The sequence below is a fragment of the Pelecanus crispus genome, chromosome 4 (genome assembly GCF_030463565.1).
Source record: "Pelecanus crispus isolate bPelCri1 chromosome 4, bPelCri1.pri, whole genome shotgun sequence".
Taxonomy (NCBI): domain Eukaryota; kingdom Metazoa; phylum Chordata; class Aves; order Pelecaniformes; family Pelecanidae; genus Pelecanus; species Pelecanus crispus.
The window spans coordinates 30,106,501-30,173,767 of record NC_134646.1 but is presented as its reverse complement, the minus strand read 5'-3'; the positions used below and the strand labels follow the sequence as shown (position 1 = coordinate 30,173,767).

Genomic DNA, 67,267 nt, shown 5'->3' with positions numbered 1-67,267 from the left:
CCTTGGACAATGTTATGCAGCTGTAAATGCCACTGCAACCTATAGCCAAACTGATCATGGGTATTGCCACTAGTTATCCATTTTTAGGTGCATTTTAATAAACTGCCATGATGGCTGAGAAGTCAAATGCACAACATCCTCTGACTCTGATGGTCTGTAGTTTCTTTGTTGAAAGATTAATCCATCTTTGTGTGATGCCTGATCAGTACTTGTAAGGAAGTGCTAAGAGGACGTTTGACTAGTGACACCAGAGTATTTTGAGGGCTGATCTCTTTTTGATGAGGGACCATCTACAGTCTCCCAAAACCATCCAACATTGCCAGATGGCAGAGCGGTCTGATCGCACTGTGTGAGAGACTGACATAGAGCAAGCTGGGCTAAATTTTGTGCTAAATGGAGGCTACCTCAAAGAAGAGTCCCCTCAGTGTCTCCTCTGTTTTGCCTCAGGATCAGACCAGAAGGCAGGGATTAGGAGCCAGGATCTTAGGTTAAATATGGGAAAACTATTGAGGAACCACAGGACCTGGTGGGGAAAAAAGGATGCTTACAAATGTCTGCTGTGAGGAGAAATATGTCTGGTTTATGCAATACAAGTTCACAGGAATTAGATAGAACTATACCCAAGGTTTTCCCCGATTATTCAAGTTGTTCAGACAAGGAGAAGCTATTTAGCTGTGCATGAAAAAGGGGGGATTGAGGGTTTCACTTGTTCATTGGCTTGCGACGTTCACCTGGAGACCAGACTGCTGTCGTGCTCTTTGTATGAACCTCCTTGGGCTCCAGATGACCTGAAAGCAGTGAAAGAGGAAGCATTTCACTGAAGGAGAAGTCTGGAAGAAGGCATTGTGTGAGGGAGATGTTTGCTAAGACAGTACTAGACGAAATGTTGGGAGGTTTTGAGAGCATGGCAGATGGTTACACTGGTTTTTTTCCTTAGTATACACTAGGACAGTAACTGCTTTGTAATGTGGAGGTAGCTACATGTAGTATAAGGGGGTGGGTGTGGGTGTGTGGTTATGGATACTAGAAATGGTCCAGCCTTGGCAGTGTGGGCAAGTTTACCCATGCTAATTTGGTAGTTTGGTAATTTCAAGGTAAATTGTAGCCCCCACAGAGCTCTATGTTGACATGTTTGCTCTATTTTTTGTACCTAAGTTCATCTGCTGCTAGCTCTAAAGTGTGTTTACACCCTGTTAGTTTTAGGGGGATTACTTGCCTAACAAGCTATAAAAAGTACCTTTGGACCCAGTGACAAACTATTTGGCTTGCTTTCTCTTTCCTCTGACAGTAGTGGTCCTGCTGTCCCATATGTATTAGCTGGTTTGGTGACAGCAATGACATTGGTTAGTAGCCCTGAGGGTGCCGGGGTGCAGGGCATAGGGAGAGAAGTGAAGATCACTTCCTTTCCACCTTGTTGAAGTCACCAAGCCCCAGGAGACCAGCTCCAGGTGGCTAGCTTCACCTGGCCCATCACTTCTTGGTGATATGCTTGCCTAAATGTTTTTAAGGTTCCAAACTTGAACAAAATGAATCAACACTGTGAACGTATTAGAACACACTTCTGAATACAAAGCTTCCTTTTTCTAGTATTAGGCCCTACTGAGTAGAGCTTCAGGCAAAGGAAAAGCAGTACCTTTGATCTTAGAGGTGTTGCTGGCTGCCTTAATTTTTTCAGTTAACATCCAAGAGGTAGGTTTCAGTATTGCAGACAGGAAAGAGCTGCTGGCTGGGCTGCTCTGTGAAGTCCTTTGACGCTGGAACCTTTCCCTGTCCTCGGCTTGTCAGACCTCATCTGTCAGAACCTCTGCCAATCTGGAGATGCTCTGCAGGAAGTTTTCCCTTGCATTCAGGAAGGAGCTTGCCTGAAGTCTTGGTGTGTACAGTATCTACAGACTTGATCTGTTGTTACTTATTTGCATATGAATTTGTGGGCAATGTTATAGAAGAGCTGCTGAGTATTTCAAGTGTTAACACATTTGTAGTGTTCAGTTGGTGAGTGCCTATTAAATGATTATTTTTTTCAATAATCTAAAGCATGTAAATCCAAGCAGGCCGGGCAACATAAATTTTCAAAGTGGGTGTGCTTTGGAAATACAATTCGTGTGACTGATGCCTGGTGTCTCTTTTTGTTTGCATCACAAATATTGCAGTGAAAAACTTCCTGCTGGGAAACTTGGAAATAATGATTCTAGAGGCTATGTTACAGAGTACTCATAACAGGCAAGTTTGGTATTTGTAAATGTAACCATTTGCTTTGGGAAATCTGATTCCAGTTGTAATCCAATATGCATGTTTCCTTCTTATAGATAGAAGCGAGGCAATCCAATTAGCTAATAACAGTATACCATGTGACATATGAACCCATCTGAAACAATTTGAATACCCACAGCAACTGCTCATGGACTGATAAAGAATTACCTTTGCACTCAACAAATCATTTTGAATTATGAACATAGAACCACTTGAATCTGCTACTGAACAGGAAGACTTAAATTGAACTGAATGCATTATTTAATATAAGGAACTCACACAACATTTGTAAATGGTGGTGTATCCTAAGTAGTATCTCCTGCATCTTTTGTAGCAATATGTGGAGGTATTCATTAACAAACAGCACACAGTGTTGGAACTCTAAATTTAAAGCTCATCTTGAACTAGAGGAAGGAGTACAGCAGATTTAAATTCCTACCTGAGCAGGCAAAACTGCAAAAATTTTGAAAAATGCAACAGGAACAAGTGTTTCTATAAACTCTATAGTTCCTGGAGACAACAGCCTGAAAGATTTTGAAATTTGTATCAGTGAAATAGGAGGTTCTTGTTTATTGGTGTGAAAGAAATTCACTGGTATTAAAGGAGAAACATCCATGTCCAAAACACCTGAAAGTTTTTATCTGGATAAAAAAAAAGAAAAAGCAGCTTCTAACACTTGTGTCTTGCTCTCCTTTTGTATACTAGTTCCTTTTGTACGTTATTCTTGAAAATGTCCGTTAGTATTGGTCAATGACCTTCCTCAATGGACACATTTAGTTACCAGACATAAATATGCTGCAAATAGCTCATGCTGTGCTGTTCTGCCAATGCCTCCTAATGAGACTTAAGTGGTCTGGAAGGGAGGCTGTCAAGGGATTCCTGCCAAATAGCTACAGGCTGCAATCTCCTGAATGGATCTTGTATGAGTACCCTGAGCATAATCGGAGTTCATTTTTCCTCTCAACATCATGCTTTTATACGGAAGACTTGAGACAAAGGTATTATAAATCTCTATTCATGAAATGAGTTTTGAAGATCTGTGTTTAAATGTAGTCATGTTTAGCTTTTCGTCACTCTGGCTTTTCTTTTTCCTTTTTTCTTTTTTTTCTTTTTTTTTGACAAGTTTAGCCAATGTCAAGGGAATGACAGAGAAAACTGATGCTGAACATACTGTCTCTGGAGATGTGAAAGTTAAACCTGTCCTATACCAAGGGAACCTCACGGCAAAGCAGCAATTCAGGGAGCAATGAAGTCTTTTCATCGGATAAGCATTTTAGAGGCAGGCTGCAGTAGGAGCCTGGGCTGAAGTAGTAGGAGCTCTTATACATGAGAAGGACTGATCTCTCAGATCTTCAAGATCAGAAGATCTTTCCTGATGCTGTTGAATTGTAGCTGATTTAGAGTATTATTATGCCCCTCTCAGTAGGAAGCTAGCTCTATATCTGTCTGTTTTCCTTGACTCACCTCTCAGCAAAAGTAAAGAAAGTGGGTTGAAGGTTGCAGCACAGATGTGAGACTGCTACAGTGCTGCACCAGCAATCACACAGAAGCATGTGCACTGCATGCAGGCTACTACTTTGAGCAATCCTCTTGGCACAAGTTGAGGATGGCCTGATTTCCTCTACCTTCAGTGAGGGGTGTCAGGAGGCCTATAATGAATTTTATAGTGACCAGGACACTTACTGAAAATGTTTGTTCAGAAATAGTCATTCAAATGCAATCTGCTGTCAGTCACAGCTTTTGCTGTGCTACTTGTTTAACTGTGTAACCCCTCATGTTTTTTGGGGCCAAGACAGAGAGATAGATTTGCACCATGTATCATTGTAATGTTTTGTTAAAGCAGTGCTGTGATTAAGAGCACAGATTTCTTCTTTCGTTGTACAGCAATATCCTGTAACTTCAGAGAAGAACTACCAGAATGGAGAGGGTGTTTTTGACACCCTGCCCCACCAAAATACAGTGAGATTATCAATGGATTACTTGTCCCAAATGTCATATCCCAAAACACTTAGTAAAGTGAAATTGTTTCACTAATTAAAGACACAAGCGTGAGGAAGCCACCATTGCTTCCTCAATGTTTGTCAACCAAGGATCATGAAAGTTATATGACATTTTGTACATTTGTGATGCTGTATTTTTATATACAGCTTTTTAAGATTTATACTCTACATTTAAAAACTCTAAATTAATCTCACTACAGCCATATAGTTCAAACTTACATTCGTGTATTGATGTTTGTTAACACTGATTTTGTAAAAGCCATAGTTAGAAAAGACAGTTTAACAACTATACATTTTCTGTATGTATGTTCCTCAAAAGTTGTACATGAGCAGACAGAGGACTTTACAGCATGTGTTTGTAATATATCACCATCAGGTTAATGTGCTTATGTTCATTTTTTGTGTGTGTGTGCAGCTATCCTGAATCTTCTCAGCAGAGTTGTTAAACACCTGTGAAGATTTTAAATTCTTAAAACAGAGTATTTCAGGGGGAAAAAAAATAGAAAAATATTTTTATAGGCATTGCATGACATTTGCTGGATTACTATACACTTTTTTTTAAAAGAAGGAAAAGTGAGAGTACAACTATGGCATGATGGAAAATAGAGCTGTTTTTTTCAGAAATGCAGACTGTTGGAAAGCATGAACTGGCATTTAAAAGGAAAGCTGTTAATGAACAGAGCTCTTTGCTTCAGTGGATTTAAGATCAGGCCTTGGACAGGAAGAGTGTGAGTCTGGAATTCTGATACCTTTTTATCAGAGTACAATACTCTATGACGAGGTTCTTCAGTTATTCCACATGTGGAAGGTTTAGTGTTAAATACCAGATTTACTTATTTGAGGATATTTGACTTTACACAGGACTGATTTAGCAGAGTGATACAGCAATACACTGAAATCACAACACAAATACAAATTACACTTAGCAGAATATAGCAATTGACTATACAGATGAATCACAATACAAACATGATTCTCATTACTAGTCTTTTATGCTATGCTCACCGTCACAATGCTGGGTGTCCCCAGTTGCTCAGAAGGAATGAGAACTAAAGCCAGCTCAAGCCTTTCTGTCTTCAAACTTCTCTTTGTTAATTGCTCAGCTTTGGTACTGTGTTGGGTTGAGCCATGTATACACTCCCCTGTGCTTGTCTGGCTAACTCAGGAAGACATTCACACTCTTTTGCTGAAGTTTTTGATTAACTGTTTGAGAACAAACATTCACACAACCAGTTGATCCACACAACTGATATAGCCATTTATCTAAAACAGAGGCTGCCTTCTGGTCCCTTTTATATTAAGTTCAGCTCTCTTTGCAACAGTGATGGTAAGTGGATTTTGACTGAATTGGGTGGGAAAGTGTCTGTGTAATAATGTAATAAACATTTCCAGATGCAAAGGAGTATTTTTACATGCATCTAGCTATGGAAAATTTGGGAAAATAGCCCAAATATTTTTTTTCCTGGTGAAGGTGTTTCAGAGTGAAACATGTTACTGTATCTTCTGCAGAGAAGAGTTCATTGCCACAGTGGTATTTTTCTTACATGTGAATCTTGAGTTTGAAATCTTTTGACCTTTCTAAAGTCAATCACAAAGCTCCTGTTAGGGTCCCTGGAGGAAGATCTTACCCTTAGCACTAAGATACAGAGCTATAGGACATTCATCTAAGCAATACATCCTCATGGAAGTACACGTTCCATTGGAGTCTAATGTTCACTAATATAGAAACTTTGGTAGAATTTAACTTAGTCTCTTAGAGATTTTCTCCTTTTAAAAAAACACATTTTTTCATATATATTTGAAAAATTGTACTGTTGCGGACAGAGCTGAACTTCATTCATGTGAACTTAATTTTGTCTGCTTGTCTGGGAATGGGTATAAATTGTAAAACAATTGAATAGACTTGGGGCTTATTAGGGCTTCATTATAAAGAATTTTTTTTATCATATCTTCTGTAATTTTATTATTGTAGAATTAATACAGTGATAATAGAAAACATCATACATTTCAGCTTTAATAAGTAAAGGAGCCTGTTACATTGCAGTAAGTGAAACATATATGCCACAGATCAAATATAGCTGAAACAATGTTTTTCATGCTGTTGGCCTATTTTAGATAATCCCTAGAAACATTGCTGTGTATAAGGTGCGACTGTGCTTTCAGACAGATGTATGCATATGTCTTCAAATTCCTCTTTCTCTCCAAAGCCGAAAAGTGATGGCTGAAAGTCTCACGATATTTATAGCTAGGGTTCATCAGTGGAATTATGTTTGCTTTCCTGTGGTATGAATATCTAGTCCCAAATTAGGAGAGCATTGTCCAGTGCTGCCCTTCTAGCAACCATCACCATGAAATGGTTAGGAATAATCATTTACTGATGTATGCAGTGAACTGATGAGACTTGAGGCTGTGGAGACAGTCTTGGAATTCCTCCGTGAACAGCCACTGAAACTCATGTCCCTCGGAGCTGCTCTTTTCTTATGACTGGCGTGGGTGTTGTCTCCATCATTAGTGTCGAACACCACTGTCATGCTGGACTCCATTCTGGACACAGTGTATAGGCTGCTTTGCCGGGTGGGATGAAACCTGGCTGCCTTGAGCTCTAGCTCATCATAGCTGGACACCTCAATGAAGGGGCACCAGCGGAAAGCTCGCTTGAAGCCAGCTCGGAACCTGGGAGGAAGGATGCTTGGTGAAAGCCTGTGCTTGCAAGAGCCAGCCACAGGCCTTCATCTGAAAACATATACTGTGCTGACAGGACACTGACTCTGCTAATTACCTTGCCCATAATCCTGTTTGTGGTGAAGTTAGTGGGAGTTTGCTTGACTAAAGTCTGAGTAGGGTAAAAAAGACAGTGGTAACAGCTCATTTCCGTTTCTGATTTTCTATATACTTTCCCTGCATTTTAACATTGGTATTTTCCTGATACTCAATTTCCCTTCCTTTGCCTGTGCTTAAATAAACAAACACCAGCTTTCGTAGCACAATCTTTGCAGAAATTGTTCTGATTTGACCTATGATGAAATCTGCATCTATATTTTCATCTTCTCTCAGCAAGAAACTTTGTAGCATTCTTTTCTCTAAAATAATCATCTCAGCTTCCAGATTCCAATATCCCTTCTGTTTCCCTCTCTAACAGAGATGCTTAAATGGGAATGATGTCATGACTAATAATTGTTTATATAAAATATTTGGAAAATAATTTGTAATAATTAAAGAAGATCCTAGAAAGTTAAACACAATGTTAACAATGTATAAACAGGAATTTTGAGGCTTTAGAGCTTTAGTGCTTGCAATATTCATACAGGGTTACTTTTATTTCAATTCAGAGGCAGAGATTTATTACAGAGATTATTACTTTTTGTGTGTGTGCATTTCCAGAATAGAAGTTAAATGTATTAGAAAAACAATTCACTGCATATTTACGTGTAACCTGAAAAAGAAGACCTTTTCACCTAGACCTAGAACTTATTAGCCTTTCTCGCTTGTCTTGCTTCTCTTGTTTTTGTTTCAACAATCAGCTGCATTGTTTATTGTGTATGTAAGCTTTTTGGAACAATGGTTCAGCTGCCACAGTGATGACTACAGATAAAAATTTAGATTAAGTTTTCAGTGAAAGTCAACTGATCTCACAGAAATAACTTACTTTCCTCCTCAATTTTTTAAGTTTGACACAGAGCTGTCACATGATGACAAATAAGCAGGTAGCTTGCTATTCAGCATTCCTCCATTTAGATGCAGTCCACATTATGAAAAATACAGAAAGAACTTCTGATGGAAATGGATTTAGTGAATGAAGCTGTAAAACCTTAACATCTTTGGACTGCATTATTTTTTGCCTCACCTTCTATCCTCTTTCTCATTCAGGGCATGGTTTTTCTTCATCTTGAAATAATGCTCTCTTTATCTAGATACATAAGTAATATCCTAATTAGCTGGGAAGATGAGACTGGAGATAGGTGGTGTAGCTCTGACTGATACCAGATCCAGCAGAGATAACAATACTGGATGAATTGATCTGACTCCCAGCTATATCTTCCTACTGCATGAAGAGGAAGCAGATGCTCAGGCTTCTTGATTTCAATATGGAGCTTAATTATAAGCAAACTTGCACCAATATTTCATTCTTGCATTAAATTCTGAACAAGGTGACCTTTAGTGTGTCTCAAAATCATGAAATTTTTGTTGATTTGTATACTTTAATCCAGATGTTTAATTTTGCAGTGTATAAATCTCAACATAAGCCATGTCAGACATACTAATTTTTTATGAAAAAAAGTCTTTTGTAATTCTGCCATAAGAAATTTTTGAAGAAAATGGCAATGTTTTAGGGGGATTAGGGTGGTAATTGAGAAAATATGCGGTTTGTCCTTGCCTTTGATTTTGCAGACACCGGACACCCAGTGAAATCTAGTTTCTGTTGAAATTAATGGGAAATTTGCCATTTGAGTTAGGATTTTGTTCTGGCATACTAAAACTTTACCTCTTCCTTGAACAGTTGTAAATGATCAAAAGGGGCAGAAGGCTGTATGAAATTGGGCATTACCTTGACATTTTAAAAGACTATGAATGTTAAGCATCATAAGCTATCCTCATCAAGGAGGCAGACCCCAGTGTTTTTACATTAATAAAACCAGCAGGATTTGGTCACTTCATTTCTGATTAGACTCCTTTTGACAGGTATTGCATGATCTTTACTGGGGTTTTATAAATATTTAACAAAGTTGGTATAAAGCTTGTCAGCAATTGAACTTAACACTGGCTGCTCTTTCAAAGGAGATTTAAAATAATATTTAAGATTACTTATTCATACTGACTGAGTTTGTGAACTAATTCGTTGTCCTTGGTGGTCTTTATCCAGCAATACTAGAAGAAATACTGAAAAATAGGATGGCCAGGATGATGTTTGTTTAGCTCCTGGTCCTACAAGCTGAAATGAAAAATGTGAGTTCATTCTGCAATCCAGTAGTCTCAAACTGCCAAAATATCTATAAAATCTCACCAAACTCAACAAGTGCGGTGCCTTTGAGATTCAGAGCATAATGTGTTGCTATCACACAGTACTGTAATTTAATATTGAATAATGAGAATATAAATATTTGCTTTATTAGCCTGTTACAGACCTTAGAGCTCAGTAGAAATCTAATGGTGAGGTATAAAATACACAGTAAATCACATTTTATATTATATCCTTCCAGCATTGTAAAATAAATTTGTGGCTACAATTAGTTAGTGAATGTACAGATTGCACTGTATATCACTGATGACTGTCATTGCTTCTTTATTTTAATGTTTTGCAAGCCAAAAAAAAATATTAAACTGCTATAGATGTTAAATTTTGCATTTGGAAATGGGAAAGATTGGTTTCTGAATACTGAATTTCACTCTGAAATTTTAAGTAGACCAAAGTATTTACTGGAAGTGTGCATTTGGGTTTTTTTTAGGATTCATTTGAAGTACAATCCTAAAGGAAGGGGTTTTTTTTGTTTGTTTTCTTTCCCATTAACTGAAAACTATTCAAGTGAAAATTCTTTCTCTTTTATCCCATTTAAACCATTTATATTCTCATTGAATTTATGCATAGCAACTGTTTCATAACCAGCTCTTACCTCTTATTAAGACAGCAGTAGATAATAGGATTGTACATTGTAGAGCTCATGGCAAGCCAAAAGCTGGCCAAATAGATTTGCTGAATATATTTCCACCGATTTAATTGTTGATAGATCCCAGTAACTATGAAGTAAATGTGGTAGGGCAGCCAGCAGATGGCAAATGTCAGCACAACCACAATCATCATTTTTACCACCTGAAAGAAGGAAGTAATAATGCTATTTTATAATATACATTAGCCTTTTTTGTTTGGACTAGCATTTCAACATCCTTTAATAGCTTTCTTGTATTTGATTACTAAAGTTAGTCAAAGAAAAAATGAATATGCCTTTATATAATTTTCCTTTTAACCTGACTTTCCTACATTTCTGTTTGTTTTCTTTTTTTCTTTTTGTTTTTTCCTCTTGGCTGGAGATCCTAAGGAAGATAACATGAAAATCTTCTCTAACTATTCCAAGAAATTTATTTGCTTACTTATATTTGGCTATCTAAAATATTACTTTTTTCTGTACACCTAATCATGGAATAAGGTTACAGGGTGTTTTATTTGGACACCTCATTTTGGCCTTTATTGACCGGGGTCTCTTTTTCTGTTGTGGTCTGCAAGTATATTCCTTTTCCCCAATTATTACATGTGATTTGAGTAAACACTAGGTTGTAGGAAATGAGCAACTGCAGTATCCTGTTTAATTTCAGAGGCTAACTATTTCCTTGGCTGGTGATCATTATTTGTTGTTTTCTGCAGGCATCGTAACATCTGTTAGCTTCCATAGTTTCCATTAAGCACAAATGAAGAGGAGCTCTGTTTTGTGCTTGAAACGCAAGAAGAAAAGTTGTGAGTCATGTAAAATTTTCACTCCTGTCTTTCCCTCTTCAGCTATGTTAAATACTAGCCCAGCTACCATTTTCAACAATTCAATGTGTCACATGTTTACGCAACAGATTTTCTTTTTGTAGGTAAAATGAAACCAGACATGATAGATCTGTGCTGGGAGGTCTCTTGTTCATTTGTACTGTGAATACTAAGGAATAATAGGGATTGGTTTCAACAGTTCCTTTCATTTCTCTGTACAAGATGCTGTTTCCTACTGTTTGTAGTTTTGCAATTTGCCATACCTACATGTTTTAGGTTGATATTTTTATAAAATTTCAGTTAATGTAATTAAATAATTTTACATATAAATGTCACAGCACTCTCCTTAAACTCATATTACATCTTCCTGTGGAAAACATGAAGCAATTTTTCATTTAGTATCTGGCACCAGTTTACAAGCTTTCCTGCTGTCTGGGACTGTACTGTACTAACATTTTGCTTATGAGAATGCTTATTATAATGGATACATATACCGATCATCACTTAAAGATACAAGAGGGGCACCTGTCTGCACATACAACAAAATTAATATTTGGTTATTCTAAAGCATTTTTCATCAGTTAACTGTAAATCATTGCAGAAGGAAGATCAGTATCAAAAGGGAAGGCAACACACCAAAACATATCACTTTCACCTTTGATGAGTGTACGTTAGTATGTCTCTACCTAGGCACGTGTAGATGTATATGGTACTGTATATCAGATGTTTTATGGGGGAGGGAAGAGGTTGTGACTGTATGCGAATAGACATTTCTGGAATAAATTACATATCTGAAATGATGCCATAAAAATATATTGTCAAATCACAGTCTATCATTAAATCTTTTCTACTCCTTTGGACATAACTTCCACTATTCTGCTGGGGATTTACACCTGTGCCTTGCACACATTGTGCAGGTAGAAGACTTAACTCCATAGTTTTACCACATTACTTAAGCTCTCTGTCCACTGATTTACAGGTGCACTCTGCTTGTTGCTCTGTTTTTATACCTGCCAGGAATGATAAGTATTACTTCAACACCATTCAGGATTTCTGTAATTTCAGAACACTTGAGAGTCTAATTACTTGCCTAGATATTTAATTAACAATTCTTGCAGTACCAGCTGTGCATGTGAAATTATTCCTAGAATTATTTATCACTGGAATATCAGAGGTACTAAATGGAAGGGTTTGAGGCCTGATTTTCGCCTCCAGATTTTCAAAGTGTAATCAGGCAAATCCATATTTATACTGAACATTTCATCTGTACAGTGCTTAAGAACTGAAACAGTGGAGCTTTCCGGCAATAAATGTAGTTTAATCTGGTTGAACACTGTGCCACTCATGCCCCAGAGCTGCTAGAAATCACAGTAAGAATGCACGTTGCCCATTTGGCATACTAAATTGTGTTAACAACATTTTCAAAAGAAAGTTGTTTGTCTTTTCTGACATCCAAATTCTTATTGGCCAGTTTTCTGTGTTATATCGAAAGGCAAGGTAAGCAGTGCTTCAAGAGTCTACTTAAAGGTCCCCTAAAGCTAATAAATATTCACAGCCTGTACAAATAATAGTTTTTTGATTTCAATTGCTGCATTCAAAAATTAACACAAAATGAATTAAGTTTTGGTTTAACCCAAATGTAATATTTCAGGTTTTCTTCAGGGAAACAGAAATCCCAAAATAACTATTTACATTATGACCCAAAGAAAATCCTCAATTAAAAACTTTTTGTCACAATTTCAGGCAATTTGATTCTTATTTTAAACCTTTAAACTTTTTTCTTTTAAATGAAAAATGCCAAATCACCCCCAGAAAATAACATCTTTTCCTGCAAGGTTATTGTTTTGTTTAAAATGAAAGACTCATTTTTAAAAACAGTGATCTCAGCATAAAATTTTCTTCTTGCTGTTTCTGTCTGGAAATCCATGCTTAAATATTAAGTCATCATCACCATGAAGGCAGAAATTTCTGAAGCAAATAGTTAAAATAGACAAGCAAAAGATTATTTTAGATGGCTGTTAGTGTTTTGATTTAATTTGTGAAGTAACAAGTCACTGGAATGACAGACAGTGAAGCACACTACGTTCTTAATCATTCAGGTTTGCAGCTGTTTTTCATAAATAGCAAAAATTACCTAAAAATTTAAAGTATCATTTTCCTCTCAGATAAGGCTCTATCAGTCCGAGTTTCACTAAGTGAATAGTAATACATTGATATATGTATGTTTAGGGGGAGACATGCGTTCCTTATTAATGTGTAAAGTATTTTTTCCTGGAACAAAAAAGTGCTAATTTTTCCAGCAAAAAGGGACGTTTAAGAAAAGTCAAGGTTGAGTTGTCATTTTTTTGAGTATTTATATAGTACAATGCACTGACATATTACCTAAGGAGAAGACAAGTGAGATGTTGCAAGTCTGTGTGGCATAAAATTGTTTGAAACACAGGGCAGTCACAGTTGAATTTGAAGTCAACCACGGAAGCTATAAGAGGAATCAAAAAGCACTATTCTGTCGTCATCAGCTAAGAATGAGTATGTGTTGGCAAAAATGGAGAAAAAGAAGAATAAGAAGCAGCTGAAAAGGAGGGAGATTATTCCAAATTTCCTTTCCTCTTTCAGAGACAGGCATGCACAGTGTGCAAGGCCATACCTTACAGTTTATGGCTGTGGTTCTTGTCCATCCCCTTGGTCTTTCCAGTGTCAAGTTTCATTTCTTGATGGTATCAATAACTATGAACAGAAACTACCTTCAAGGTCTATAAACTCGGGGCACCTTGATTTTACTTGGTATAAATCCTGATGAATGAGTGCCAGTAAACTGTTAAGCTTAATTAGGGCACAGGCAAAATAAGTGAAACAGGCCAAGTATGAATTTGCCACAAAAGCCTGATTGTATCTTCTCAGTACACTGCGATGTTTCACTAAAAAATCTCCAATGATACTGCAGGTTCAACTGCAGGGTATAAAAGAGAGCACCAATGGTTTTTTCTTTGTTTGGAGTACTTGGACCTGTGGCTCTGACAATACAAAGTTTGTTTATTTTGTTTCTTTTTAATATGCTGGGTTTGCTTTTTTTTTTTTTTTGAGATACTACCAGTTTTCAATTGCTTTCTTCTCTGTTCTGTGTTGCACAGAATTCATTAATAAGGGTTTGCTCTTGTGCACTAGGAAGCATTTCTGAAGCAAGCAATCCAGAAAATGACTAAATTCAGTTGTGCTTAATGTCTAACTGTTCTTGCCACCACTTCACCATGGAGCTTTCCAAAAATGTGTGATTGCAGTGAACATCACCAACCTGTGTCCCAGTGGCACTGTTTTCCCCTGGTGTTCTGTTCAATCTCCCTTTGTGTATTGTGGGCAGCATGGCAGGAGGAAAGTTTTTTTTTATTTTTCCTATTCCAGGACTTTTGTTAAAATGAGTTCTACTGAGTCTCTCAGTTGTGTAACTTTTAGGCAAGTCTTGAGGCTAGATTTGGAATATGATGGAAAATCCAAAGTATTTTATTTTTTTGATTTTCATCAACATATTCTGCTGATTTTGATGTACTTCTGCCTATGTCTAAGAAAAACTTTGTCTATATAAAAAGTTAATTTACGTGCTTCGTATTCTTGCCCGCTCCTTTAAATTCTTCCTTTCTGAGTAAGAAGCCATCTTTCATTAATGAATGATACGTAATCAGCATCCTGGCTTGTATCAGGAATAGTGTGGCCAGCAGGAGCAGGGAAGTGATCGTCCCCCTGTACTCGGCACTGGTGAGGCTGCACCTTGAATACTGTGTTCAGTTTTGGGCCCCTCAATACAAGAAAGACATTGAGGTGCTGGAGCATTTTCAGAGAAGGGCAACGAAGCTGGTGAAGGGTCTGGAGCACAGGCCTTATGAGGAGCGGCTGAGGGAACTGGGGTTGTTTAGCCTGGAGAAGAGGAGGCTGAGGGGAGATCTGATTGCTCTCTACAACTCCCTGAAAGGAGGTTGTAGTGAGGCGGGTGTTGGTCTCTTCTCCCAAGTAGCTAGTGACAGGACAAGAGGGAACGGGCTCAAGCTGCACCAGAGGAGGTTTAGATTGGATATTAGGAAAAAGTTCTTCACGGAAAGAGTAGTCAAGCATTGGAACAGGCTGCCCAGAGAGGTGGTGGAGTCCCCATCCCTGGAAGTGTTCAAAAGATGGGTAGACGTGGCACTCTGGGACATGGTTTAGTGGGCATGGTGGTGTTGGATTGATGTTTGGACTGATGAACTTAGAGGTCCTTTCCATCCTTAATGATTCCTAGTTTTTACTTTCATTAAAAAATAATCCAGCCACCAAGCCAGGAAACATGAAATTATTACTCTACCCTTAACTGGTTTAGTGGTGGACTTGGTATTGTTAGGTTAGTGGTTGGACTGGATGATCTTAAAGGTCTTCTCCAACCTAAATGATTCTATGATTCTATGAAAAATGTATTTAAAAGAACAAACCAGATATAAGTTCATTGGAATTGGAGTTTGCACGTTTGCTTTTGTTGTGAAACATCTGAAGCAGTAAAAGTGAAAAGGAGCTCACAGATTCTGCTACGCTCACAAAGAGCAGCAAATAAGTTTGTATTTCTTTTCCTGTTTTTATTTTGCATGAAAAATAGCTAGAAAAATGAGTCTGATTTAGATGTAACATTAAGAACAGATCTTGAAATAATAGGAATAAAATATACTTTTATGAGAGACTCAGTTGATGCTGGGGGGCTATAGCAATTCACATTGCAAGGCATTGATTTGCCATCAATACCTAAGACTTAGGCCAGGGAATAATTTCCTTTTCAGTTTGCTCTGCAGCTCCTTATTGCCTTTCTAAGTCATCTTTGATATTGCTGCTTCCACAAGGTCAGGAATTTGGCTTCTGATTTCATGTGCACCAATATCCCACACTACAATTCATTAGTTTCAGAACTTTTACTCCCAGGTGTTATGCAGATACTTTATGCAGAGCAAATACTTTAAGAACCCATACAGTGTAAGAATGTCTTGGTTTACCCACTCATGGATATTATTTGTCCATGTGAATACAACTTAAACACACTTCACAGATAATCTCTGGGAGTCACAATGTGTTTCCCTTTCTGCTCTGTGCTCTTTTGGAAGAAGTGAAATACCAAACTAACATTGCACAAAGTATTTCTCCCAACGTGTCAGGATGCAATCAGTAAATCCATTTCCCAGTCCTGGGGACATACATGGCACTTGTGCACTAAGCACCAGAGAGGAGGGAACACCATTATGTCTTTTGCTTCTCCTCAATGCTTAGTTAAACTGTCTATCTTTTGCAAGAAAATTAGGATTCAAAGGTGGCATTGGTACAGAGATAGGACTGTTTTCTGAGATACTAAATGCTGTGGGTTTTCATATAATTTTGCCAAGCTCAAGGCTTGGAATTCTTTCAGTCAGGTAAGGTACTTGTCAATTCCAGTGCTTTACAAATTATTTTGTTCTTCTGACTTATACTTCCCATCCATTTTTTCTCAGTTGCTTGAAATAAACTACTTTTTGTTTCGCTTTGCATAATCCCTTGCTGCAGACAGAATTCACAATCACTTTATTTAAGCTCTAAAGTTGAAAAAGATATTCTGCTCTAGTATGAAGTGACTTTGAATCATATTGCTGCTATAATGTGCCCTCCCCGCCCACCCCCCCCCAAAGAAAAAAAAAGGAATTTGGACATTTTTCATGATCAGTCTTAGCTCTGCAATTTAATATGGTACTTTTCTAATGTTGCATGGAAAACAGCTTTGACAGTGGCTTTAAGATTCTCTCAACATGCCAAGAAATATCTATTCCACTGAAGAAAAGGGGTAAATCTTCTGCTCAGGCTTTTTTCCTTGACAAGACATGATTTTACATACATCTGATTGGGGGCAGGGAAGAAAAGTTGCCACAAGTCTTACATTTTCTAAAAGAGATGTCTTAATTTATCACAAGAGATTGTTAGATATTAGACAATAGGCTAATGTCTGCTGCTCAAACTAAGAGTTTTTTCTTTAGCCTAGAAGACAAGTAAAGGTAGGTGGCCTTGTATCATTGCCTTAGTCTTCAGCATGGAGTAGCATAAGAAGTTTATGTTCTTTAGAAAATGACTCTGAGTGGCCGTTGTAGGATTGGCATTACTGGATATCGTTTTCCACCTGAAATCTAGTGCTGAAAAAAAGTGAAAAAGCTGATCTAGTGCTTTTGTACTTAAAATTCACACCATCACTTATTTTACAATAGTTTCCTTCTGTAGATATGACTTGGAATGAGTGGTGGGGCACACTTCATTTCCACACTTCCAAGCAGAGATGAGATTTGGTGTGGGGGAAACAAAATAATCATAACTTCTTTTGTTTTCCCAATAGGAGTAGGTGGTTCTTAAGTCTAATTTCTGACACAATTCTGAAGATGTTCCGGGACCTTTAATCCTCATTGAAGGCTGTCCCAGAACGTTGCCAATATTTTAAGACTCACTTGAATTTTCCATGTAAGACTTCAGAAGAATTGGCACATGTGAATTTTCTCTTGAAAACTAGACCTTATATTGAACAGTGCAGTAAACAAATAAGGCTATGCTGAATTATGCCAATGAATTATGCAAAAGTATCCCTAAATGTGGTCTGCTTTATGTGGGCTCCTATCAATGGAAGCTGCCCTCTTGAACCTAATATGAGATCGGTACCTTTGGTTATCCTCAAAACAGGAGCACAGGCTCTTATTTCATATGGAAAGGCTACAGTCTTTTGGGTTGTTTTATTTTCAGCTTATTCACTTAGGGGAATTAAATAAGTGATTTATAGAATTAGAAACCATTTTAATGTTTACCATATTTCTCTATAATTTTGGCAGAAGAACATGATGGGAAAGAATGCAGATTACTTAATATATGGTTTGAAAAACTTCTTTCTTCTCTTTTCTGTTGATAGGAATAAAATTGTATTGCCTGAAGATGAAATGGATTATTCCTGGACAGTACTTGTTTAAAATGCATAGCAAAATTCTGTTCAGAAAAAGAACAGTTAGAGCTATTCTTTTATTGCCATCATAATTACGCATTTGCAATGGTAGTAACATCTTTCCTTTCAAAGTTCAAGGCAAAGGTGTTTATTACCACCTAAGAAAAGCCAGACAAACAAAACATGTCCCCCAGTCCTATTTTAATTTAAAATGAGTTGAGAGGAAACTGCTAATGTCAGTGATGCCTGAGGCATATTTTGCATTTGATGCACTTAGTTTATTTTTGTTATTCCACAAATGACTGTACAAGGTTATGAATTTATTAGGAGAAGTAGACTTGTAACTCACATACAGAACATTTTGGAAATGTTTGGTCAGTAAAAAGATGGTATATGCTCTGGTCAATTATTCTTGCTAAAAAGTATCAGGAGTGTCATTCTGCTGACAGCATCTGCTATTTCTGCTTTTGTATGGACATTTTAGCATTGCTTCAAGTATTAATGTATCCACACTACTTGGCCATAATGGTCAGCACAGTGATCATTGCTGCACTGGTTTGCCGCTCCTGTGGAATGAGGTACAAGCTGACCCATGCCAGGGTGGCTGAAACTGTTTCCTAGGAAACCTGCTCCAAAGCCTGTAGAAATCAAAGAAACTCTTTCTATCCACCCCAGAAAATGAGTAATAACATAAAGGTGCTTTGAATAGGTTGTTTACAATGTTGCAGTGTAGAAACCTCTAAAGTGTGAAGTACTTGAGTTAAAGGATTAAATTTGTTAGGTGAAGGTATCAATAGACATAGCACAGACACCCCTCTGTGTGTAGGTGATAATTTTCACCTGTTTCTAAAAAGCCAATTTGGAATATTGTAGGTTCTCTGCAGTTCAGCTGCTGCAACCATTTGTGCTGTCTCTGGGCTGTTTCATCTGGTTTCCTCTTTATAAGTTTATGCTGTAGCAGAGGTTTAGTGAGGTCTCTCATGCTAAGTCTTAAGGAAGTAGTCACATAGCCTTCTGCTTTAACTCAGAAAAAGACATGCTGAAATTATGTTTTGTTTTTACATGAATAGCAACATGTAGTGAATGTAAAAGTGTGTAAGTGCAGTACTAGAACTGCAGTTTTTGCTCTGCTGAATATAAAGTTCTTGGCACTGCAGTCCTCCAAAATGACTGATCTGTGTCAGGTTTCCTGGACTTTTCACCACACAGGTGCTGGGCACCATTCCAGAAAGTTCAACAGACTCAAAACTCATGCAAAAATTAATTTGTTCACAGCTTCTCTACAGGGACTCAATAAGGAATGGGCTTCTTATTAGCTCTCTCTTATCTGTGTGTGTATATATATATACACACATACACACACAGAGGACTATACCTGGGGTCACAATTTAATATATGTAATCAGATAACTTTGCAGATTACATGAGACACATTCAGAAACAACAAAAGACCTGCTGAGGTTTTCAAGATTTGTTTGTATGCTGGTGAAAGTATTTGCTTAGAACTTAAAGAACGTACTTTGTCCTGAACATGGGATATTAAGGTTATCTGTCTGGAGGGTCAGGTCCCAAACTTGAACCGTGGGGAGAACTACACAGAGGAAATGAAGGCTGTCTTAAAAAAACACAGCTCCATAGTTTTAAACATGGAGATCATAATCTCCCTGCTTAAAATTTAAATTTTGTAAAAGCGACAGATTTGGTTTTCATTTGTTTTTCCAGCAGGTATCTTGGTCTTATTGCTAAGGAATGCGTATAGTTCAATTCAGCAGTGCATTTAAAAACATGCTGAGTTCACTAACATTGGAGTGGTTTGTTGGAATTTTTGGTCTTAGTCCAGTGTTATTTCCATTCTTAAGAATAAGAGACATTACTAAACAGAAATTTTTGCCCTAGCACTGTGACTAGACTTAATATTTCACATGAATTTTCTGCCACAAGTGATCAGAAATATGGAAACACAGAGGAGAAGCATCACAGAAATTCTAAGTGCACAATCCTGAACCTACTCACTGACCATGCAGAACCAGTCTGTTAACTCTGCCCCTGACCTGGAGTTGTTGTCAGCTGTTCTATAAGAAAGTTTTAACCAGAAAACTTGCATCAGTATGTCAGTAAATTCTTACACGGTGCAAGGTGTATCCACAGTATAAAGCCATTTTTAGAATTTACTGTTCCTTTACTCCTCTGTGGTTGCTGCTTGAAGCACGGACGATGAGTATGGAGTGATGTGTTCACAGTCCATAGCTGAGTTTTAGGAAAACTTTAGACAATAAATGGAAGCTGGTACTGTTGCTGGGTGTGCTGCAGCTATTTGGTAAAGCAGGGCAGTTTCCAGTAATTTTGTTATATTTCACTGTTTTATTGCTGTTCAGAAAATGAGCAGGAGGTCTGACTTTATTTTTACCTCAATAGCAAAACTTGTTCAAAATGTGGGCAAATTATTAAAAAGAGAAAAAAATCCCTGGGGAAAAAAAAAAAAAGTCCTGAAAAGGAAAAAGGGTGAACCCTGTTTTTCCACAGTTCTAAGCCAATAAAATAGCTCTGTAAAAAATCGTTTGGTTTTAACATGCAATGAAAATAATTCCCCAGTACCTCATGTCCCAGTCTTTCCCTCGGCATCTGCTAAGCATGTGAAGAGTGAGATTATAAAATGAAAATTATGATATACAACATTAAGAATTACTTTGCTTATTCCCTACATTTTTAGTCAGTATTCAGTCCATATACTCGGTAATGGAAAGGGTTTAACAGAACTTTTTAAAACTTAAAAAAAAAATGTTTTCTCAGACTATTGGTTATGTGTTCTCATATGGCTGAAAAAAAGCCTCTCTGTGTGTATGTATTTAGGGAGGGGGTCATGTGTTGCCATTAATGTGTTGATTGTGCAAGAATTTAAGAACCTAATTAACGGTAAATAAAAATGCCCAGATCAGGTTTTCCTGTCAATACTCTGTTTGTATTCTTGCTGAGATTTTTAATAGCTGTGGGGATGTATTACTGATCAAAATAGGAAAAGATATTTTCTTCTGCTAGTATTTTCACCAGACAGATATTCATACAATATTCTGGCCCTTATTACCCTTTAGAAGCTTTTGTTAAGCTTATGAGAAAATAAGGTAAAAAAATCCCTATTCTGCAAGCTTTGAAATGTAAGAGCAATTACTTGCAAGTAGTGACTTTTACTGCTGTGTTAATAGCAATCCGGTGAGTCTGGCAGGGTATCTGTCTTTATGGGTATGGGACACCTGCTCAAAATGTTAGTGGAACACTAACGTTTCCAGGCGGTCCAGCAATCTACTTCATGACCAGTGCTGGCTCACCCATGCAGAGCCATAGAGAAGAACAACAGAGAATTACCACTGGTGCTTCATAGGAAGCATGCCAAGAAGCGTGCTACATCCCCTTGTGTAACTTCATCTATGGTGTTACAAAACCAGTTTTAGGCACGTGTAACAGTTTGTGAAGTCAGGCTCTGGCTTTATTAGGATTGGTTTGTGTTTACCATGTTAACAAGTATATTTCATACTTCCTATAAATTGTCAGAGCTAAGGATATCATAGTAAGAGGTGCCCTGAAGCAGAATCAGAGGAAACGTATTTTCATTATTAATTTTTGCAAGTAACTTTCACCTGTTGCATTTCACTACTGAGCATGATTTCGGAAACGCTTTCCACTGGAAAGCTAGTGGAGAGAAACATTTTTTATTAGAAAGTATTTAATACTAACCTCCCTGCAAAGCAGGATATACGCTGTAAGTGTCAGTCTTGAGATCAGCCTCATTTAATGTATTTACTGAGGAGTTTAGTACAGAAGAATAAGAGTGTGCCAAATAAGTTTGGTGAAAACACACTTTTGTGCTGCTACAGAGGCATAGCAGAGGAAGAACTTGGATGTTGAAGAACTGTGGGAGCAGAAATGCAACTTCAAAGTGCTAATCATATACTTAGTGTGGTACCTGTAGTGATTGTGTCTCTAAGTTGGGTCATGGTAGTGACAGATATCACAGAGCAGATAGAAACTGCTGGATTGGTACTGTGCTAGTTTTGGGGATTGTTTTACACTGTTCTTCCATAGGTAGGATTACACTCAGAAAAATTCTGGGATTTGCTGAATTAATAAATATAATTTTCTATAAAACTAATAGACTAATAACTAAAGACTAATAAAATTTTCTGCTATGAATTGTGGAATGAACTGTTGTGAATAAATGAGGAGACAGATGTATTGATTCATTACAGCATGACCAGATCATCAGTTTAATGAAAGGAATAAATGAGATACTAGGATGTTCCAGATGAGGCATTTTTAGCAGAGACAGGAAAGTGTTACTACCACTGTGCGGGACCATGGTGGGACTTCATTGCTGGCATTCCTTGTCTGATTTTGGTCACTTGTTGCATACAGATGATGTTATAGAAAAGAAGACCAGAAGCACTTGTTTCATTTATGTAATGAATGTAAATAAAGGCTGAGAGAGGATATGGCTATAAAAACATCTGTAGGGATGGCACCAGTGAGGGATAATAAGTAATTAAGTAAGCCAACAGAAAATAGTGGCATAAATAGAGCTGTCCATAAATAATTTTAGCCTGGAAAATGGAACTCTAGGAGTGGTGAGAGTTTTAGAACACTTTCCATTAGATGTAGTGATCCAGAAGTCAAAATGGTTTTCAGATGGAGATTTAAGATGATATCAGAGGAATTCTGTTGGGGTTGCCTGTGATGACAGGTCTTGGGCCCTGAGGCTGGTTCCTGTCCTGTTTTCATTTAACACTTTAATACTGAAAGAGACAAAGTGACACTTAAAGAATAAGTGGAGAAAGTTCTGGACACAGTTCAACATCTTCCAGTGTCTGGCAAACAAGGGACGAGTTTGCTTTTGGAGGAGCCTTTAAAAGCTCCTGAGAATTCCTTCTTCCTTCTTCCTGGGTTGTTTTTTCTTTACTTTAAGCAAGAAATGTGACAATGTCAAACACAACCACAGATAAATCTGATGTTTAAAACTTGCCATGTCTCATTGATATGAAAACCTTCAAACAGACTTAATTTCTAGAGTCTTTTCACAAAGTCTAAGATATATGATTATGTGAGTCTAACCTCAGAGGACACTGACTTAAAAGTATGAAATCATAAAGTTAGACCAGTTTTATGATAGGTAAAACAAAGAGACATTCAGAGAAAATCACTTCATAAACTTTTAGTTCAGTTCTTTGTATTTCATGTAGAGGAAAGACATTGTACGAGCGTAACAAGCTGCCACTTTGGGTGGTATTTTTGTCACACCTTCAGCTGCCTAAGGAATAAACAAGTGGATATTTCTGTGTAAGGACTGGAATCATTGAAAAGCATCTCTGGTTTTTTTCGGTTGTTGACTGACAATGAAGCAGTGGAATGTACAGAACTGGTGCTAGCTGGGGTAAATTGTCCTTCAACCTCATATTACTTAGTCTTTTTGCTTTTTGAATGTGCTGAGCAATGCTTGCTAAATTTATGAATGCCTACACTGAAGTACAGCTGTGATTTTCCACCATGATAAAGCTTTGCCCTACAAGGCACTCACAATGCATCAGCATTTTGGATAAATGATAATTTAACTGTAGCTGTATGAAATTTCAGATAGTCAAGTAATATAGCCATCCACACAATATAAGCCATAGAGCTATGTCTGTTAGATCAGTGAGAGCACCTGTTCTTAAAAGAGGGGTTAATTCTCCAGCTTCCTTTTCTCTGTTGTTTCTGTTCTAGCATACCTCTATCTTTTTTTCTCCATTTTATTTTCATTGTCAATCTCTGCAAAGTCAAAGAATAGACCCATTTACAGAAGAGGATTAGAATCGTTTAGGTTGGAGAAGACCTTTAAGATCATCCAGTCCAACCACTAACCTAACAATACCAAGTCCACCACTAAACCAGTTAAGGGTAGAGTAATAATTTCATGTTTCCTGGCTTGGTGGCTGGATTATTTTTTAATGAAAGTAAAAACTAGGAATCATTAAGGATGGAAAGGACCTCTAAGTTCATCAGTCCAAACATCAATCCAACACCACCATGCCCACTAAACCATGTCCCAGAGTGCCACGTCTACCCATCTTTTGAACACTTCCAGGGATGGGGACTCCACCACCTCTCTGGGCAGCCTGTTCCAATGCTTGACTACTCTTTCCGTGAAGAACTTTTTCCTAATATCCAATCTAAACCTCCTCTGGTGCAGCTTGAGCCCATTCCCTCTTGTCCTGTCACTAGCTACTTGGGAGAAGAGACCAACACCCGCCTCACTACAACCTCCTTTCAGGTAGTTGTAGAGAGCGATCAGATCTCCCCTCAGCCTCCTCTTCTCCAGGCTAAACAACCCCAGTTCCCTCAGCCGCTCCTCATAAGGCCTGTGCTCCAGACCCTTCACCAGCTTTGTTGCCCTTCTCTGAAAATGCTCCAGCACCTCAATGTCTTTCTTGTATTGAGGGGCCCAAAACTGGACACAGTATTCAAGGTGCAGCCTCACCAGTGCCGAGTACAGGGGGACGATCACTTCCCTGCTCCTGCTGGCCACACTATTCCTGATACAAGCCAGGATGCTGTTGGCCTTCTTGGCCACCTGGGCACACTGCTGGCTCATGTTCAGCTGGCTGTCTACCAACACCCCCAGGTCCTTTTCCGCCAGGCAGCTTTCCAGCCACTCTTCCCCAAGCCTGTAGTGTTGCATGATTACTGATGGACCAAAAAATTACACAGGCACCTATTTTGGCAGGAGTTATATATTATTCATAACAAATTGAATTTATTACCCCACAATAGAATGGGTAGGTTGTTTCACTTATCACTCTCAGAAATGCAAAATCAACCAAAGGGAAGGGGTACCTTCCGGCAGGGAGGGAAGCACGCGTGCCCCTTTGTGTATGTTTGCACAGTTCTGGAGTGGGCACCTTCTCAGTATGTAAGAAAAGTGCGCCTACATCACCGTGGCAGTCATTTCTGTCCATGAAGCACAAGCACAAATGAATCTACAGGGTGGAAATATTCATGCCCCATGAATAAATAAGTGATGGGAAAGGGATGATGGCAATATAAGTCTTTTCCACAGTCTGCTGTTACATGGCCGATTTGGGGGAGCTGTAACCCAGATGCGTTCCCCCTGTATCTGTGTGCTCCAGGATTTGGGTCTCTCTGCATACATAACATGGGGAAGTAAACATTTAGACATATGTGCAGCCTTGGTAGACCATTACCTGAATAAAGGCCAAAAAATTCTGTGGTCAGTACTGTCTGACTTTTAAAAAACATTCACAGGTGATGATTCAGTATAGACTAGGGTGTGACCTGTGAAGATTTGGCTATCCCTTGAAGTCTGTAGTACAAAGATATGTAGAGTAGTTGATTGCAGCTGGTGTTTTTAATGGAATTTAGGATAATCAAGTTATATTGACTTTCTGTTATATTGAACTGTTTGACTCCCTTATGCCATTTTGAAAATGGAATATAACATGTAAGTTATTGGAGATTGGAATGCTGGTCCTCATGCTGGGAAAAGCTAGGAGAGGACGGATTGCTTAAATAACTGGGAAGATATTAAACTTACCGTGTCTTTCTGCAGTCCCCTGGGATAGCAATTATTTTCCAACCTTGAAGAAACCTGAACAAATGTCTAGGGTAAAAGTGGAGTTTCAGGATGGTGTTGGCAGGAAATAGGAAGTTGCATGCAAGACAAATCCTTGGACTCAGAGTGTCAAAACATTTTGTTTCTTATGGCTGGATGCAAACTTTCACATGAGGTTTTATGAATGGGGCAGTATCTAACTAGTCTGTCTGTCTAGACTTAGTGGTTTCTTGTTAACAATAAGGATCTTTGTTTTCAGATTTACTTACCATGTGACATGTGAGTTCATAGTGTAATATTCTCATCATCTATATTTGATGAATAAGCTTTTTATTATGAGTATGGTCTTGTTTTTCCAAATCTGTGTCAGCCTTTGTGGGTGCTCATAATTAATTCAGTGTTCCATGAATTTGATGCTACACTGTAAAGTTTTGGGCTTTGACTCTCTTGCCGCCTTTTTTTTTTTTTTTAACTTAACAAAATCTGCCCCTTAATAAACTAATCCGTAGTGAAACAATTCAGCTTCTTTCTTTCATCCTGACCTGGTCACCTACCATTTAATGCCAGCAAAAGTGTCATTATTTCTAACTAGTGCTTTTCTTATTTTGTGCAATGTAGTATAAAATGTATGATGACTTCATGTCATGTATTCATATGTAGTAAAAAAAAAAAAAGGAAGATCTGCCTTTTTAGTTGCACTGAAAGTCAGTAAGAACTCAGGAATAACATGCTGAACTGTATTTTTGTAGCTGTACTGCTATGTAAAAAAGGAACATAAGGACATAGGACAATTCCTCCTGGCTCAGACAGTTGTCCATCCATCCTACTATTCTGTCTCTGACAGTGGCAGTAGGAGGTGCTGTTTAGGGAGATCCCATGAACCTAGCCATTTTCCATCTTCTATTTTCCTAATACTGCCCCAGCATCCAAAATTTTATTAGAGAGCGGTGCATCCCTGTTTCATTCTTTCAGTATCTATTTATGAATTTATTGCCTGTTAATTTGTCTAATGCCTTTCTGAAACTTCTGAGATCATAGCATCTGGCAGGAGAGTCTCAGAAGCTCTTTCCCAACTCTTAAATTACCCTTTCTTAAAGTACTCTCTCTTCTACCTGCTTTAAACTGCTCTCCTATTAGTTCTTGTATTTCAGGACTTGGGACCAACAGTTCTTCCGTCACTTTATCTACCACGTTTGTGATTCTATAAACCTTGATCATCTCGTACCTCGGCCTCCTTCTCTTCAAACTGAGAAGTCCAGGCCATTTTAATCTCTTCATAAGACCTTTGATCATTTTAGTTGCCCTTCTTTGGACTTTCTCTAACTCCATGAAAGGAAAAAAAAAAAAAGAGAACAAAATGGAGAAATACATGTGAGTGGCTACATGTGTTCATGCAGTAGTTCTTACAGAGACCATTTGTTCAGATTCTGTCCTGTTGCTTACTTCCATAGTCTATGAAAGAGGGGAAATATTTAATGTAAGTATTTCAGAAAATGATTTAAAATTGTTGGGATGCCTTTTTGTAATATTTACTTGTAGTCCTTTAAGATTTCACCTGGATATTTCTGTTTATGTAGTAAAAGCTTTTCACTTCACAGTAATTTTGAGTGATTTTTGAATTTACATGTAACCGTTCTGACCCTGACTTGGAAAAGCATGTCCTTCTGTCTTACTTGAGTTGGCTTCTCACGCTACGTAATATTTCAAATTCATATTCAAAAGTGGTTCTCATTACATCATTGTTCCTACAGTCCCACATTGTTTTGAATATTATTTTCTTTTCAGATGGAAGTCTTAAGTTTTCTACTTTTTCATTTTCTACTCCACTGTGTTGCATATACGGTATTAACTAATGAAATAGATGCATTTGACTGTAAAGGGATATGGGATGTCTACTTTTGCTGTCAAAATATATATACAAAACTTCTGGCCATCTCTTTAGTGATTCCTGTAATACTGTGTGTCACTAGCAAACATATGGGGTTTTTTTCTGGTTTTACATGCAAATTTGCAAAAAAATTTTGGTATTGGAAAAATGTGGCTTTTAATCAATCTTCATTGCAGTAAGAAGTTGAGACGACACCTCAAGCTGTGTTAGGAGAAGCAAAGAATACAGGCAGAGGCATAAGTATGGAAGAATCATGAAAATTGCTGAAAAAGATGCACAGCGATATATTATCATAAAGTTAATAGAGGTAAGGGGAACTGTAAAGAAAAGATATAAAAGTTAAGAAGAATATTTTTTGTTCTTCTGTATTCTTCCTATTGGGACAAGGCAATGGCATCTTCTGTTGAGAGAAACACTATTTTTTCACAAGACAGTTGTATCAGAACTGCATCTCTTGACAAAGACAACAGTAACTGATTGATTTATTTACAGGACACGATTATCCCATCTTACAGGTTAAGTAAAGTTGGAAGAGGGATTGGAACAGGAGGTTAGACAGAAAAAACAGTGTGGAGACATCTGAGAGCAAGCGTCTAAGTATTTGCATTGAATATAAAGAACCCTTTGGCCTAGTAAAACTGATAGTAACATTATGAGCCACCTAGATAAACTTCTGTTACATATGACTATTGAAACTGTAATTTGGTTTTGTGAAAATGGAAATTGCAGGAGAATAAATGATGTTCAGCTGAACATCAGTCAGTCTCATGCCAGGATCTTTAAGAAGAAGGGGTAATGGCTGCAAAGTGCCCACATGTAGTGAATATTCAGAAGTTTAAAAGACTGATGTCAGGTAAATTTAAATGGGTCAGTCCCCGAGACATCTGATCTGTCAGGGGGGAAAAAGAAAGTAGTGGTAGTAGTCTCATGCAGTCCTGAATTTCTAAAAATTTCAAGTCTTTGACCCTTGCAGATACTAAGTATGACTTTGAGTTGCCCAGCCTATAGTACATACTGTGAAATTCTTTGAATCCTTTGTTCTTTGATGTTGCTTTCAGAAGGATTCAGGGTGCATTGCACGGTCACACATATGAAGTGATAAGACTATCTATCGAACTATTAACAACATTCTCAAGCTTCAAATCTTTTCTTGGCAAACCTTTCTTTCAAAGGTCTTATGTGAACTGTTTACTACCTTCTTAACATTAAATACCATTTCAAACAATCCTAATCAAACATACTTTGCACTCTATCATTGCATAATATGAAACATGCAGTCAGCTATTTTATATTTCTCCTTCATTGTAAGTGCAGCCAGTATAGACTTTCTGTATGTCTAGATATCTGTATGCTAAATAGCAAGAAAAACAGATTATTGCTTTGTTTGAATGAAGGAAAAGCAATAGCTCTGTTATCAGAGGCAGGTTGAGTGATAGCTTTATTTGGATTCCAGTCTATTGGTTCATCTCCATGAATGACCAATTATGATTCATCTTTCCAAATACCAGTTATTTCATAAATCCTGCCAGAGAGCACAGCAGTGGAACTGAAGAGCTGTCATGGAGCTCTGCCAATAAAGTCACTGATGCAGTTACAATATATCTGCACATAATTTAATCCCCTTGTTGCATGTGTTGAAGGCATGCATTCCAGTACTCTCATATTTAAAATCTTTTAATTAAGGAAGCTAATCCTTGTCTCTTGCATATATTTAGAGTATTAAAGAGGTGCTGTTTTTGAAGTATTCAAGGGATTTAATTGGATGCTTAATAGCATATAGTAAAAGCTAGCTTTTCTCTTCAGAGACCTTTAGTTTTTATGACATAAGGTGTTTATTTTACTTAGTCATTATGATAACAGGTGCTGAAGTTCTGGGATCTCCTGGTTCTCCAAGTTAGCTTTTAATAATTTTCTTTCCACACTTGCTTTTGCAAAGTGTGTCTGGTACAGAAAGTGATTCCTTGGATTGTCTTTACAATCAGACCCCAGGCACCTTCCACTGAGTATTTGCTTCCTTTCTTTCCACTGGCTGAAAGGGCAGTATTGGTAATAGCACAGTTCATTGACCAGTGAAATCTTTTTCTGCTTATGCTCTGTAGGAAAGGTAATTTCATAACTTTGAAAATACACTTTTGGGTAAGCGACAACATGCACGGCAAAGACTGTAATGGTAATGTTGGACTTTTATCGATAATGTTAAAGAGTGAAATGCTGATCTTTTGAAATGCTTTCAGCATTTCTGGAAATTAGTAGAATAATTTCACTTTGGGGCAAATATGCAAAGCATACTGTTTAGTTTTCCATGATGATTTTTCATCATTCTCTTCGTTCACATTCCATATAATCTTTGAAATGTTACAAGGCAATAGTAGTGATAATACTAGACAAACTGCATTTTGCTTCCTTAAGAGAGGCTAGCATTTTGCTCTTTTAAAAAAGCTATGTAAAAGTGAAAATAAATAACACCTTTAGTTTCGTAGGAGGCACTGCACATCATACCATAAAGCTGTCTAGGCATGTCTACCATTCTGACAACTGAAACTTGCCACAGAAAGTTTTGCACTTGTGTCTTATGAGTCTGAAGATGTATGAATCAGAAAATGATCTTAATCTTTTCTTTCACATATCCTCTGCCATAACAACTTTTTCTGTGTAGTATGTGGGGAAAAAATACTTCCATATTCCTGGCAGTGTCCTGAAAGAAATGCAAATGTCAGTATGCTCCAGTATTTGCAGAAGATCCCCTATTGTCTCAGGACCCAATATGCTGCACTCCGCTATTGCTACAGCATGGTAGCATATACCACTGTTCAAACATATTCTCAGTATCAGGAAGCAAACAGAGCAATTGAAAATGTGCTCATCATTGTGAGTTAGAAGTCCATGTTTGGGTACCATTTTTTTCAAATCCGAAAGGTTAAATGCATTTTAGAATGAAAAAAAAATGTCAGAAATAAAAAGCAGAAGGGCTGCCTTATTGAAGAAGAAAAGTTAGGTTAAGAAAAAGAATGTTATAAGAAAGAAACCTTCATGGCACTGCATCATGAAGACTGAACTGGAAAGAGTCAAATAATCAGTTCATAAGCAATCCACAGTCTTGTTAGATTAGGCAATAATTACAGTGAAAAAGATTGAAAGACAATAACTGGGAAAAATAGTTTTTATTTCTCACTAGCTAACCCATTGTTCAAAACTCAACTTTTTAGCTCTGTAAAGGCTCAACATTTGAGCTTAGTTTCCACATGTCAGCCACAGTATATGCTGCTACATGTGGAGTAAGAAGTTAAAATCCAAATGTTACCTTTATTTTATGAGGAACAGTAAAGATACAAAAAGAACAGCTAGTGAACATAGAAGACAACTTGTCAAACTGAATCAATTTTTTTATTGAAGTAAGTCTCTCATTACTATTATTTCAAGTGACTTGGTGTTTCTGAAGGAATATACTATGATACTTTGCAACACAATTGCAGATGATGTTATCAGGATTCACTTACTGAGATTTAATGGAACAGTACCTTTCTCTTAGCTTTGAGCTGCTCGTGATATTTGTTGGATGTGTCGCCTGGTATTTCTCCTCCCCAGAGGGTAATTCCCACTATGGAATAAGTGATGCCCATGACAAGCAGTGGAAAGCAGTAGACCAGCACAATCACAATGACATGGTACCTGCAATGAAAAAGCATTAAGCTGATAAGTGCTTTCAGAGGAGCTATACCAATGGAATGGGCTCCTAGAAATCAAGAGTGCTACTGTAGCACAAAGCATATTTTATATTGACTGGCTAGTCCTTGGTGTTTTCACTGTCTTTTTGAAAGTCTTGAATTGCACTGCAAATTTATTTACATTTTAATGCAAGTGCTTTATGGGGTTTCTAGTTCCGATTCTGAACTTGCACTAGCATAAATTAAGAATGACTCTATAGTTATCCTGATTAGTGACTGCAGAATAAGGTATGTTTTTCCATAGCTATCTGAATTGATTTAATTATTGCACAGCCAAGTATCCTAAGGGCAAGGTAGGCATTTTGAGCTCTAGTCTGGACCATAAATGAAAGAGGAAAATAAGTATTGAAATAGTATATTTATACAAAGGCCCTGATAGGTGTCCTGTGTTACCCAACATACTTCATATGGCAGATCTGTTGCACATAGGCAACACAGATCTGTTGCCTATGTGCAACATAGTCATCGCTGCTGATGTAAGCACCGGGGAAAAAAAAATATAGCTTCTTTTGCCTCCTGTTAGTTCCCGGTTAAATGCCATCTTCAGATAAAATCCCAGTGAATGATCAGCGAAGGATCCCCAGCTGTCACTGAGAATGGCCTTACTGCCCTAAAGAGAAATATCTCTGTATGGCTCCTAAAGTGATAACAATTGTATATGTTCAGGGCCTCTTTCACCTGCCTGAAAGAGAGCAAAAGGTCAAATTTGATGCTGGAAGGTTACACAGGCTTTCAGCCTTGAACACAGAGTTCATCTTAAATACCAATGAAGACATGAAAAGGCAGATAACATTTCTATGGCTAGGTAACCACTTATTCCTAATCCTGCCAGAGGGACAAATAGGATATATTCAATTTAATTGACTGTTATTCTACACTTTCAGAAACTGGAACCAGTTACAGCATTTACAGTTTTCTTATTTGGACTGATATCTGAGATAAGTAATTGTGATAGTGTAACAGAGTAAGTGGGAAAATCCAATGCTCTCATGAAGAGATCCAGAAAAAAAAAATCTGATTAGGACAAGGAGAGTCTGTAAATACTTGTTTTCCTGGTTAGGCTGACAAGGAAGCTTGCTATGAATTGCATATTCTGTCCCCATTTCTGACCATCTCTGTCTGTGTAGAAGTAACCATCTTAAGTGAAGCAATCATGGTAAACATGCAGCATGAGATGGAGAATGCTCATGGAAGAGAATAAATGTGTTCCACTTATCACTTAAAATGCTCTATCTTCCTAGCTTAGAAAACTTGTTTTACATTTCTCAGTGATCAATGCTGTTAGTTATTCTGCATGCAGAGTATCTGCATGATACTCTACAGCTTTTGCCACGTCCATTGCAAGTGTAGACACCACCATGCACAAGTTTAAAAGAACAAAATCTTACGTAAAATGCTGTTTTGGACCACCTGGCCATGCTACATAGCAAAGAGTTCTCCCAGGCATCACCTTGGTTATGGAGTATAGGCACTGGGGAAAGGCCAACAGGAAAGCCAAAATCCATATGCTCCCAATGACCACCTTGGTAGCAGCTGCAGAGAGCCTAGGTTTCAAGGGATCAATAATGGCCATGTATCTGTAAAAGAAAGCAAAGACCTGTGCATAAGAAACCTTCAGAGATTAGGATGTATCTAGAATGAACCAAAGCTTAGGGTTGGGAGAAGGATAAAAGCAGAGATATTTGTCTTCCTGGAGTTCTGATGGCATTGTGTTCTTTGAGTGGTTCAGCCCCCATGAAAGTAGTGCTGGAAGAAAAAGAAGGTTCATTGAATATTAGTTTAAAGCTGTGGGACACCCAGTTAACCATATGTATACCAGTAGAGCAACTATTTCTCAAAGAGTTAGTTAATCCTGTTACTGCACAACCTGATTGAAAAGCAGCAATATAGCTGGATCCTCTGTTACTCTACTACATAATACAAGGTTTATCTCTGATTTAAAAATTAACAGCCAAGCTGTCAAGATTATTAGTCATCTGCCCAAAAGCTACAGGAACCTGATAAGTCCACATGCATTTATTTCAGTAGACACAGACTGTCTTCACATTGTCTGCCAAAGAGCCCCAGACTGCAACTGGTTTATACAGAGATTGAGAGAGGAGCCATATGAGCATTTCCTCAGGCAATGTAGAAGCAATAAAAGCACCCAGAGAAATAGATGCATAAAGCATGAAAACATCTCATTTTCTTTCTCAGTTCCTGAGTTCTCAGGTAGGATAGCATTCTTCTTGCTGCCCTATAATTGCATTGGCAATCCATGTATGCTGGTAAGTTTAGAATAACATGCAAAAGATCATTAAAAAGTTTACTCTAAGTAATTACAATTTAAAAGCTTAGGAAAATAGAGCAACAAGAAGGCATCAAAACAGACAGTAAAAGAAAAACAAGTCTTGTTTTCTGTCTTTTGATGTCTGTTATAGATGCAAGGAACAAGAGAAACAGAAATTTTGTATTTTATATGCTCCATATCACATACTTCATGTGTTCTTCACATTTTTCTTAGCATGACTACTGCTTTGATTTCTGGGCTACACCCTAAATTAACATATTTTCTACCAGCTTCCCTGATCACACTATTTTGTTTTATTTAACAATGACGAAACAATGACAAAATCATTAATCATATTAATTAAATAGGAACACTACTAAAAATTTTTTCCACTATTAGAGGGAATGCTAATAAGATACCAGAATCACATTTAAAGAAATTTTTGTACTTCCATAAAACCGGGGAGATACCGGCTATATGTATGTCCATATTGTGTTGCCGATATAGCATACTGAATAACTAACTACATGTTCTTTAATCTGACATCCTAATGTTTTCCAAAACAACACAAGGAAATGGTTTTTATATTAATATTTTGCTTCAGGTCCGCAGGGTTCCCAAAGTACATGAAAAAATCCTTTTATTCATGATTGAAACACAACGCTGTTTGTGAGTTAATGTAGGAGTTAATGGATCAGCAATTTAAATCAAGAAATTTCCATGAAAATATTCAGTGTATACGTGCTTATTCAGGAAACTGAAGACCTGCCCTGCTGCAGTCATTGGTAGCATTGACATTCTACACTGTGTTTCCCACAGCATTGCTTTTCTGAAATCAGAATTAGAATAGCAATGATTTAGAAGCTCAGGAATAACCAGGGCAAGTCAAAAGGAAACTAACAAAATTAAAATATTCTTTTCTTTGTTTCCTTGTGTTTTTTTTTTTAATTTTCATATTATATGCAAACACCTGAAGCAGATAGAAAACTGGGATGAATATGAAAACCAGCTTGAATGTTTTACTAATGAGAGTTTTCCAAATTTATGGGAGAATGTCTGGATCAGTTTCAGCAGTTTGTCATCAGTCACAGGGATTAGTACTAATTCTGGAAGAAGCAAACTTGTTGCCAAAGAATGATTATGGCCCATATACTTCTACTCTCTTTCACAGTACACGTGTCCAGTTATCTGATCATCTTTGACAAGATTATTGGAGTATATCAGTGATTTCCTAAAGGTCCTCTTTGTTTCCATTGTAGGTCTCCAGTCTTCATGCCTGGTAACTGCCCTGGTCCCTGTCTGTTTGAGTTTGAAATACAGTTAGAAAGGCAAACCACACCTATACCAGCCTATGTGTGTAGTGAAAATATTTTCTGAACTTTCCAGTATTGCTTCCCTCCTTGTGTCATCTATACCTTCTAAAGGAATTGCAATAAGTAAAAGATGGCTCTTCATCTACTCTTTCTCTACATTTCTACCTCATATAAAGATGGATTGGGATAGATTCAGAGACTATTTGCTGTATGGAAAATTACATAGGCAGTAGTAGGCATTGTATAGCAGGACTGTGGAAAAGAAAATCGCTTTGTCTTATCAGCATTTGTAGATTTTGTGCTATTGTTGAGACTTTAGGTGTTGCTGTGGGGCTTAGAAGATATAAAATCAGTTTATCACAGAGAACGAATTATTTTGTAGGTAAGCAAGCATAAATTAGTAGATCCTATTCTAAAGTGACACTAATGTGAGATTATTATTTTTCTTGTCTATGTTCCTTTTGACATTCATAGATAAAAAATTTCAAAGCCATTCACGATGTTTACTACTGTGTTCCCATCTTCTGTCTTGGCATTAGATCATGAGAACCCTTCTTATCCTGTTAGGTGACTGCTGGGGTCTGTGCTTCTAAATCCAGGCAGGATTTGAACTGAAATCCATTGTAATCAATGGATAAGCTGCCATTGATTTGAATCGATCCTTTTTTGGATTAATAAGTTCTGTTCTGCTGCAGTTAGAAGAGTAGCACTCATTTAAAATGAAGGAAGGTGCAATATGTCCTAATTGTTACAGTACACACCTAGGTTCTAGGCAGACTTGCCCAAGCTTTTTAGGTACAGACATTAGCTACAAGACAATAATAATAATATTCATAAGATAATGCTCCCAATAATCATAGAATCATAGAATCATAGAATCGTTTAGGTTGGAAAAGCCCTTTCAGATCATCCAGTCCAACCATTAACCTACACTACCAAGTCCACACTAAACCAATCAAGGGTAGACTAGACTAAACCATGTCCCAAAGTGCCACGTCTACCCGTTTTTTGAACACTTCCAGGGATGGGGACTCCACCACCTCTCTGGGCAGCCTGTTCCAATGCTTGACTACCCTTTCTGTGAAGAAATTTCTCCTAATTTCCAAACTAAACCTCCCCTGGCGCAGCTTAAGCCCATTTTCTCTCGTCCTGTCGCTAACTACATGGGAGAAGAGACCAACACCCACCTCACTACAACCTCCTTTCAGGTAGTTGTAGAGAGCAATAACGTCTCCTCTCAGCCTCCACTTCTCCAGACTAAACATCCCCAGTTCCCTCAGCCGCTCTTCATAAGGCCTGTGCTCTAGACCCTTCACCAGCCTTGTTGCCCTTCTCTGGACACGCTCCAGCACCTCAATGTCTTTCTTGTATTGAGGGGCCCAAAACTGGACACAGTATTCCACATGCGGCCTCACCAGTGCCAAGTACAGGAAATCACCTCCCTGCTCCTGCTGGCCACACTATTCCTGATGCAAGCCAGGATGCTGTTGGCCTTCTTGGCCACCTGGGCACACTGCTGGCTCATGTTCAGCTGGCTGTCGACCAACACCCCCAGGTCCTTTTCCGCCAGGCAGCTTTCTAGCCACTCTTCCCCAAGCCTGTAGCATTGCATGGGGTTGTTGTGACCCAAGTGCAGGACCCGGCACTTGGCCTTGTTAAACCTCATACAGTTGGCCTCGGCCCATCAATCCAGCCTGTCCAGGTCCCTCTGCAGCGCCATCCTACCCTCCAGCAGATCGACACTCCCACCCACTTTGGTGTCGTCTGCAAACTTACTGAGGGTGCACTCAACCCCCTCATCCAGATCATTGATAAAGATATTAAACAAGGCTGGCCCCAAAACAGAGCCCTGGGGAACACCACTCGTGACCGGCTGCCAACTGGACTTAACTCCATTTACCACAACTCTCTGGGCTCGGCCACCCAACCAGTTTTTTACCCAGCAAAGACTACGCCCATCCAAGCCATGAGCTGCCAGCTTCCCAAGGAGAATATTATGGGAGACGGTGTCAAAAGCTTTGCTAAAGTCCAGGTAGATGACATCCACAGCCTTTCCATCATCTACCAGGTGGGTCACCAGGTCATAAAAGGAGATCAGGTTGGTCAATAATAATAATAATAATAATAACTTGTGCAATTAACCTTCTGCATCCATATTTACCTGCTATGGCAAAGAAATTTAATTCAAGATATTCCTACTTTTTGGAAATGTCATACTTGAGAGATGGGTAATTATAGCATAGATACTTGTTTTAGCAAAAATAACTCTGTTTATAGTTAACCATCAAATATGGTTATCACAAATATGTGATGAATCCAACATCTGCCATCATAGTGGTACTCAGCCTCTAGTAGACATAACTGTGCTAATACCTTAAAACATCTAAATGCTGTCAGAAACAGAGTGATGTAAAACAACTTTAGTTCCAAATCATCAGTTTCCATATCTAGAATTCTGAGCTATTCATTTTGCATTGTTTTTACTGCACTTGCATATTTTTTATCATGGTGTAATTAGTTTGCCTCTTCTATACCTGCTTTTTGGGGTTTTTTTTTTCAGCTAAACTGGTGCTTTTGGTATTACATGCTAACTATGAAATAGCTTTATTCAAGTGCTGGGTGTCTTGTCCTGAGAGAGCAGCAGATCTCATGAAAATATACATCAGTTGGATTATTGCCCTCTACCCCCTAGTTCCCTTCTCCAAAGAGTAAGTACAACTTGGTAATGAAGGTAAGTTTGTAGTCATGAGTCCTGTCTTTCAAACTGAGCTAGCTTGAGCGTGGGCTGCCAGATACTGTCCAAAATGCTTGATGATCTTTACCTGTAGTAGGTGATAACCCATAAACAAGTCATCATTTTCACATGATTGTGGGACTCTTAAGGCATCTCCTTCTAGCCTGGAATCATTCCTTTCAATTGCTGGTTTTCTTCAGATTGCACATTGACATTATTTTATGTGCTATTGTCAGATTTCTATTGCATTCATGTTATTCTTATTCCCAGTTATATTATTCTTATTCCCAATAGGTACCAGCAGTAATTCTCTTTGGCTAAGATAAAATTCTGTTGTTTTATCTCCCCGTCTGGTGACTGCCCTTTAAAGACGTGGGTTGTTTGTGTGAAATGACTCATACAGCTGTACTGATGGAAATTTTAACTATTGGCTGCCTGAGTGAGTTAAGTTAAAGGACAAGGATCAGATGAAAAGCAGACTACTTGTCTGTCTTGTTGAAATTTGAGTGATAAGCCAACAGCCTAGCTTTTGCACAAGATAGATTACAAAAACATAGCAGGCAGTCATTCTAACAAACAAGATGGGGAGGAGGTGGAGGAGCCTTGACCATTCCCTCAGTAATGCCTTTGTGCAGCAAGGACTTAGTTGACCAAAGAGTATTGACAGCTCTCTACTACTGAGCCTTTGATAACAAATCTAATTTATTCTAATTTGCCAGTACACTAACAATTACAATGAAGTATCTAATTTGTTCTGTAAGTGGCTTTTCTTAGAAACAAAATCACTTAATTAACATAGTGAGATATTGCTTTATAGCTGCAATTGTTACAATCACTGAAACTTGTCATATAAGTTTGGTAGCATTTTTCTAGAGAAGCCATCATTGCCATAATTAAGGGTAGTGGAAAATGTGGAATGATTCTCAGTTGCAGGTTAAAAAACAACTCTGTAGTTGAGCTCTCTCTGGATGTTAATCTCTGTAGTCAAAAGAAGTCCAGAAGAGAGTTGAGTCCTTCTTGCACTGTTAGCTGTCATTTGCATCCTGCCTATAATTTTGTTTCCTGGAAATGTTATCTTGCCATTGCTGGTACCTAAGGGTGTTAAGTTGGTTGTCTATCTCCTTAGCCTCAACCTGAAAGAGCAGTAGCTAATTTTTCAGTTGGCCCTTGCCTTTGATCTCTGCCCATTTTGGCCAGGGTGTTTCCATCAGGAATGAAAGCTCTTGCTAGCACAGGCTAGAGGTTCCATACTCAGGTGTTGCTCAGAAAATTAGTGAAGTGAGGAGGCTAAATATGGGATAATGTGTATGTATGATGCAGGATATTGCCCCTATGTATTCCAATTACCCATGGCTGACAACTGTCTGTTGTCTTTCATGATGTAGCTCTGTCATTAGGGCTCATTTCCTTACCCTGTTTGATATCCTTACGTATATTTTGTATGGCAAGGTGCCAGTTACAAGGGGGAGCAGCAGACATGCTGTCTGAATTGTGCACTGAATGGTGCTGAACGTGGTGTAGAAAAAGGATTGTGTGAGTAGGCCAGGAATGAAAGGCAGAATGATGAAATACAGGATCTGGAGCAAAAGCAAAAGAACTGAGACTGGGGAACAGTTTGCTGAATGCAAAAATAGGAATAGAAGTGAAACAAGAATAATGAGAAACTAATAGGAGGAGAAGCAAAGAAAGGCGAATTGTAGAAAAATGGCAGATAGAAATTGGGTTGAGAGAGGAGTGAATAAGAAAGGAAACTGGGGTGATGTAAAGGCAAAAGACTTATGAGAAAAATTAGCCCTAGTGGACCAGAGATTCCAAGGTAAGTAGAACTGGTAGAAAAGCCCAATGTTTTGACAGTAGGGCTCTGTGGTGGCAAGCCCTTTTGCCTCTGCAGGTATATGGGAGAGAACTCCGGAAGAGTTGTTCTCTCTGTGATCATCGAACAATAAACTGCATGCAAGGGGAACAGATGGACTTCTCTGTTGCTCTGATGTCATCTGTCTTAATGACTGTTCTGCTTCTCCACTGTTCATTCAAGTGGCCTGAACTTATGCAGTCCTTCTGAAGTCAGTGAAAGTGGCGAGTGCTGAGGCCCTCGTAGGTCCACCCTTTTCTGTGATATTTATACAAAGACCTTGGACCTCCCTACATCTCTGTCTCTAAGGACACTAAAAGATGGTAGGCATTTGAGCTGAAGGAGGATTTGTAATGGCTACAAGCAACTGAAGACTTGTTACACCACTGAAAAGCGTTCTGTAGCCACACAAATACTATTCAGTGGGGTGCTGTGCCAATTTGCTTTGCAGTCTTTGGACATTTACTGTTCAGTCAGTCATCAGGCTGGAGCAATGGGACCCCCTGCCAAACAAAGGGCTGTGAACTCTCACTGAGGTTGTTCGATTTCAGGATCGTACTTTCTAATGCTTTCTCACTCCAGTGGGAGCTGCTGAGAATACCACAGATAGCTTGTCCCACACAATAAAGCAGGGATGCTGAATCTAAAGTACATATCAACTGAAAAGAATTAATTCATTATGCCCATTTATCACAACAAGCAGAAACCATTATTACCCCATCCAACATAAACACTAACGCTTGGAAGATAATTATAAGATGGAATATGCACATTTAGAAATTTAGGGATATAAATATGTGCAGGTAGAGACTCAAGCCAACACTTGCAAGAATGTGGATTACTCAACATCTGCGTGATGTTCTATGTATTACTCTAAAGTATTTTTAGGTAGCACTTTAGTTCCATCACTAGAATCATTAGCACATGATTTTGTTTGCTGTGATCATGCATATCCCACTGTCATCGCTTTTGTTCCAGCTTTGGCTTGTCCCTAGCTAATTACTACTGAAGTCAGCAAGAGTCTTTCCATTGAACTTAATGAGAAATCAGTCAGACTGCAAAATATAACGGCTGGTGCATCATGGTGTGCTTGCTGCAGCACTCTCTTCTTTCAAGACTGTTTTCTTATCTACTGGGGTCAGAACAGATCTAGTTTCCTTCAGAACTGCTTAGTTTGGCTGGAGTCTACAATTTACTGTTTGGTACTTGTTTCTTGGGTTTATCAAATCAAGAAAATCTGTTTTCCCTGAAATGATAATAGAGACAGTCCTCATTTGAATAACATCGATAAACTCTTTAAGCCAGTGGTTATAATGACAGCATAATCATGTAGTTCTGTTACAGTTTGCAAATAACATAACAGACAAATAGCTGGTAAGTATTATAAAAGCTTCTGAAGTTTGTATATTATGGTCCTGACATTAGAAAAGATAAAAAAAAAATCCTAATTTATCTTTTTGTAAAACAGCATACACTGACTAATACAGGCAGGAAAATTTTCCCTTTTTAGTACATTATTTAGAAAATTGTAGCAAAAATACATAAGATGTTTTTAAAACAAAATGATGTTAAAAATTGGATCCTACAAATGCCCATCTGGAGACACAGTTGGAACTCTTTAATCATCCTAAGTGATTTGTTTCACCTGTTTACAGTGTGTTTATAAACTCAAATGGGGAAAAAAGTAATCAATTCAGCCCCAGATTGTAACAGGAAATTGAGACTTGACAAAGGAAGACACTGAGAGAAAATGATAATGCTTGCATATAAGTGGCTCGTCAACAGCAGACAGCAGAGTGCACTTCCTTCATGAATGCACAGATGCTGTTATGCCCTCAAAACAGAAGCTGGTTTTGAAAATTTGTATTTGGAATCAACTCGTAATTAAGAAACTTAGGTAGGGAAATTGCTATGATACCCTTCCCTTATTTAAAACATTGTTGTGGAAAGTCCTACAAAAAGTGTCTGTAAGGTAGATACAGTAGTTTAAAGGGGATGGAATGAACTGTGAGATTTTAGATGCATTTTTTGTATGATGAAAACTAAATCTTTAACTTTTGCATTCTTTAATCTTTATCTTCTGCCTACTAGTGCAAGGCTCCATCTTTTCTTGTGGGAGTGGTCTGTATTCATTCATTTAGACTGACTTTCTCTGCAGGAAGAGTGGTTGCGGGCATTTTTGTAGGACTGTCTCTGACTGTTGAGTAAGACTGGTTTTGGTGGCCAGAAGGATCTACAGTGAACATTAATGTTATGCAGTGATCACCTTAAAGCTAACGGCATAAAGAAAGAGTCTATGACAGCATGGTAGATTAACAAACACACTGTACATTTGAGAGATCAGTGGGCAATAACCCAGAGGGATAACTTGGCCTTGATTTACCAAGAGGCACATGTGCTGCTCTTGGGGAATGGCTGTTGTGCTTTGAGCAGGGGGTAACACTGCAGTTTTTCTGCAATCAAGACTAGCACCCAATGCCTTGCTTTTGGGTACCTCTTAACAGGAATATTGAAATTCTTCAGTATAGCTCAGTTCTCATAAACATTGCAATGCTTTCTACTCGAGGAACGTTTTGGTAACTGGCAATGGGCTAGATTTTTATAAGCGCGCAATTGATTTTACACAACATATTCTATACCTATGCATATTGATAGAAAAGTGATAACACTTTTCTTTGGTTTGTCTCATAAAATGATGGACTAACTGACTTCCCCTGACAGAAGGGCTTCTGTTTCTCCTGTTCTTTGGATACAATCTACCTGGGCTATCAAGGACCAATATCAATGCAAAGTCTGCAAAGCTCCATCTGCACAGACTACAACCCACTCTGTTATTGCCTACATTTCTGACACTGTCATCTGAATGGCTTCCTTCTGCTTCTGCGGTTATTTTGAAATAATTGTATTTTAGGTAAACCCAAATATGTGGATGATACAAATTTCTCTGCTGGTTGGTAAATCAGTCAGAAATGCATGCAATGATATTCAAGGAAAAAAACCAAAAAAACCCCAACCCTTGACTATCTTTGAAAAGTACTGCAGGCTACATTACATAGTAAAGCACAGACACAGGTTTTAATTGTTTTCATTAAGCTATAAATAACGGCACTGAGAAAATGTATTTAAGGCTTAAGACTCTGTCTAAAATGAACTTCTCATTTGAACATATGGTTTAAACTTGTCAGATGTTGTTTCCTGCCTGGAACAAGAAGACTTGGGGCTAGTCACTGTTGTAAATGTTGCTTAAACTCCTCAAGATATTGGTGTATCAACCTCATTTCTTTCACTGTATCTTTTGAAAGCAGCTTGTTAAAGGGAATATTTACTCAATGCAAAACAAAGAGGAAAAAATTAGCTGTTATGCCTATATTTATTCCCAAACTGCCTCAGTATGTTATCAATAACACATCTGACATGATTTTTGACCAAAACCCAAAAAGATTCTGTCTTTTTGCCTGATCACTGAGTTTTTACCACAGCAAGAAATGGATTATTTCCTGTATGTCTCTGACAGTCTGAATCTTGAAGCCATTGCATCAGGATGTTATGCAGAAACTCTTTCACCTCTTTTCTCAGAAAGAAAGAAAGAGAATTGTCAAACCCAGAAAATCATTTTAGGCCCCCAAGTCATAAAGAGTCCTTTATGTTTCACCTCTTGATTTTTGAATGCTTAATGCTCTCCCGTTCAAAATTTTGTCTCCAGTTCTGAGGACTAGTACTTTTCAGAGGGCAGCCCAGATATTGGAATCCAGAAATATGATGTCCTTCATCTTAAAATACAAATTGGGAAACATAGAGAAACAGGGAAGGGATTTCTTATTTGAATTCTATAGTTTGGCAAAGTAATAACAGTAATAATAGTGATAATTTTAAAAGCATATCTTGCATTTTTCCCTTCATGATATGCAATGACCAAGGCTGATTCACGAAGTCGTGAATATGAAGCCATCCATTAGTATGGAAAACAAGCTGTATTGAACTTTAGTTTGGGGGTAGGGCAGGTAGTGGTTTGTGTAGTTATGTGACACCGGAGGCAGGTAAAGCTAACTAACAATAAAATGGCATCTTGTGGAAAAAACAGCACAGTGAGTTTACAGAATAACCCTTCATCCTTTTCTTTGGATGAAAATATTCTCAGATATGAGGGAGGAGATCTCTCTGAGGAAAATAGACTGTAAAGCACAAGAAACCTGAAAATAATTTCATTTAGCTTTTTGTTTTTCTTGTTCCTATGTTCAGCTCTCTCCCTGGTCTTCAGTGCAAATTCTCTCTTCTTTTACATGGAAACCATTTTCTTTGAGACAACAGAGTTTAAGGGAAGGGGAGTGAGAGAGGGGCCAAAAGCTGCAGTTCTGTTTGGGCTGAGCTCTGTGCAGGGATGACAGCTGGCTGGGCAATGCAGGTTTCCTGCCTGCCATTGCTTCAACCTTCTCTAGTCACTGGTGAGCCAAGTGCAAAACACTTGCTACCAAGCGCATGTACAAGAATGCAAGTACCAGTATACATCTTCTTGGGGTGCATCTTTTCCTGACACCAGTACCATATGACCACAACATAGGGTCATGCCCTGTGCACTCCATATCCTAACCTGTTAGACATACTTGAGATTGTTTTTTCACATATACTTCAGTGTTTCTGAGCACACAGGACACATAACACATACTTAACTCACAATTCAGATAAAGTTATTCTACGTGAAAGATGGTTGTGTATAGTTTGGCAGGAGTATCAGTTTAAAGTGTTTCTGGCACATGAAGGCCTTGAGCAGTTTGTCTCAGGAACAGGAACTCACGCAGAGAGATATACCAAGATATATTCTACTGGAAAGATAATACATTTTTCAATGTGGCAACTTCCTACTTCAGAATTTCAGTAACAGATTCATTTATAGGGCTTGCGGTGCTACTTTGTGGCAATAATAACTGCTCTTACAGCATACACTTGAAGACAATGAATTGCCTAAGTGATATTTTGAGGATCTGAATGTGTAGACATGATGAATTTAGGTTTCATTTGATAAATTGAATCACATGTTTATGCCTCGTAACTGTCTTCTGTTACAAGCTTGTATCATATTACTTTATGCTGGTGTCTAATGAGGGTATAGAGGCATTATTAACAGCCGTCAGTAACTGAACAATGTCACAGAAAAATAGAAAACTGACCCAGTACATGTGTGCATCTGTAGACATAGTAGAAGTCTAAGAAATAAGGTGGGAAACTAGAATGACAAGTTTTGAACAAGGGTATTGGTGTAATAGGCATACTAGAAACTAGGTAGGAGAAATGTAACACTATAATACCAAGATTCATAAAAAAGAGAGAAGATTGTGCAAGAGGAGGAATAAAACTGAATGGTAAATATAGTTTAAAATCAAGTCAAGTAAAACAAATGTATTCATGAATAATATAGAATTTTATGGTTTGAAACTCCTAGCATGACTCTGAAAAAATAAACTTCAGGATTATACACTCAGCTAATTCACAGTAACAATGGTGACATGCCAAAAGAAATTAGAAAGGTTGTGATAGCGGGTAATGCAATAATAATAGAAGATATCAGTGACTTAGACGAGTAGACGTGGCACTTTGGGACATGGTTTAGTCTAGTCTACCCTTAATTGGTTTAGTGTGGACTTGGTAATGTTAGGTTAATGGTTGGACTGGATGATCTTAAAGGTCTTTTCCAACCTAAACGATTCTATGATTCTATAACTTCTGTGCAGACATAAAATATATTCTTGGTCAACATTAATGACTGCTCTGTGGAGCATCTATGAGGAGAAGCCCAAAGTAAACAAGGAGCTCTTGAGTTGGTCCTGAACAGTGTCTATGGTCAGGCTTAAATGTTATTATTCTTTGAATAGTGTCTAGAGTATGGCTGGTTTTAACATCTCTGCAGAAACAATAAAAGCCCCAAAAAGATGCTATGGTAGCGTTTCATTTAAAAAGGGGGAACTATAACAACTTGAGGAAGCTTATTAAGAAGAAATGAGAAGGGCAACCAAAAGGAAACAGAGACTGCTGAAAACAAAAATCAGTCATATTCTGAAACATGGAGATTCTCTAATTATCTAGTATTTTATTAGTGAAGGTTAATTTGAGTCTGCTGTTCAGCAAAGTAGTGGTAGTTGGTGTTGGGAAAGAGAAAGCTGGGCCCATGGCTCTTGGATTCTGATTCTCATTCTGCTGCAAATCATTTGATTATTTGAGTTTTCAATCAAATTTTTAAAAACATCCATTCTGATGTCAACGTGTTATCCATGTCAGCAGCATGATGCTGTGTAGTCATACTTAAGTGAGCTGTCTGGGGTACCAGAGGTAGGAGTGCTAATCTACCTGTCTTTTAGCTCTAATTTTAATAGCCTTACTCATTCTAAAAATAGAGTCGCAGACACAGTTCTGTGGGATAAATACAAATAGGAAGTTTCATAACAACTCTGTTGGACTAGACAAATATAAAGTTCTGTGTCTGTCTGTAGGTCAAATAAAGGGCATTTCATTCTATCAGAAGGACCAAAAAAGGGGAAAAAGATGAAGTTGTTATTGAAATCATAATGGGGCTTTGGGACATGATCAAGTTTTAAGTTTTAAAAATGGCGATTTACTTTGGTAATCTCCTGATTTGAAGCTAATTATTGGACTTTCATTATTAATGGCTCACTGAGGCAGAAAATTGTAACAGCTCCAGAGTTTACATCAACACAACATGTGAGGGAAGTTCTGTGATTAAAAAAAAGTGCATGAAAGTGGAATTCACTTTAACATTGGACTTTATTTTGTTATTCTATTGCAATACCTTTGACTCTGCAAGTAGCTGAACTGAAAAATGGGCTTGGATTTTTGCAGAGTATAGGGCTAGGATAGATGGATAACATTTGGCATCTGATCTTTAGAAAGCATTAAGTCAAATCCATCATTTTTCTCTTTCCTAATAATTTGTTAAAAAAAAGTTATGTAGGTCTTTTTGATGCTATTATGTTGACCCATGCTGAGCAGTAGTAAGCCTTGTAGGCTGTTTTGCAATAGTGCAGAACATTGGTATATCATAACTGTAATTTTATTTACATTTGTATGAAATATTGGCATATATATGTCATTCTTTTAAGTTACTTTTGCATATAAAGAAATCTAATATATGTGTAATAGCTCTTCAAAGACCAAATGTTTGCCTGCATACTAGGAAGAAAAGAAATGGAAAGATGTGAATAGGATCAGCAACTATTCACTGTCACTGTTAGAATATCTTGTTTAATTCCAGAGCAGTTGCTTTTACAAAGAGTTAAACTTGTTGAAATGAGGAAATCATTATGGAATTGCTGAGAGAACAATGACTGAGAAATTCATACTGTAGATGTGCTAATAACAGGAAAAAATGCATAAAAATATACTAAATTCTCTACTGAAGGCAAGTTATTTTATGCTATATTGCTACATCTCCAAACTTCTACTTTAACCATCAGATAGCTGCAAAGAATTTCTAGGCCTACACACAGAACTGGTTGTATAATGAGGCAATCTTGGTACTGGAAATTAATTGCCATCTCTTTTGCATGCTAAGAAATAGTAGGAAGGGACAGTTGGTCTTCAACCAGGGCCAGATCGCTTAAATTCTGCCTAAGTTACTGTCTTTAATATGTCCAAGAACTGTATCACAGCCAGTAGTCACAGATGGAGTTAAGACACAGGACCCTTTAGGATCATGCACTGGCCAGCGGCATATTGGCTCCAGAACTATCCCCTATTCAGTTTATCTTTGGCTATTTTAAAAGTTTATCCCCATAAGGTGGCTAAAGGAACTGTTGGACTGGAAGCAATGTAACGGTGGTACTGTGCATCACAAGCTACCGAAGAACAACTGAATGTATGCCTATGAAGCAGTACAGTGTAAAATCTGTGCTGCTTCTGATGCTTGAGCTGGCTTGGTTAAAGCTACCTGTGGCATCTCTGCAGTAGACTGCAAACAACCTGTTGGAAAAGCAGCATAAGACAGGGGAAAAAGACCACCAGGAAGGGGTGGTCAGAAGTGTGAATAAACCTGCATAAATCTGAGTCTATGTTCAATGACCAGGTGGTCATGCAGCAGTCTTTGATACTTTCATCCTCAGCTCCAGATCCTGCAGTGGAGTGTGCTGTAACTGCCTACTCCACAGAAGTCTGTGTCAGTCCAGTAATTTCACAGTGAACACAACTTAGACAACATGGCCTACAGAATCAGATGTGAAAGGAAACATGTACTACCCATGACCTCTGCTCAATGATATCTAGAATCATTCATACTCCGTGAACATTTGGATGTTCTAAAATGATCAATGGAGGCATACCATGACATACTTTTTAGTGAGCTGCAACCTGTAACCTCTCAGTATTTTGGGATGTTAACAATTTCTACTGGAAAACCGTCTGATACAATCCCATCATTTCAGTTCCTTCAGTAGCTTTATCCTAATTTCTAGCTTTTTTTAAAAAAATATTAAATGAACATGAATGTGTAAGGATGAGTTTACTGGGTCAAAATTAAAGCAGAGTGTACTGTCTGAAGCACTGGCTGAATTTTTAGAGAAGGCAAATGGGAACCAAAGTTTTAAAAAATGTCCACCCAGCAGATCTGTGCCCTGGAACAGGGCAGTCTGTGTATCCAAGGACATTCCTTGGGAATCACTTTGACCCTCAGTTTTCCACTTGACTCTGCAGAATTGTTCTGCAGAGGTAGCTAGGAAATGGTTAAAGGTACTGAACGCAACAGGTGTGATTTGGTATAAAAGGAAAAGGAATAGCAGTGTGAATAGGGAAGGAGGGATAGACTGCTCTTCTGCTTGTTTTACATGATGCTCCTTGGTACTACAGACAGCTCACCTAAACATAGCTGTGGCATTGTTCACTGTGCTCCCCTCAAGGGAAGATTTTGATTTGTCTTTGAGAGCAGGTAAACTTGGAAGATGTGGTGGGGTGGAAATTGTGATTTCTTCAGGGGATTTTCAGGCAAGAAATAGATCAGAGTGAATAACAGTAGTAATTGACTCGCTTCTGAGCACCAGTGTCTCACATTGCTAAACCAAGGAAAATGTTTCCAATATATTTGTATCTGACCATTGCACTTCAGTCAGTGTGGAGCAGAGCTATTCTTTACTCACTCCAGAAATGCACCCTTTGGATTCCCAATGAACTGTATTCACCTTCGTTTCCAGTTTCCTAGCATAAATTTAGGAACTTTCAAGGTAGTAAGTACTACATCTCTGTGGATGTTTTTGTCAGAAAAATGAAAAAAACCTTACTTGGAGCATCCTAGTAACTGCTCCACTAATGACATGATCAGCTGCAGCAATAACAGTTAAATCCTCAGCATCAACTAAAAACCTTTTATCTTTCTCAAAATCTCAAGCTAGACAAGAATCTTAAGCTAAACAAAAATTGACAATGGAAGAAATTTTTGCCTGGTTAAAGATAGTATCACCATCTTAACACTACTTCCTCCATTATTAATGGAAAGTAACAGTTGGGAACAAGATACATCACTGGCAGGAGGAAAGTGTACTCATTTTCTCCTGTCTTCACCCATCCCTGGTGCAGAGAGGTAGAAAAGTTGCTGAGAATCTCATCTTCTCTTTCATTTTTAGCTTTACGGAACAGAAATGCATCTGGTTGAGAATGCTACCTAAAATTTGCAATTAGTAGGGCCAACAGAAAAGTATTATTATGAATGTCCACAGCACAGACAAAAGGTACCACAACATGTTTCCCAGTCTTTGCACCTGGAAATGAGAAATAACATTTCAGAAGATGGATTGAACTTTATAAAATCTTAACTGTCACCACTGGAAAGTGCTGCAGTTCTGCCAAGTCAATTCAGGCAAGATGCATAACGTTATTTGAATATGTAGAAAGGAGTTCTGTGAGTAACTTTGGTGCATTGCTGAAAGGAATAATAGACCAGAAGTACAAAGCGATCTCTTTTTTCTGAATGAAAATTCAGGAATTTATTGGATTTCTAAAGCATGGGGTAAGTTATCTCTCCAGTACAGCAAATGTGAAATGATCATAAAGAAAGCACATTTCCTAGGGGAGACTCACAGCACCTTCTGAGAAAGATGGTCCATCAGAGCATCTCTGTTGGAAACAACTGCATCTCCCCTTTAGTCTATGGAGACTACAGCTCTCCTATTCCATTATTGTCAAGAGCACAAAGGTAAAGTTTTTCCCTGTCCTGTTTTACTTCACAGTCACAAAGGCTTGTTTTGCTGCAAGTAATCAGGAAAAAATTCAAGCACTTTGAAACCATGTTCTTACCAGACCTCTGGATATGCACAGATGGCAATGTAAATAGTTTCATTAGTTAAAATCAGGAGGAACCAAGCAGCTCAGGGCTGTCTGTGAGAAGAGCTATTAAAAACAGAGTCTGAAGTGATTTCTGAGGAGGAGGCAAATGCCTCTGCCAGCTGCAGAAATACAAAGAGGAGGGAAATTTGAAATCCTCTCCCTTCACACACAATATCTACAACTCCTTATCAGTATGAATTAGATGACATTGACTGAAGGACTGATACTGTTTTCACAGGTGGGGAAGCAAAACCCTGAGCAATGGCTGCTGTTACAGAATTAGTATTAAAAGATGGAGCACAGAGAGCAGCTGAAGTCAAACAGGGAGAGGAAGTGTTTGTTGTAAAAGAAAGCAAGAGAGTAAAACTAATGAAAGGCTGAAGGAGAAAGACCAAAGACAGGGAGAAAAACAGTGTGTTAGGGAGAGATCTGAGAGAGGTACAGAGGAGCACAATCGATGAACTATTGAAGGCTCTGCCTCTTATCACTTAATGATTGTTATCACTGTATTTTTATTTCAGCAGAGAATCTGATCTCAACCTCTCACCCCTAAACTTTCCCTCTCTTTTCTCACCTGTCCACAGCTATCGCTGTCATGGAGTAGATGCTGGCGAAGACAGCTGTAATTGGGAAGAAGTTGTGGAAGCGGCAGTAAGCCTCTCCAAAGTACCACTCACTGTGCAGCGCATAGATGAAGTTGATGAGGGTATTGAAAGCAGCCATGGAGGCATCGGAGAAGGCCAGGTTCACCAGGAAGTAATTGGTCACCGTCCTCATGCGCTTGTGAGCCAGGATAATCCAGATGACAATGAGATTTCCAAAAACAGCCACTGCCACCACACCACCATAAGCCAGAGACCACAGGGCAATACGCCAAGAGGGTTGCACAAACTGGTTGGAGAAGTTGGCTGCTGAGGATGCTACAGGGGGAGAAGTGTTTCCAGCTGGCACTTCCAGTGCCTGTCCCCAGGGATCGCCTGCTGCAGCAAGGCTCATGTTCCACCTGCTGCTCGTGCTCACGTTCCAGATGGCTGTGGGGACAGAAGTCATCTTGGATGCTCCTCTCCTCTCTTCCAGGAATGTTGTGCCTCTCCCACCTCCCTCTCCCAACCCTCCAAAATCCCCACTAACAGATAAGAAGAGGAAAGAAAGAAAAAAGGAAGGCAGCACAGCAGGTACTGGGAAGGAGAGATCTGTCAGAAAAAGCTTTAGCTACGGTGTTCAAACAGTTAGAAATGCTGTACCAGCTGAGTCAGGAGAGCTACCTCTGGGTAGAACAGCATCCCATCCCTCCTCTGTATGGCCATCTCTTGCTTTTGGTTTTGCTGAAGGAGAAGTGGACTGGGAGCCAAGGCACATTTTATAGGCTTCTGAGTTCCCAGCGTCATGAAGGGAGTGGAGCGATAAGCTCCGTTGGCTGGTAAGATAACACCTCTTTCTCTCTATTCTCCCCCCTCCCCTTTTACTTCATTCATTGCCAGCAGCAGGCACTTTCAGGAGCTGTGGAGAGTGCCACGGGGAAAATGAATTCTTGTCTCGTTTTTGTTGAGAGATTTGTTTTATATTGCCTTTCCTTGAGTTTCATTATTGCGCTTCCTTTTTAAATAGTCTTTTTGCCCTGTCTTTGCAGGGCTAATTAGCTGGCTTAGTGGAACATCCCAGGACTGAGACTGTGTTTTATTAAAGCTGTTTCCAGATGAATTATGAATTTATTCCAGATTAATTCAGATCTGCTTTTTTTGTTGCTGTCTTTTCATTTAGTCCACGCTTTCCTTTTAACCATTCTGTTAACTACAGATTTGGAACAGTGACCTCTTTCAGATAAAGGAATAAATCCTGCTGCGCCCTAATTTCACTTTTCAATCAGTAATATGTAATAGACATCAAGAAACATTTATAAAATTAAAATGTGGCTATCTTTTTCTTACAGCACTAACTTTGGTGCCTGTGAAGCCATTTGCATGTTCAGCAGACACTGATTTTTGTTGAAACACTATGCAGCCCTAGATATAGATGTCCCTAAATGTGGGTAAAGTGGTAGGGGTTCATTTTCTTTGTATCTTTGAAAAAAAATTTTTTTTAGTTCTTTTTCCTTATTTGCATTTATTCCACACTTAGTCCTATTATTACTCTGAGCAAACAATATTTTTATAAGCAGTCATTTCTATACTGGCAGAAAAGGGTAAATGAGGAAAGTTAACACCTGATGTTTTCACATCCAAGAAATCAGTTTTCTTGTTAATATGTTAACAACAGCTGGCATTGGGAATTCATCGTTTGTGCAAGGGTTGATTGCAAGGGACTTCAACTAACAGACCTTTGTTATTCAATAGGCTGCAGTCTTTAGGGAAAAAATGTGTTTTTAGCGCTGATCTGCTCTGTGCTTCAACAGAGCTAGTACTTGTCATCAGCAGAGATTTCAACGGTATCACAGCAGTGGGAGTTATTCAATACCCCTATCAGCAATGACACATTCTACATTTTTTTAAACAAAAGCTTCATACAAAAATCAAATATTCCTGTGTGCCACTTCCTCCCTGCTGTATTTACCCAGTGGAAGTAGTGTCTGCACTTTAATTGTCAGGTCTTCACTGCAGTTTTCATTTGAATGACTGCAATTGTAGCCATTTCTGTATGCTTCTTGGGTCTTACCAGCTGATATGATCCCAAGCAGCAGTCCACCCCAGGCTTAGAAGCTCTGCTGCAAACCACCCTTTGCTGCAGCATGTCTAGAACTTACCCATATGCTGCAGGTCCTCATCACAGGAAAACCACTGGAGTTAATCCCACGGTTCCATTTCAAGTCCTACATTTTCCATCCACATTGTCTTTCATCCTCTCCCTGGAGGTTAGTCTGAAGAAGGGAATAGTAGTTCACACACCATTTCGCCAATAGGCATTGTGCTGTGTTCTCAAGAGATCCCATAGTAAGACGCACAGAGTCAGCAGAGACTGTAGTAGTGCTGAGTGGGTTGAACCCCTCTAAGTTTGCTTAAACTACAGTGAACTGTAGGATATATTTCTCTGCCTTTTGGGCATGTATAGAAGGGACTGTGGGAAGGCAGTGAAGAATAAGCAGTTGAGTAATTCAGGTGCATTCTCCTGGTAAAATCAGTGGGGTGCTGGCCAGAGGGTTAGTAAATAGCTAGGGCTCTTCACTCTAGAAGCTTCACTCAAGATTTTCATATGGCTATGAGCCTGAAAGTGCAAACCCAGCCCTGTGCCCTATACCTTTCCACCTTTATGCCCAAACTAGGAACTCCAGACTGTATCCTTTTACTAAGCTGATGTGTTTTCCACATTCCCAGACCAGCTGCCCAAGTCCTTGTGTCCCACGTGCTCCTGTTCCCAAGTGCTCCTTTCACCCAGCTTTCCCAGCCTCAGCTCTATTACTCCTTTTCCTCAGGTTCAGCAGAGACACAGGGACCTGACTTCTTGCACACAGTACTGCTAGGCGTGCAGTGGAGTGCAAACCTATAGGAACAGCATGCAGTATAACACCTGCAGTAACTTCCCCTGTATAAAAACATAAAGGATCTGTGTTTGACCTATTTGCTCTGCATAGTTCATGGAGTCACATTTGGGTCTTGTGTGGAAATTCTGTCTCAGTGGTGAATTCCCCTAAAAAATGTGCAATACATAGTAGTTCTGCACCAATGCTGCAAAGCAAGGGCCGTATTTTGACTTTCAGAGAGGAGTCTAATTTCTTGTTCCTCTTTTCTCACAGGGATGAAGCTTGTTGTACCTATCTGTCTTGGAAAATTGCTTGCCATTGCATACCACGTGTTCCAGAGAGACCGTTCGCGTACATATTTCCCTAATACTCTACAGTGTCTCCAAGGCAGATTGTTCTCAATACATTCCTAGTCACAGTGTAAGAAGTTAGTAGAAGTCAACACCTTGCAAGCAAAGCTATCAGTAAATTGAGTCCTTGAGATACACTTTAAATGAAAATCAGGAAGCTTTTTATATTCTGTGTTTGTGAAATGTCAGCCAGACCACCAACACAGTATGTGAACAAAAGTGTCAGCTTTGCAGTGTAGAAATGAAAGCATCACTGATTCCTGCCTTCCTCTTCAGGGGTACCCTGAGAAAACTGAGGAAATATTTCACTCCTGTAGGGAACTTTTTATACACTGTGCTCTTCCCCATCCCCACTTCTCCATGCATGAGGAGAAGAGAAGCTGTGGTGTACCATTGGTATAGTTCCATAATGGACAACTTAGATTTTTCATTAGTTGTTTACTCAGTAAGGTGCATGTCATCGGTTGTGTTGCAGCAGGTATCCAAATCTGGCAGAACACGTGGCTGATTATCTGGAGCTGTTGTGTTCTGAGAAATTGAACACTGAACAGCACAGGGCAAATGTTGGGCAACTGGATCAGCATCCCATGGGGAACACTTACAATTCCTCTTGGAAATGACTATAAAAATTTTCTAGAATAAATTCCTCTGCGCTCTAGCTTTTGTTCTTATTGAAACCCTAGAGGAGCAGTTTGGTACCATCAAGTGGAGCAAAGCCAGGTCCTCCTACATCCAAAAGACTACAACAGAGAAATAGGTTGATCTGCCCTTTAGCACCTGTCTTGCTAGCATTTTATTTAACTAATTAAGGAAAGAGGTTAGGCAGCCAGTAACTGCCTCTTGCCTAGAGAGAAAATTCACTTGGGCAGTGAAGTCAGCTGTGCTTCTCCATCAAAATTTGTCTTGATTATACATGTACTGATTGAAAGTTGGTCAGCTGAAGGTCATCAGCATTCAGTTTCTCAAACAAGTTCCACAGCAACTTTGGTGAAAACATTTGTATTAATAACTTCTGCGCAGCAAAACCTGCCTGACTGTGGTGAAACTTCTGCAAAGGAGCAGTACAAAAAACAAAGATCTGTGGTTTTTCTCAGCCTCTTGTAGAAAAATGAGGTAGTTGTAGAGCGCACCCATTCTCACATTTTCTTCTAAAACTGTTACAGGTACATGATTTCCTATGTTAACTTTTGCCTATTCCAGCTTATGCATATTCACAGTGGGAATGTTTCATTTTCCTCTAGGTAGGACTGTACTTAATTTTAGAGTGACTGCTTTCCTGGTCATCTGCTATTTGATGTTCTCTTTTGCCCTTCTACTGATACCTGCTTTGTGCTTGTACAGTCATCTGTGGTTAAACTTGTGGCTATTAGCAGTTCCCCATTCCCAGCTTCACAGAAATACTTAGAAACATGAAAGAAATATCCAAAGTGTGATCAGGAAAGTAGCTGTGATTGTTTGTAGTTCCTTTTTGTTATATAGCGTGAAGCTATTTTTTTGCAGTTCCAGCAAAACCTTTCCTACTGAGCCTGGGGTGGAAGGTAAGATCTTGACATAGCATCTTCACTACAAGGTAGATTTAGAAATTATTGTATTCTTTGCTATTGATAAGACTATGATTTAATTTTCTACAGGTCTTCTGGTGTACTTGAATTTTTCATCTGAAGTCACTCTTCCACTAAATTCATCTGTGCACTATGGGAAAGAGAGAGACAGAGAATATCAGCAGTAGTGCTCAAGTAGGGATTTGTAGGAAAATAGCAGCCTGCACAGCATATCTATTTAGCACGAGTGCTAACTGCATCATTGTTAATTACAACAGTTCTGTTTCACAAGACTTGTCCTCTTGTTCCTTTCTTTTGTATATAGCACTGAGGGTATTGCTAAGTTTCCTTTTGGTTTTGGATTTGCTTGCTTGATTAGGCTTAGCCTAATGACCTCATTCCCCACCTCCTTCCTCCAGCCCCTAGCTGGAAGGGATGATCCTTCCGCACTAGCTTTGGTGGTCCAAAATTTTTCTTCAGCTTTGATATCTCCTGTTCATCAGTCAGTCATGCAAAGCTTTAGCTATGGCAGGAGAATTTTTGCAATTTAAGGATTCTCAACACTGTCCTATTTATCATGGCTGCTTGTTAGCATTGTGCTGCTGTCATGACAATGTCAGCCTACCTGGATTTTGAACAGTTTGCTTTTATTTGTGTAGCTTAAAACACAGCTGGAAACCTCCGTTTGAACTTGGTTTCTGATTATTGCTTATGAATGCAAAAGTCTTCTCCCTGGCACTGACTGAAAATGACTCAGTAGGATATCAGGCAACTTCACAAGCATGTGAGTAAGGATGTTGCAGCAAAGGGGTAGGCCAAAACCAGAAGTATTGTATGTGGCTCTTCATCATAGCTAGAGAGGGCCAGAAGGGTGGGGACCATCAGAGCCAAAGAACTCATTAGAGACAAGTTTTCTTCTGGAACATGATGCTGAGGTACAACTTTTAGAATAAAGTAAAGCTCAGCAGGTCTAGGGATGAGTTATGGGAAATTAACTAACACTAAATAGAAATGAAGACTATTCTGAATTATAGATAATATTCATAAATTATTGCATATGAGAAAACTTTTATTCTTCTTTGATGAAGAAAGAACCAGCAGGATTTCTTCAGCCATTGAGAGTTTGACCTTCTGATCCTCCTGAAAGGCTAAATACGCTTGGTTTCCATTGTCACCAGTATAGCTTAGCCCTCTGGGTTTTTAGCTGCTGCACATAGGACATGACTGAAGGGATTGAATAGCTGGTACAGTGAGGTGCCTGTGTAATTTGTAGGGCACAGTTGTTCTGTGAAAAATAATTCTTACTCATTTGCTTTCCTGGACAGCTAGGGCTTTGAGAGGGAAATACATTATACAAAGTGTGACACTAGCAATTTTTTGGAAAAAAATTAAGTGGACTGATTCAAGTGGTTCTTCTACCTGACAGCAGCATATCTGGAGAGGAGGGAAAAGCAAAGTGAAATGGGACACAATATAATAAACATTTTCTTGGGCTATTGTGGTTAGTCTTCTTTCCTGCTATTATTCTTTTCCTCTTAACATTCTTTGTTGCAGTCCCTGACACAAATTAGTGTGAAATCTTCACTGAATTAAAATGTTTTTCTTCTAACCACTGTACATTCTTTATTTTCTCTAGTGGGAGACAAAGTATTTGCAATTGTAATTCCAGGCACCTCTGCCTTTTCATCTTTCTCCAACTGCTCAAGTGCCTGTCTAATGTCATAGGTGAGATGAACTAGCAACTTACATATACGTGTGCACTCATAAATGTTTCCCCATATTCTTTTCTTTTAAACTGCTTTAATAATTTTTTTTTAAGTTACATTTAACAACAGAATTATAAGGTCACATAAATCAGAGATTAAAAGAATGTTTTATCAGATCTTGCAGGTTCTGAACCTACAGTCTTGAAACTAATGGGTAGCTGCTGTTGCCACCTGAAATTCCTATAGGCCTGTTTGTAAGTCCACTAAAGTCAATGGAAAAGACACCTACTGGTAACACAATTTCCTCCTACAGGGCTCTTTCCAGCAATTTGTTTCCTTCCAAACATCCAAATTAAGAGGGATTTTATTGGTGACTTTTTTGTCTTCCAAAGTTAATGAATATATGTTATATATAATCAAATGTACATACATATTCATACATAATAAAATGCATATTTTAAGGTCTTGAGCAAGACAAGGAGGCGTTAATGGAATCATAGTAGCTCAGTGCTGAGTGAAATCGGGAAGTAAGATTTTCAGGTAGCTTTATCCACGTTATTCATAGGGCATTGATGACGTATCTGTGTTTCACTGTTACCTGAAAAGTAAAACAAGGAGGCTTCTTGACTTTGCTCTTTAATAACAGGAGATGCTCTGCTCCCAAGCTATTATCATAGGTCCACAGATGTATTTACACCAACAGAAAAATCTACAAATTCACTATGGCATCAGAAAGTGTAAGGATCATTTCTATATGTAAAGAATGAGATCACATGAACCTGCTGAATCAAAGAGTATTTAGCATCAAGTGTTATTTTTATTTCAATTGTCTAGCTGTGGCGCTCTGAGTACAGGTGTAACAGGTATGTATGTATATAGGTGTCTGTAAAGTTGTCTTTTTATTCTTGAATTTTGGTAAAGCATAAATCAATTACAATATGAAATGATATTTTGAAAAAAAGCAAGAGATAAATAGAAATTTCATAAGACTTAGATACAGCTACTTAGTTATATAATGCTGATGTTAGAATATCCTCTGACAATCAATTTGCCTTTAATAGGTATTACTTGTGTTCATTTTAGAGAATGAGTGAAAATTTCAGACTTGACCTGACAAGCAGTTTCCTTGTCTTACTATCACTGTCATATCAAGAGAATATTCAGTGTTACCTGCTTCCTTCATTAAAAAAGAATTTTTATGGATTGCGGGCAATTCACAGATTTAGAATACTATCTGTGGAGTATTTCTAAAAAAACCCAAAGTATAATCTCATCCGTTTTAGAAGACTATCTAATTGGAATGCTTCTATGAGACCATATTCTGGCAGGATAGAAATAGTTTGTTACCCTTGCCTTTGTTGTATAAGGAAAAAAGTAAAAAAAAAAAAAAAAAAAAAAAAAAGGTATAAATTTACACACACTATTACTACGTTCTTATGACTTTTGTCCAAAAATTATTTTAAATTCTAAGTGATAGAGCAGGATCAGAGTCAAGTGAATTTTGTAATTGCTTATGTGGGAAGCATATAATAACTTAGTAGAACAGTTGCATCTGCTAGTTGTGTAGCAAATATAGGAGGAAGCCTTTTGGCATAGAGCAAATTTTGTGTCTTGAAATGTATCTTTTTGCATTGGAAGTAAAGGATAAAAAGAAAATATTCTCAGCTACTCTCTCAAATGTGGGAAAACATTTGCTTTCTCCTGTTCTGCATTTTGGAATCTAAGATTCGTGCCCTGCCTGCTTCAGAATCCAGTTTTTCATCTGAGATACTTCAGGTGCAGGTAGAGAGGGGATCTGAACTTGACTTTTAGGCACCCTAAACCACTGTCGTGGCCTACATGCTGACAATGTCTTGACATGTTTTGTGCATTTGCTTATGTGTCTGTCAGTGCAAAAGAAACAACTGTCAAAACTGATGCATAGGGATCATTGTATTCTTATGGCATTTTATCACAAATATTCTGTTTCTATAGAGTTTCTTAAGCCAAAAGGTCTGGTAGTTAGTTTTGAACCCCAACAATAACTTAAATACTAATTTAATTTCTTTTTCCAAAATTCCAAAATATGATCTGCCTATGTAGAGTTCTATGGAACCCAGTATTGAAATAATCACATCTTCAGAACTGTTATTTTTCAATGAAAGTTAATCACTGTTGCCCAGTGTAATTTTTTTTTTCTTTTCCTGTCTCTTCTCCCTAATGCTCAGTTTCTGTTTCTTTGCTGTGTGATCTTTCTCCTTCCTTTGGAATGAAAAGAAAAAAAAATATATGACCATATCAGTGAAAGTCAACTTGTGGCTTCAGAAGTCAGTCAATCTCTTGCACTTGTTTTGCAACAATTGGACTATCTTATTTCTGTTATGATATATATTTACAAAAGATATCTTATTAATTTGATTTCCTATATTCATGTTGAAAGAAGATTATTTATGTAAGAACAAGAGTACTTGGCATTTGCCCTTCATACTTCAGAATTAGAATTTTTCAGCATGAGAAGATTCATTCCTGCAGCCAGCCCAAGGAATGACACTCTGAAGTTGACTGGCCATTTGTTTATTGACTGCTGAAAATCACATACTTGGTTGATGTTCAGCAAGCTGCATTACAGTCTGAAAAATGTGAGAAAATATGACTGATTATAAACTGACTTGATGATTTTCAGGTCTTTATGACCCCAAAAGAGGTGTGATAGTAAAACCAAAAAAAGAGGATGAGTGAAGAGGGTGATTTTGTTAGTTTTTCTAATGGAAGATTTTCTAGAAATATGCTTCACTGTAATTTCTCTCCTCCAAGCCTTGCAGACAACAAATATTTTTTTCCCACAAGTTTGCTGCAAATGGTTCTGTAAATTGCTACTCTGTTTCTGCCTGCTCAGTAAACTGTTTTTTTAAAACATTCTAGCTTTATTTACAAGGCCAAAGCAGCTTCCTGCTACACTCATTTTTCTGTATTGCTTAGAGTTTAAGGAAAAGCAGAATAATTGCATTTTGAGGCTTTTAGAAAACATAAATCATCCCATTTAATATTCATAACCTCTGTGAAACAAGCAGATTAAGGAATCAGGAAGCACTGAACATTACAAGTAGTAGTAATAATGAAACTAAAAAGTACTATAGCACAGTGGATTATTACAGAAAATGTATTTACTTAAAAAAGAGGTACAGTCTAAACTCTTCACAGAAGTCACTGTAAGGAAGAATGACAGGTCATGCTGATGCTAGGTTAGGTATTCATGACAGCATCCTGGCTTGTATCAGGAATAGTGTGGCCAGCAGGAGCAGGGAAGTGATCGTCCCCCTGTACTCGGCACTGGTGAGGCCGCACCTGGAATACTGTGTCCAGTTTTGGGCCCCTCAATACAAGAAGGACATTGAGATGCCAAAGCGTGTGCAGAGAAGGGCAACGAAGCTGGTGAAGGGTCTGGAGCACAGGCCTTATGAGGAGCGGCTGAGGGAAGTGGGGTTGTTTAGCCTGGAGAAGAGGAGGCTGAGAGGAGACCTTATCGCTCTCTACAGCTACCTGAAAGGAGGTTGTAGTGAGGTGGGTGTTGGTCTCTTCTCCCAAGTAGATAACAATAGGACAAGAGGAAATGGGCTCAAGCTGCGCCAGGGGAGGTTTAGTTTGGAAATTAGGAGAAATTTCTTCACAGAAAGGGTAGTCAAGCATTGGAACAGGCTGCCCAGAGAGGTGGTGGAGTCCCCATCCCTGGAAGTGTTCAAAAAACGGGTAGACGTGGCACTTTGGGACATGGTTTAGTCTAGTCTACCCTTGATTGGTTTAGTGTGGACTTGGTAGTGTAGGTTAATGGTTGGACTGGATGATCTTAAAGGGCTTTCCCAACCTAAATGATTCTATGATTCTATGACAGTTTCTGATCCCACTTGCACTGAGGTTGATCCAGAATTATTCTGATTCCTGGGGAGCTGCTGTAAATTTCTGTCTTTCTAACTAAAAAGCAAAGTCAGCTTTTAACTCTGCATCCAAAAGTAAGGTTTTAGTTTCTCTTTTTATCTTAGCCATCATTTAAAATACTTAAAAGTTCCCCACTGAAAATGAGTTATAGTGGAGATAATCCAGGAAGAGCAGATATAATTTAGATACAAATCAGGCCAGGATTTCTGTGTTCATTGTAATTCTAGGAATAATTTGTAGTGCTGAATGTATTTTCCTTGCTTTGATCATCTTATGTAATAGGATGTGCTAGCTCCATTATGGGGGTCTGATCCATCAAACTCTTATTCTCAGTGATTTCTCTTCCTATATGCTAGACAAAAGTATTTTCTGCGCTATGTTATTCTCTCATTTATGAAGTATTACTAGAGCATTAGCAGAGTTCAAGAAAGTGTTTTCTTACTAGCTTCTGTGCTTCTAACATGGCAACTAATGAGTAGAAGATTGACTAAAAGTAACTTCTAATTAGAAATTATTTCCAAAACTATTTCCTGAGTTTTTTGGTTTGGGCTTTTGGTGAAAACATTTAGTTTTTCAGCTTTGTATAAGCCTTAGTTGTGCTGTGGAGAGGAGGAGCGTGAAGAGTAAGGGTATTTCTCACTTTTTGCTGCTTTTAGCACACAGTATTTTAAGTATGCTGGTACTGCTTAATCTGTGGCTGATCTGCAGTGCCACAGATTCTTCAGGTGATGTATTCTGTAAATTGTAGAAAAGACAGCCAAGTTGTACTAGTTTTGTCTTAGCATGGGATAGTGTTCTTATTGCCTTTTCTTTTAATTGAGCTGACCTATTAAATCACCTGGCTGCTACACATTTTTGTGCTACATCAGCCCTGGTCAGTATTCTTGATATTGCTTACAACCACCAGTTTTTGGTTTTGAACATGTGGAATGAGCTATATTTACTTGAAAAAGTAAGTAAGGAAAAATATATTTGTAGTTAATCTTACGCTTTTTCCTAGAGCAGTGGCAGGCAAAAAACAATTGGTTGCTTAGTGCTAAGAGCACTGAACTGGGTTTGTGGAGACCTGCGTTCTAGTTTCGCTGTGGCACAACCCAGCTTGGAAAAATCAGTTCCTCTCTCAATTTCAAAATTCCCATCTGCTTTCAAAATTCAAAGCTGCTTTGTAAAGTGCTCTGACATTACCAGTTACATCAACAAAGTTTTGCTGTTAAGGTTGGAAACCAAACGTCAGTAATTTTATCCCAAGCTTTTCTGTGTATGCCACTCCATGCAAAAATTTGGATTGCTTTTTTATGCACTAAGTCACAAAACCTTTCTCCTTTTCCTAATGTCAGACAGGCTCATTTGGCAGAAAAAGAATCTCGTTGCAAATGAGCTGACCTTTCTCAGTAATTCAGCATGTTCCAGAGGCATTGCGAAGACAACAGAGAGGAAGGCAATTAATTTTCTGAGGTGAAATGATTTAGACTAATTTATTTTTTGTGGATACAACATATATCATCGGATGAGTTTTGAACAAGCCGTAGCAAAAAGGGAGGAAGAGGCACAAAATCAAAAGGTAGTAGCTAAATAGAATTTGTAAAGAATGCATCTTAGTTATTTAGACAAGCTCCAAACATTAACATTCACATTTGATGACTAATTATTTTGGAACTTTGTGGAAGGTACTTAGATTTTTATCATCGTGTCTTTTTTTTTTTTAATTAATTCTCAAGTAACAATGTGGCATATATTTTTTTTTTCTGATTTAGACACAATCTCTCTGTTTATTTTATGTGAAGACAGATCTTGCATGTTCTTTAGCTGTGCTGTGCTCTGCTGTGCTATACTATACTAAACTATGCTGTACTATAGCTAATATTGATGGCAAAATTACTTTCCTTGTATACTCCTTCTAAAGGGACAATCATCTTTCATTTATGAGAGGTGTAATTACCATATTGCTTAATCACCGGTTCATTTCTCCATTTACCCTGTCCAGCTTACTGACTGATGTTCAGTGACTGGGCTTGTAGTCATAAATTACAATGCAAAGTAGAAGCTGTGCATGGCAAATGATTTCTTGTATTATTTTCATGACTGTGAGCATGATTTGATCTGACAACTTTTGTTATTTTCTGTAGTAATAGGAAGATGTTTTTTCCTGTGGAAAACTTGCCTTTATACAAATTTTCTTTAATTTTTTGCTTTTCATTTTTAGAAAAGTAAACTTGAAAATTGACATTTTTCTTAGCAAAAAGTTAATTTTCAGTGTAAATTTCCCACAAAACCATGGAAGTTGCTCACTTAGAGTATCTATTTCTGTCAAAAACTGTCTCAAACTAATGCTGAGTGATCACTTGTAACAGAGTTTCTATTGCTTATTAATTCAGCTATGCTTTTGAAATGTGTAATCGTTTAATTGTTTATATGTATTTTTCAATGAGTAGGCTCACACATTTAATAGGTGGACTCTAATCTACTCTCCTGTCAAAGCAGGTTTCTCTTCTTGTATCTTTAAGGAACTTGAGTAGTCTTGCTCATAGCTGATGGATTAACTCAGCTAAGAAGAAGCTGCTATCAATTTACTAATGTAGCAGACCAGGACCTAGAGATTCTTACTTTAAAGGTTTCACTTGCTTCAGACTATTAACGAGAATTCAAAGAAGGACTCACAGATACTAAGCTGGATTCCCTCAGAACATCAACTTTTCTGTTGCTCTTGGGACAGCATAGGGTGGCAACTGCCTTGAAATATTTGTTTGCTCTTCTGTTTCAGTTACAACTCCCCACAAGGATTAAAAATACATAGTCAACTCTACCTTGCCCCTTGTTTCTCACTTCTGTAGTGCCTGGCTTTAGGGCATAACAGAAAAGCATTCTGCCATAAATCTTGTGTGTCCATGTATGTGTGTAATAAATATTATACACATACACAAAATACACACATACGCATAGAACATTAATTGAATATACTATTGGTAGGAAAGTTGTCTAATGTGTTTAAGTGGAAAGGTACATCTGAGGAAGGACTGTGGTGACTGGCTACTAACGCAGCTCCTGCAGGGTATCACTGGAACGTCTGTAGAGCTGCCTGTGCCTTGCCACTTCTTGCATACTACTTGAGTACCAATGTCTCAATTCTCTCATTTGTCTCTTATTTGTTGTCCATCAGCTGAGAGAGATTTTGATGCTTGACTTTTCTTTTTTTTTGACGTGAATTCCTGGAAAAGATGAACTGCATTTTTTCATGAGGATACTTGGCATTTATTCTTTCCTTTAGGCTACCTGAATGCTTATAAGCATCCTGTTATGAGCTTATTATGGTTTAACCCCCATAGGCAGCTAAGCACCACACAGCTGCTCGCTCACTCCCCCCCAGTGGGATGGGAGAGAGAACTGGAAGGAAAAGGGTGAGAAAACTAGTGGCTTGAAATAAAGTAAGTTTAATAGGTAAAGCAAAAGCTGCATGTCTAAGCAAAGCAAAATAAGGAATTAATTCACTATTTCCCATCAACAGGCAGGTGTTCAGCCATCTCCAGGAAAGCAGGGCTCCAGCATGTGTAATGGTTGCTTGGGAAAACAAATGCCATAACTTTGCATGTCCTTCCCTTCCTTCTTCTTCCCCCAGCTTTTATTGCTGAGCATGATGTCATATGGCATGCGATATCCCTGTGGTCAGTTGGGGTCAGCTGTCCCAGCTGTGCCCCCTCCCAGCTTCTTGTGCACCCCCAGCCTACTCACGGGCAGGGCAGTCTGAGAGGCAGAAAAGGCCTTGACTCTGTGAAGCACAGCTCAGCAGTAACTAAGACATCCCTGTGTTATCAAGACTGTTTTCATCACTAATCCAACACAGAGCCCCATACTAGCTTCTATGAAGAAATTTAACTCTACTCCTGCCAAAACCAGGACAGACCTCTAGCCACAGGATTCTAAAACCATATATTTTTAATATCCTCCCATGTTTTTGTTTGCATACATTTTCCAAGATAGGACTTACACTCATAGACACACCCTTTCACAGTCCTTTTGGAAGTCTCTTAACTCAATTGCAGATGAGGAGTCTTTTCACTGAGATATTCCATCTTCATGTCCCTAGATGAAGGAAGGACACACAGATCTTCACAAGATAAACAATTCTTATAACAGAAAGCAGGAGTTTCAAAATACTGACCGTGGGAGTCAGGCAACCAAAACCTAATGTGAGTAACTCTCTTGGGTATGGAAATATCTCCATAATATCTTCTGGTTTTCAAGATGAAAATAAAATTTTGGAGATGATACCATCCATTTAATGCTATGATATAAAGGTGCAATCTTCTCTGAAGTGTTCACTTTATTTCTCTTATTTCTCTTCAAGATGGCTTAGAAACAGCTGGGTAGCAAGTGATCTGGGCAACTGGGTAGGATAGGATTTCAATACCAAGATAGACAGTCAAGACCCTGAAAATTTTCATTGTTGCATTTCTATGCATTCCCAAAATGTAATTCAATTATTGATTATTGGTTTTGTCACTGATTCTTTAAGCAAGCAGGAGATTAGGCAAGCTCTAGACAGCCAATGAAGTGGAAAATCCAAATTTGGAGAATTTCCTCTTTATGCTTTATGATATGAGGTTTTTCTTTCTTGCTGCTTTGACGAACTCCTCATTCCTGCTTATGAGAAAAAAAACACAAATAATTCAGCAGTGATCTGAATTTTATGCACTTTGAATGTATTTAGTCAGAGAAATTTAATTTTCAATAAAGAGATCCAGTTTTCAGTAGGGGTGTGCAGGTTCCAGTAATAGCGTCTTAGGACACCCAAGAATATTACTTTTACTGCTTTCTGTGAACTGTTCCCTTTAATCCTGGTATTGTAATATAAGTAGTTAGCTTGGAAGCTGTATCAAGAATATATTCTAACCACTGGCAATAGCCGTCCTGTGTTAAAAAGACTAGATGATACTCTTTAAGAAAGATGGGAAGGGGATTGTCTTTCTTTTAAAATAAAATATGTGAAGATAGAATCATATGTCCTTTCATTCTCTGATGACGACGGGGCTAGCAATCATCTCGTTCTTGGCAAGAAAAGAAGCCTGCTGCTACTTTCTTGACCACAAGAAATTGTGAGTTGCAAAAAAGTAGAGTATCTGTCAATCCCTCCCTTCCAACACATACCTGTGTATGTGACTGGCTTCTTGTGTCTTGCTAGCATGAGTGATGCCACTCCCCCAGAAAAGAGGTTGTGAAAAGTAATGTCACTTTATTTTTTTTTTTTTAATATTTAAAATATCACTATGAAAGGGTGGGGGTTTTTTTTATTTATAAAGATCAAGTATATGTCATTTGTCTTTTGAAAAGAAACTCTTATCCAGCAAGTAGGTTTTCAAATAAATGTTTAAAATATTCCCATTCTATACAGTACAAATAAGTAGTAAAGAAAGACTGTATTTTTTTTTGAAAACTGAAAAACCACAAAAACTGTGTTTTAATGTGGCTTAATACCCAATTGCCAAGAAAAGGAGATTTCAGAGAAGAGATTTTTTTTCATATGAGGGCTATCTCTGCTCCGAGACTGATGTTGAGAACAGAGATGTGTCCTAAAATCCCAGTCATCTTCAGGAATTTACAGCTAATTGGGAGTTTAACAATTTTAGTAATCAGTAACTTGGTGCAAGATCTTTTTTTTTCCCTGCCACAGGCTTAGAAATGTTTTCTCCTAATTGCAGAGTGCAATAATTTAAGTTCCCTTAGCTAATTGACCTCTACTTTTGTAGACCTAAGTTGACCTTATGACCAATGTATTTGTTGGATAGCTTGTTTTTCCTAGGAGAGAGGGTAGTCAGAAGTAAAACTGAAACACTGTGGTAAGTTTAATGATGAAGGGGCTATGACAGCTCCATAATTTGCAGCTAATAAACCAATTCTGATCCTTATTGCTGGTTTTGGAACAAGAATACAAGTTTTATGTGGAAATGATAAAGAAGTTAGTAGATAGCACTGCTGCTCCTTTCCTGATCACAGAGTCAAGGCGGGTGGATGGACACTGTATCTACATCCATAATGTGTTATTGCATCCACAATGATGATAGTTGATCACCTGGCAATTTCTCTAACCATATTAATATGTCAACAACATTGTTCTCTTTAAAGGATACAATTCATTTAGGGTTGGCATGAGGTAGCGATCTCATGCTAAAAATGCCTTCTAGCTTTACTGGACTTTTTTAGAATAAAGGTGAAAACCCTTTCCTGTTTATGTAAACAACAAAGGAAATGGCTCACAGCCTGAATTTCTTCACACACACCCACACACACACACCCCCATTTCAAAGACATAAACAGATACAGACATGGATGTCCTAAAGTCAATTTTTATACCTTGTAGTTGAATCATTACTCCATGAGTAATGAAAATGCATTCTATGGTTGTATTGGGTTTGCATGACAAGGTTTTGGTAGCAGGGGGGCTACTGGGGTGGCTTCTATGAGAAGCTGCTAGAAGCTTCCCCTGTGTCCAACAGAACCAATGCCAGCTGGCTCCAAGACAGACCTGCCGCTGGCCAAGACCCAGCCAATCAGCAACACTGGTAGCACCTTGGTGATAATATATTTAAGACGGTGGAAAAAACCCTGTGCAACTGCAGCTGGAGAGAGGAGTGAGAATATGTGAGAGGAACAACTCTGCAGACACCAAGGTCAGTGCAGAAGGAGGGGGAGGAGGTGCTCCAGGCGCCAGAGCAGAGATTCCCCTGCAGCCCGTGGTGAAGCCCATGGTGAGGCAGCTGTGCCCCTCCAGCCCATGGAGGTCCATGGTGGAGCAGATATCCACCTGCAGCCCGGGAAGGACCCCACTCTGGAGCAGGTGGATGTGCCTGAAGGAGGCTGTGACCCCATGGGAAGCCTGTGCTGGAGCAGGCTCCTGGCAGGACCTGTGGACCCATGGAGAGAGAGGAGCCCATGCTGGAGCAGTTCGTGAAGAACTGT

General features: G+C 38.4%; 1 protein-coding gene across 1 annotated transcript; it reads right to left on the bottom strand.

Moving 5' to 3' along the window:
• Positions 1-6,607: 6,607 nt before the first annotated feature.
• TACR3 (tachykinin receptor 3) lies at positions 6,608-50,403 on the bottom strand. Its single transcript, XM_075709489.1, has 5 exons — positions 49,928-50,403; positions 32,257-32,445; positions 30,662-30,812; positions 9,860-10,056; positions 6,608-6,923 (listed from the first exon to the last, which is right to left on the bottom strand). Exons 1-5 carry the CDS (start codon positions 50,401-50,403, stop codon positions 6,608-6,610), a joined length of 1,329 nt encoding a protein of 442 aa, XP_075565604.1.
• Between the last annotated feature and the right edge of the window lie 16,864 nt (positions 50,404-67,267).

What these genes read in the sequence shown, in the direction of transcription:
- TACR3 (XM_075709489.1), bottom strand. Translation starts at nt 50,403, where the DNA reads ATGACTTCTGTCCCCACAGCCATCTGGAACGTGAGCACGAGCAGCAGG. An exon ending in ACAGCGATAGCTGTGGACAG is followed by an intron (nt 32,446 to 49,927) that starts GTGAGAAAAGAG and finishes TTTCTTTTACAG; the next exon opens with ATACATGGCCATTATTGATC. An exon ending in AGCTCAAAGCTAAGAGAAAG is followed by an intron (nt 10,057 to 30,661) that starts GTACTGTTCCAT and finishes TCCTTCTTTCAG; the next exon opens with GTGGTAAAAATGATGATTGT.